This window comes from Epinephelus lanceolatus, chromosome 8, assembly GCF_041903045.1.
Source record: "Epinephelus lanceolatus isolate andai-2023 chromosome 8, ASM4190304v1, whole genome shotgun sequence".
NCBI lineage: Eukaryota > Metazoa > Chordata > Actinopteri > Perciformes > Serranidae > Epinephelus > Epinephelus lanceolatus.
The window spans coordinates 34,909,904-34,981,992 of NC_135741.1; the positions used below are offsets into that span (position 1 = coordinate 34,909,904).

At 41.3% G+C, this 72,089-nt stretch overlaps 2 protein-coding genes across 2 annotated transcripts; both read left to right on the top strand.

The window, feature by feature from the left end:
- The first annotated feature begins 23,868 nt into the window (after positions 1-23,868).
- On the top strand, positions 23,869-29,401 carry krt8 (keratin 8). The gene is made up of 8 exons (XM_033629457.2): positions 23,869-24,396; positions 26,180-26,388; positions 27,088-27,148; positions 27,282-27,377; positions 27,559-27,723; positions 27,897-28,022; positions 28,123-28,387; positions 28,549-29,401. Exons 1-8 carry the CDS (start codon positions 23,998-24,000, stop codon positions 28,806-28,808), a joined length of 1,581 nt encoding a protein of 526 aa, XP_033485348.1. The 5' UTR covers positions 23,869-23,997; the 3' UTR covers positions 28,809-29,401.
- Positions 29,402-66,188: 36,787 nt separating this feature from the next.
- LOC117258428 (keratin, type II cytoskeletal cochleal-like) lies at positions 66,189-71,747 on the top strand. Its single transcript, XM_033629345.2, has 9 exons — positions 66,189-66,840; positions 68,713-68,921; positions 69,046-69,106; positions 69,243-69,338; positions 69,530-69,694; positions 69,826-69,951; positions 70,063-70,283; positions 70,408-70,454; positions 70,616-71,747. The coding sequence occupies exons 1-9, from the start codon at positions 66,283-66,285 to the stop codon at positions 70,894-70,896; spliced, it is 1,764 nt and encodes a 587-aa protein (XP_033485236.2). The 5' UTR covers positions 66,189-66,282; the 3' UTR covers positions 70,897-71,747.
- Positions 71,748-72,089: the final 342 nt, after the last annotated feature.

Genomic DNA, 72,089 nt, shown 5'->3' on the forward strand with positions numbered 1-72,089 from the left:
TGCTGCTGTTGTGCTAAAGCTTCTTTTCTTTAAAAGAATAAGTTGACATTTTTGGAAATATGCTTATTCCCTTTTTGCCGAGAGATAGGTAAGAAAATCGCAGTTGATCCTCCAACCTGTATCCTCCAACCTACCAGGCCCAAAGCAAGTGCGCCGGGTTTTGAAGCCAATTTTTGTAGTGGCCAGACAGTGTAATTACATCAGTCACGTGAAGGTTTTTTCATACACTTACATGGGAAAAGAGAAGTCTATACATCAATGGATACATTTTTTTGAGCGTAACAAACCATGTGAAATGACTCGTTTCATTATCGGGGTTTGGGTACAGTTATACGCAGTATGAACTTTGTGCTAAAATAAGTACGTTTGTTACATAACTGTCACATTGTTACATTATGTTCTTACTGTAATATGATGATATGATATTACATAATACGTAAGTTAAAACAGCCTAGGCGGATGCTGTAGCTGTTTAAACTAGATCACCTGACTTCCTCCATTTCTCCCGTCACATTTACTATGGCCATTAGAGGTCGCAACCAAACAATATATGTAAATATGGGCTGTAATAGGCTGCTTGTACAAACCAAGCCCTGCGGGAAGAGCACCAGGATTTGAAGCCAATGTTACATAGTGGCCAAAAGTGGAATTACACCGTAGGCCCAAAAAGACTCTTTCCCCATAGGTTTACATTGGGAAAGAGACGAATGTATATCGGTGGATAAATGTTTTTGTCAAAACAAAATGGCTATCAGGATTTGATCCACTCCGTCTGATAACATTTTGAAAGTCTAGAGGAGCCACACGATTAAATAATTTTATCCCCATTCGAGTAAGCAGAGTGATAAACCAGAAGTTAGCCATTACACTCGCGGAAGTTAGCCACTCAACTGCAGTCGCTCTATGGGCCCCATAAAGCGGAAGATCCAGGTAATTTCAAACCACAGAAATAGAGCTTTTGTGGCTTCATGCGTCACTGAGCAACTTTCATAGGAATGTACTGGGCAACATCACCAATCTTCATCCAGGTCTCTTAATACATCCACGCTATAAACGACCTATAGTGTCGTTGGGGGGAGGACAGTGAAGAGACCGTTAGCTTAGCTTAGCATTACGACTGAAAACAGCTAGCCTGACTCTGTCCCAAGGTGAAAAAGCATGAGTAAAACCATAATCTGTCATTTTTTACGCTGTGCTTTTACTAGCAAGATTTGGCGCATTAATTAGAAAGAGTAAAAGGTACAGGCAGGAAAATTTCCTTCCTCTGGACACAGTCAGGCTAGCTTCTGCCCCCCCGCCCCCCCCCCCCCCCCCCCTTACAGCCTCCATGCAAAGCTGATTGTTTCCTGGCTACAGTTTCACATATAACAGATAAACATGAGGGTATCTTCTTTTCTGACATCATGTCTACACAGGAGTTGTAGTGTTAGCTGCATGTTAGCAGCGGGCTACACAGTGTCGAGTGTAGGTCACCTGTGTTTTGGCAGCACTCAGAGCCCAATTCACAATCGCTATAGCTGCATACGTAAAATGGAGGGTAACAGATCGGAAGTGTTAAAAATACCTTTGAGATCTCCTGACCGTAAAAAAACACAGCTGAAACCACTCCTGTGACACAATGTTACCGGCAAAGAATGCAAATAATTGTCTTTTCCCCAAAGCTAACAGAAGCATGTTCATTTAAATGGGCTTGTAATGCATGTAAAATCATTGAAAAACCATTGTGGTTTTTTTGTTTTTTTCAAAATTCCTTTCATCTAACAGAATATTTGTTCAGCTTCTGCACTTCTTCAGCCCTCCTCTATACTTACTTATCAACGCCCATCCTGTTGCAGTGCCTCTCTCTGCTGTCCACCCTGCAAACCCCCTTTATTTCCCTATCTGCACGCCTCCACCCTCCTACAGGCACTCCCTTCCATCCCTAATGACTTTTGCTCCCGTTTCTTGTCTTCCTCTGCCCATTTTGGGGCATTCCAATCCTCTGCCATCATACCTGCTTTTCAAACAGGCCCTGCAGTCCTCTCTGCAGTAAACCAAGATTTGGACAAAGACTCTTTGGTGTTACTCTGGACTCATTGCCCACTGTTCCCAGCTACTGAACACAGAGAAAAAGCATAAAAGTGGATGGAATTGCCAGTAAACTTTGTTTATTTGTGCATTAAGCAGATTTTTTTGAGCATGCTCATTCATCCCATCATGTGTACTCTGTTGCTTGAGATTGTTTCGCTTGTGGGCACATTTTCATGGATGTGACCAGTGCCAAAGCCTGCAAATTCTGGTGCAGGGAGCAGGCACATCCTTGTCCGCTCCACATATAACAGCCCTTTATGACTCACTCGTGGTCTGGACAGGAAGCACAGATCCAGATTTGAGGCTTCGATTTTGAGATGTTCCAATGACTTTTTTTTGTGCCACTTCTTTTTTCTCTTCCTCACTGAGGAGTAGCCATGAGGGAGTGAGTCACTTCAGCTTTATTTCCCTTTTCGTGAGTGCCTGCTGTTTGGCTACACCATTGTGTTTCACTTTTATTGTTCTCCTCTCATCGTGCCAGTGTACAACTTTGCTTACTTTGGAAGGTGTTAAAAGCCTAATTGCATAACCACATTTCGAGTTATGTTTTTGAGGATAAGGGTAGCCTTTGAGATGCCAACATCTGAGTTTTTTATGCTTGGGAAAGTGGTAACATTTTGCAAATACAGGCTGATTTGTGTTGTTTGAACAACCAAGCCTTTGACCAAACAGGAATCAGAAGTGCGCAAAGTGCTTAAACACTGCACAGTGAACACCTCAAAGGCCAAATACTGGCCATTTGATACCGCTAGTGTTCCATCAACCACAAAAAAATGCAGGTTATCAGTGTAACGTATCGCACTGTGGCGGTGCCAAAGTGACACACCTAGTGGGAGTACAATAACTGTCGGTTTAACCCCCCTGTTTATGTTAATTCTCTGATCTCCTTTGTCACACCAGATGGCATATATAATGTATCACAAAGTGAAATTCAATCACCTGTTTCAAAAGAACCACAGGGAATTCAGCTCTGATCGTGATGTCCCAATTTTCAAAACTTTCATTATACACGTATTTGCCACACAACCATGATAAATTCCGCACACTGCAGTATATAAACACAACCGTCCTAAAAGTGATGTAACAGCTATGTTTGGATTTAAATAATCTGGTGCATGCTGCTGCTCACTTTGAAGCACACGTCCACAATGAAGTCCTCCTCTCTTGTCTCTTGTTTCCCTCACTGCATTTCCAAAGTGGAGCTTTGTGCTTTTATGGTTAACAGACTGGGAGCTCTGCTTGACCTTTCTGGCATTTTTCTCATAGCTCTGTCATCTCTCTCTCAGTGAGGAGGATTTGTCAGAAAGTATGCCTCTGCAACCCAATACTCAACCTTTATAGCTTTAGGGGACTACACACACAATTTTTATATCCATTTCATTGCAATGGAACATATTACCAGTTTGTATTCTCTCCATACTCCTCTCCTGTGTTTCGTGGCTCAACATACTGTACAGTAGGAAAATATATGCAAAATATGAATCTAGTTCCAGCAGCCTGTCAGCTAAGCACAATGACTGGAGGAAGTGGGAAGTAGCTAGCCTGGCTTTGTTCAAAGTAAAAACAAAAATCTGCCTACCAGCACACTCTTAAGCTCACTAATTAACATGTTGTATCTTGTTTGGAGTCTTGTCACCACCATGATGTTGCCACACAACCAGCCGAGTCTCCAGGGAGTCACTGCACTGAGCCAAGAAATTTGTACATTTTAACCCCCATAAAACCCCAACTTGTTGTTTTTACACTTAATTTATGCCCAGATTAAACAGCCAAGATATAACATGGTAATTAATGAGCTTTAGTGGTGCTGGGTGACAGTTCTTTTTAAACTGGACAAAGCCAAGCTGGCCCCCATGCAAAGCTAAGCCAGCTGTAATTTTAAAAGCTTCAAAATAAGCTCCATATATGCATGTTTTTTTCCCTTTATTTTCAACCGGCATGTTTAAAACAGCCCCAATAATGATGTCCACTTTCCTTTAGATTTAATATAAATCCCTTTGCTAACCACCATAGTGCATACTCAATACCACAACACAAAGTACAAAAGATAAGATATGGCCGTATTTGTTATGTAATTCTGTTCTCGCCCATGCCTCCTACATTAAGGGGCCTCTATTTTGTCTTTAAACCCAAATTACCCCACATTACACCAACACGCAGAGGGCTTCACTCAGCAGTCAAACATTTGTGTAGGCCCAACTTAAACACTGCAATCAGGCTTTGTGTACCGTGTGCGTTTGTGTGAGTTTAAACACAGACACACCCAGCTACATATGAAGGCCAAAGCAAGCAAGAGCCAAGCTGAGGCATGGATATACATACATATATACTGACTGTGGGTCACTATAGAAAAATGAGAAGAGAAGGGAAGAGAAGAGAAGAAGAGAAGAGATTACATGGTTTTGTATTTGTGTTTCTGTTCAGCCACTAATACAGCCCACCTGTGACAGACCCACCCAGCTCCTAAAGATCACACAGTGATAAAAACTGTGTGAAAACATGCTGTGCGACTGAGATTGCACACGGCTCCTACACTCTGCACAGTACTAATCTAATGTCTGCTGGTTGAAGGCTGTCTGCAGTATAAAGTTACATAAAACCACCTCGCTGTTAGTGGCACATCCTTGATTCACACAACTTGTTCTGATGCTAATCCCTTTATTTGTACCATACAATCTGTTTATTCTTGAATGGCATATTGCATTACAAAGGTTCAATAAGACTACAACTTGAACTTTAACCACTTCACAAGAGGGATGGATTTAAATACAAATCTCACAAACCTCAGTGAGTCATATTTCAAAGTGAAACATGCTGACGTCCATAGTAGTAATGTGGCTCAGTGTGAGGCAGGAGGTGAGACACCTTGTAAGTTACACGAGGAGGTAGAGCTACAGCAGAGAGAGGTGGAGGCATGTCACTTCTTGTGTTTGAATGTCCAAAGATTTGATCTCCATAGCAACATACTGTACATGCTCAATGCTTTTTTATCTTGGCTGCAGCAGATAGTGACCAAAGCACGTGGTTTCCAGGGTAAAGCTGTAACATGCCACAAAGTAATAAATCTTTCCGTTAAGCACTTCATTAGTGAGTTTTTTTTGTGAATGCCTTGAAGGTCAGCTCAAGAAAGTGATTTAGAGTAAACATCTATGTGATGCCTAAAGGTGTATGTTCAGCTTGTCCTGCTGTCTAAATGAGTTTTAGCTTGTGTTTGACAGTCTCAGTGAATGTGGATGCATGCATGTTAGTTAACTTATTCTGAACGTCCTTTTGAAATCCTGACGGCAGCAGCAAGTTTATCTCAGTAACCCATTTGAGATCGCACAACCCTGATTCCAAACAAGTTGGGACAGGGACAACAAATGATTGGGTAAGGCTCTGCTGTTTACAAGCAAGAAGGACACAAGGTTCACCACTGCGTGGGCAAATAGTCCAACAGTTTAAGAACGTGTCTCAAAACACAAAGAATTGCAAGGAACTTGACCCCTTAAGTAGCACTGCATTAAAAACCGACATGATTGTATAAAGGATGTTACGACATGCACCTTTGGAACACTTTGGAAAACCTTTGTCAGTAAACACAGTTTATCACTGCATCTACGCAAGTTAAGACTACCATGCAAAGTGAAAGCCATTTATCAACAACATCCAATAACAGGGCCAACTTATATTTCAAAACCTCTGCAATTAAGTGTCCTCAGTTCCCAAATACTTACTGAGTGCTGTTAAAAGAAAAGGTGATGTAACACAGTGGTAAACATGCCCCTGTCCCAGCTTTCTTGGAACAGGTTGCAAGCATCAAATTCTGAATGAGTGTATTTTTGCAAAAAAACAGTCCTGTAAGCCTCAGCTATACGTGCTGATTAGCAATTGTAAGCATGCTAAAGTGCTTAACTAAGAAAGTGAGCATGGTAAATATTATACCTGCATAGCATTAGCATGTTAGCACTGTCATTGTGAGCATGTCAGCATACTAGCATTACCATTTAGCTCAAAGCACTGCTGTGCCACATACAGCCACCAGCATGGCTGTAGACTCTTAGACTTGTTACTTTTTATGCAAGAACAGAGTTTTGCGGGACAATCTGCGGTCTGACCAAATTCTTAAATATTTGCAGCACTGTACTGTATCAATTAGATTGCATGGGGGGCATGGATGGGAGTGCGCTCTGTGCTCTTGTGTATTGCATCCATTTAGTCTTTTTAGTCTTTAGAACAAGCTGTTAGTTAATGACAGATGTCTGGATTTAATTCAAACCAGACTGTAATCTGGTTTGCAGTACGGCTGATGACATACAGGATTGTGTTGTCAGCATAAAATTAGAGTACTCAGTTGGGAAATGAACCTTGTGGAACACCTTTGTTAACGATCTAGGGATGAGATTTGAGCTGGCTATGACAGTTTGAGATTTATAAGATATGATTTGAACAAGCCATACGCAGAATTCAGTGTCCTTGCTGCAGTGGCTGTGGGTTTGATTCCAGCCTGAAGCCCTTGACTGCATGTCATCCCTTCTCTCTCCCCCCACCTTCACCCTTAGACTTTCCTATCCAATAAAGAAAAAAAGCCAAGGCGTTGATGGTAAAACAGAGTTAACAGCTAGGTTTAGGCAACAAAACTACTTGTTTATGGTTAGAAACAGATTGCAGATGTTGCTGAAAACCACCCAGCTTTGAGTGGCACAAACACAACGATAAGAAGGGGGTTGGCAGTTAGGTTTAGGCAACAAAACTCCTTGGTTATGGTAAGGACAAAATCACGGTTGACTTTACTCACATGAGGCTCATACAAGTCAGCTCACATAAGGAGTCACAAACATGGCCAGAAAGGCAGCGGTGTGTCGCCTAAAAAACACCAATTTTTGAGTGTCATAAAAGCTGCAACCGATGTTGCTGTTTGTTGTTCTTGAACACTGCTCTCCTGGGTCAAAATCTGGTGTTTGTTGGGCCTGCTCATCCTGAGAAGACTTTTATACTCCTTATACTTTGTTTAGGATTTGAGTGTCTAATAATGACGCAGATGGGTTTACATTGGAGTTGGTTAAAAGCCCCATACAGCTTACATAGACACTAAACGGTGCCCCCAGCATTGCTATAATGATGCTTGGGCCCTACCCATGAAGCGTATTTTGATGTTGTGGGACTAGGCTGGCATGGGAGGGCCAACAAGTTTGCAACTAAAAAATGCCAGTGTCTGTGACTCGAGACTGTGTCTAGAGTCCAACTAGATTATGACTCTGTCTCCTCAGTGCACAAAAAGCCTCGACATATTTTATCTGCAGAATGTCAGTGTAGGTAGACATTACCACCATAAAGACAGGATAAGGGCTGTTTTAATGAATGGCTCTCTCACACATATTAGTCAACAGCATTGTTGGAGTATGAATCATACACGCTATAGAGAGAACAGTTGAACCAGCTGTGAGAAGATATGTTTTGCATTTTAAAGTTTTAACCTGGGACATGTAAGATATTCAAACAGATAGTTTATACATATACTTCAGACACTTGAAGAAAAAGTGAAAAGAAGAAGACACACACTGTCCTCATTAAACAACATAATATACTGTATACACATGGCCTAAAGCCCAACATCGCCACTCTTCCCTCCATAAGTTTCACCAAACCTCTAAAACATTTTGTCGTTCAGCTATGACATGAGGATGAGCTAAAGTTAGGATTTTATCAGTGTGGTAAATGCCATTTGTTGAAGTAAGTGTCACTTATCCCTACTAGGTTCTAAAATCCTTCCCTGACATTCCCAGTGTAACCCAAAACACCCTCCTTTCCAGGCTTGACTCCAAAGTTTTTCCTGTTACTTTTCTTTTCCGTGCTCTTTCTCAGCACCACTGAGCCTTTTGGATGTAAAGCGCTGGCATTTGAAACACACTGTTGGTATTGTTCTGGGGCTCCATGGGGGTGGTCACATCTCAGTTTATGATGCTTAGGAGAGTTGCTCTTTTACTACTTAAGTTTAACATATATAGGATTTACAATGAAGTAGAGAGCAAGTGGGAGAGACGGATTTCTTGTTTCGAGATTCCATGTATTTGTTATTGTGTAAAACTAATTATCTTAATTATCAGAAATACAGGATATGTTATTTGAAAAAGCAACAAAATTGTTACATAGTTATGCTTGAATAAAAGTATTCTCAAACAATATATTGTACTTTTACGACAGATAGGGAGTTAAGGACAAAAACAAACAATTGAATACCTGGAATACTTATCTCAGGTAAACTTCTTTAATTCTATTACCAAGTAGAGCTGCTAATGTTATAGACATATAACAATTAGGGCTTAACTTGGACAACATGTCCTCATACAACAGTTCATATATCTTCTGAAAATGCACATACAACAGTTCGTATGATATTTACCTAATTAGTACCCCACAAATGGCCTTACATACTTAATGTAAAGTTATGTACTTAAGGCAAAGTTATGAGTTTTGGATTAGAAACATGGTGACAGCTTACCTTAAAATGAATAAAAGTTCACTTAATTTCACATGGTTCCGAAAATCAGGCTCCATGGGGAAAGTCCTGTGTTTTGTGACCCACCCTTCAACACAATGTGTCTCCTTACCGAGATTACTTCCTTCTTTAGTCCCGTCAGTGTTATGGTCATGTGATCACAGCCTTCCAGATTCGATGGGTTATACACAAATTCCTGGCTCATGATTACGTTTGATAAATGCAAATTGTGGTGTGTTACTTTTTTTAAGTTTCCATGTGAACAGTGTATGAGAAAAGCCTACCTTGGAAGTAATGCTAGATTCCTACCTAACTGGGCATGCAATGTCCGTAATACAAATCTTCATTCGCAGGGGGGCTGGAGCCTATCCCAGCTGACATTGGGCGAGAGGTGGGGTACACCCTGGACAGGTCGCTAGACTATCACAGGGCTGACACATAGAGACAGACAACCATTCACACTCACATTCACACCTACGGCCAATTTCGAGTCACCAATTAACCTGCATGTCTTTGGATTGTGGGAGGAAGCTGGAGTACCTGGAGAAAACCCACGCTGCTGCAGGGAGAAGATGCAAACTCCATACAGAAGGGCCCCCCCACTCCTCCTACCTCCAACCCTGGGTTCAAACAAGGAACCCTCTTGCTGTGAGGTGACAGTGGGGGGAATAATGTATGTGCAATCACTTTAAAATGAAGCATGAGGTTTGATCAAGATGAAAAGGACTTCAAGGAGAAGAAGCTTGTGGCATTTGCTTTCATGTGTTTATTGTTGGAAAAGCTGAAATTAGGGAGTTTGGGTGATTTGCAGATGGAAACACTGCTATTAAACTCAACCTTTATTGAAGATTTAAAGCTTTATAGATTTCTAGATTACATGTCGTTCAAAAGACAATTTTATGGTGATGTTTGAGCATGCAGAGGGTTCTACAGGATCTCCTGGACATATTGGCAATCGATTAGCAAGTGAAATCTTTTATGCCAACAAAGCTTAATTGAAATTAATTAAATCTGATTGAGTAAGCAATAAGTAAAAGCAAAACCAGAATGATAGAGATTATCACATGATAAATTTATCTTGTGTATTTTAAAGTTGATTGCTGAAGATCTTAAGCTCGTTGACTTACCACATGATTTTTATGCAGAGGTTAAGTTTAAAGATTTGATCTAAGTGCAACTAAACACAAGTCTAAACACTGCCTCCACTAAGCCCCACTGAAGAATGAGTTCATATTGTATAAAACATTAGTCAGCCTTATGCTGAGTTGCATAACACTCAACTATTCCTTCCCTTGTGTATTTAAGGCATTTCTGTTTTCACTTAAATGCGAAGAGAAACCATCATACACACAAACCACATGTCCAGGCAGCTACCACCGGGGGAGCAGAATACACACAGTTGCATTCTGTCTTGCTGAAAAGTTACAGCCTCAGGGAGGCTACAGAATGGCTTTTGACTATTGTCTGACGTGGTACAAAAGAGTATTTGCTGATGTCGTTTTTAATCAGTGAAAATCTTAATGTTTCACCTACAAGTCTAATAATGACATCCGAGCGATTGGAGCCATGCACAAGCTAAAACAAGGGAGACTATTGTAAGGAGCACTTTGACTGAAAACAGGCTCGACACACACAATTTGTGCTTGCAGTCCAGTGAAAAAAAGAGACCAAATTGGCACAAAACCGTCACAAATTCACAGACTTCCTTTTTCCGTTTAAAGCCTCTGCCAACGTTTATTTGTCTTTGCATTGTTCTACAGCCTAGGGGGACTGTTTAGGTTATCACACAGTCATTATGCCCCAAAAGAAGTGTCAAGGGAACACTCAGGCTTCAAGTAGGAGCCTCAGTGCATTAACATGAATCTGTTTTAGATGAAGACTACGTCTGTGAATGAGTCTCCCTGTCCGGTCTCTTGCCAGGAAGAGAGGCGACGGCGAATCTCCAGTGACACACGCATGCGGCAGTGTTTCCACACATAACTACACTCCATACAGTGCATGGTTACACACTGTATAGTTCCATGTATCTCTGTATCCATGGCAACCACACTCAAACTATTACCACAGCAGTCACATATACATCTGGCAAAGTCATCATTGCTCTGTGGTAAGCCCCGTTGCCATGGCAACTGTGGGTGTGGCGAGGGGTAGAGTGTCATGGGCGGTGGGTGGAGGAAGTACTGTTACAGAGGGATCATACAGGGACACACACAGAGACACACACAGAGACATATAAGGGGAACATGTGGTGTGTGGTGTGTGTGTGCGTGTGTGTGTGTGTGTGTGTGTGTGTGTGTGTGTTTTGATAGAAACAGAGAAGATGGATAAAATGCATGAGATTAATCTAAATAAGAGGAAAAGGTTCCCTCATACTCTTACACACACACGCGCTACACACACACTACACATAAAGTCTTTGTTTCATAAATCAGGAAATGCCGTGTTCAGAAAGAGAGGAAGGAGAGAGCAGGAGACAGAAATTCAAATAAGGAACCCAACTTTTTGTGGGCACTGGTAAACTGGGCGCTAGGCCACTGAGCTGAGTAGGACCAGGTTTTTCCATGGAACATGTTCGTTTTCTTTCTGCCTCATCTTTTCCCTCCATGTTTTTCTATCCGTGCTTTATGTTATTTGTTCAAACTGCTGTGAGAGGGTTAGAAATATCAGAAGTTGGTGCTGTAGTAGTAAAAGGAACATGCTGGTCAATCAGTCTGTAGCACTGGTGTGCAAAATTGTCATCTAAAATAGTAATAAAATACATAAAATAGTAGGCAAATAGTAGCAGTAAACCCAAAGTTTGAAGGCCAGTACAAAGTTTTCACATTAAACATGGCAAAGGAAAAGACTTTAAGGATGAAGAACCAATCGTTTTGGTAGTAGTAGGTAGGTGCATTTCCATCCTCTATTATACACATTTTCAATTTGCGCCAAAAAAAAAGAAAATCTGAGTGGAAATGTGGAAAAATGTGGGAATTCAAAAACAGGTTTTTGCTTGGAGGAGGTGGGAAGTTGGTGTATCAATGAGGGGTAAATGCGACTAAAGGCCAAAACACACCAGCGGCGAATGCCATGCATCAAAAAATACACCTCTATTATTTCCAATGTACAACAGCAACGGCTAGATGCACATTTCTGGACGCAACACCTCACAACACTTTATGTGTCTGTCCTATTTCCAGCCTAGCACGTCCCTGGAATTAAATGCACTTTCCCCCCCTCTTGCTCTCTGCTTGCACATACGGGCTCCCATAGCAGCTCTTTTTCTCTGCTCCCATAGCAGCTCGACTCCTCTCCACACTTTGGTGTATAAAAAGAACTCTGTAACTGTCACTGTGTCTCCTATGTGATGGCAAATGGATAAGGAGAGGCTCGTTGTTGAGGTTGAGAAATATCTGGAGCTTAATGACCCACAATGCCTTCATAATAAAGACCATAGCCATAAAGATACTACCTGGTGAGTCATAACTCTGGAGATCGGCTCTTCAGGTGAGAAACCAAGTTTTATTAAGGGCTCTCCACATATGATTTTAAGCTAATGCGGAGGTGGAGGAAGTACAGAACTTTCAGTGTATGTATATGTATATGTATATGTAGTAATAATAACTTTGCATGGTTGTCTGTTGACCAGCTGCAGTGCGATGTGCACTTTCAACGTGTCACATGACGCACCAGTGTGTTTTCAGCTTTAGTTCAATGCAAACAGTTTCAACCAATAAATGATTATATAAAGTCATGATGTACTGCCATTGCACAGGCCACTGCAAGCTTCCTTCATCACTCGTGGATGACTTTTAACACGCTTTTTTATGCACACAGGACTGTTACCAGAACTCTTCCACAAGCACAGACCTATAATATTAGTTGTTCAGTGTAGTGAGCTAGTTACCTGGACATGTTAACAGTTGCACCTAAGCAAATGAACACCGTGTTCTCCATTTCTTTTCACACTTTTGCTTGTGTTTTTTGTTTCCGAAAGACTGCCCTTAAAACTCTTTGTATACAGAGTATCTCTTTTACTACAGCCCCATGCACCACCTTTTCAAAGGTGCTAGTGACTACCTGGCTGAGAGTTAGTGTAGATAATCACATATCTGTCATGTAGGGGCAATACTGTAAGTGGAACTCAATGTACGATGTAGTGCTAGGACAGGAATGATTGGCATGCCCGAAATAACAAGTCAGAGTCTGGTGTGAAGGATGATTCTGGGTTTGTAGGAGTACACCTAGCTACTGCTGGAGAACAAACTGGGGCTGGTATTGCACCTGTGCACACTGCTTACGATCTTAAAAACTGATTGTTCTTGTAAAGGAACATTTCATTTTTTTTTTTCAAGAGTCCTGTCATTGCCATGGATCAATCACTCAACAGGCAACGGCCTCAGAACTGGATTTTACGCATATCATGAATCTGGAGTCACATGTGTCAGACAGGACAACTCACGCCTCCTTCATTTATATTGGGTGCACTCAAGCTGACTGTCACTGTGCCTGTTGAGCAGGGTGGGCGTGTCAACTTGAATAGCTGGCTCTGTGTGGCAAATAACAAACTACCACGTGTTTCAAGAGCAACACAGACTAACATAACAAGCACTAAATGTAGCTTGATGACCACACATGCTCACAGTAGCTCCACCCTCCTCAAACCTGTGCAGCAGCCTAATCAGCGCGACTAAGTGAAAACACCTGTGTTGCCTTGTGTGGAACATCAGATTGCATCCCTTTATTCCTGTTCACTGCAGTGAAGATATGATATATTAACAGAAATGATGATGATAAAATAAAGGAACACTCTCTCTAAACTATATAATTCAAAGGTTTACTGTGCAGGAATTGTTGCTGTTTTTAAACAGTGCATTCAAGCTTGGCCCCTCTTCCCTACACTGCAAGCTTCCATTTGTTGTAATGGAAAAACCCAATACTTTAGCAAGCTCACCAAGCTAACTGCCAGCACCTACCTGTCCAACAGAAAACAGGCCAACCCTGCACTGCTCTCCCACCTCTCCTTTAGTGCTTGTCAGTGAAAGTGAAAGCCAGCCCCAGATCTAGTCTTGCTTTGCAATGAACATGTTGGCTTGCAGTTTTGCCTTGCTACATTCACTTTTTTTTTTTTTTTTTTTTTTCAGGTGCCATGTCTGCAATTTTTGCAACGTCCTCCTGGATGCATGCTAGTCTACCTGGTCACTACCTTTTTGATTGGCTGGGGGCTACTCACCACTGCCCAAAGGTTGCAGCCCAGAAACATCCCAGACAGAAGGCAGAGTCTCAGCAGATAAATACACCACCATCCACTTCTAGTCGTTCATAAGTGATGACTGAGGGGGATTACTTTTGTATAAGACTTTACATTGTTTTTTAAGGGAAACCTGTGTAGTATACCTTCAACTTTTAACAGTATTTCAGTAGAGGCAGGGATCATCACAATTAGCCTCTGAAATAAAAAAAAGTACCAGTATTTCAGATGTAATTGATACCACTGTGAAAAAGGCTATCACAGCTACACGTACATTTAACATTTCTAAATCTTAAAATCTAAGTGCAAAGTTAAGTATTGTTTCTTTTGATAGTTGTTTTCATGGTAAAGGTTTTAAAAAAAACTGTATTATTTTCATCAGCTTACTTGGTATATTGTCCTAGTTTCAGGGGCGTAAATATTGACAGTGCAGGCAGTGTGATTGCACTGGGGCCCATGAGGTGGGGGGGGGGGGGCCATAGAGAGATTGGGCCATCCAGCAAAGTGTTGGGTAGAGAATGGCCCTTATGAATGATTGCCACCTTGGAAATGTGTCTGTTTTCAAGAACTCTCATTAAATTAAAAACAGGGCCATTTGCTATATATGCCCAAACCCATCTTTTTTTTTTTTTTTGTAAAATACTCAATAGTATATTATATGCCTATTTCAAATGAACTATAATAATCAATTAAAGTTGTTAAATTTAATTTGTAATTTCTAATTTTCTTTGGTAAAATGCAATATACGGCAATGATGATTGCTGGCTAATATCCAATGTCAAGTCTGATCATGTGACAAGACAATGTGTGCACAATAGTGTACACTATTGGATCCACCATAATAGCATGCACTGGGACCCATTGTACTTTATGAGCCACTGCCTGGCTCATAAAGTATGGTAATACTAATTGCATTTCTATGTGAGTCAGTAGCACGTTGACATTTACATCTTACACCGGCTGCTACTCCCTGCTGGATGACGAACACAGGGATTACATAGTATACATGTTATGTTTGTTGTCATTACATTACTGGGAGGAACACTGCTCTCTCACATTTTCCATACAACTAATCTCATATACTGAAAATCACATGGCTTTTGGCAATGCCCTTTTTTTCTTATGATGAGTTTCAGCAGGCAGTCTCTAAATTCTTGTATGCTGAAGACACCCAAAATGCTGCAGTCCCCTGCCACAGCCTCTATCAAGCTGTCATCCACTTACAGTACATACTCTTCAAGGCTCTCTTCATAGTCTTCAATCAGATTTAAATAATACTGGTAAAAAACTAAAATAAAAAAAAGATCTTTCCAAAATGTTCAAATAACCATCATTGATATGAATATATTATGCTGAAAACAAAAACCAAAGATTAATTTTGTAGCTCCCATTGTACCTGTATACAAAAAAGTGCACATTGGATTGAGCAGATTGACTGTTATCATTTTTATTTTGTTAAAATAAGTTCATACTACAAACAATATCATGGGAAAGCTAAACAAATGCAATATTTATTGTCTGTAGATTTTATTAGCTTTATCAAAAAAGGCAAAATTTAACTAACATGCTACTTGGCATTACAAAATGTTAATTTAATAGCCTTACGATAACACCTCATTGTGTGTTACCCCACTTTAAAGGATCAGCTCACGTTTTTTCCAATTCTATCTGAAAACCACTCACATGCTCAAATGTAAACAGTTTTTGTCATTGTAATTTTTCCTTCCATTCATACTGGCCTCATAATGTGACTCTTACGTAAGAGAGATGGGAGACACTACTACAGTCTTTGATCTGTTTCCTAAAGTTCAGCTCAATTAAGCCTCATTTGAGCTTCGGCTGACCTTTAGAACAAATTTTTAGATGGAACAAAGAAGGATATTCTGTGTTCCATCACTAGTTTCGGACAGGGGAACATTTGCAGCTAGTGATGATTCTTTCATACACACAGGTATGTTGTTTTAAGACGTGAAAAATGTGTACATTTAGTTGAATTGTAATGTCTTTACCTTCAAAAAAGGTTGAACATGTACCAGGGAAAGCACTAAAAAGGTTAGCAAAAGCAGTCACAAGATCAGATTATTTTGTTACACACGCTGACAAATATTTTCAAAGTCATGTTGATGTAGGGTAAGTCTTCAAAAGATAAAGTTGATGGAAATGATGAAATAAATGTTAGAAATGTATATTTGCTGCTATCTGATTATCATTTGACATTTCAGTATCATTATCATTTGGAAACAGTGCTGAATTAAAATGATTCAGTTTACAAGATGGTATAATTGTGTTCACCTGTCTCATGCCAGGCTGGCTACTTTCTAATCTAATATTTATCCAGAAAATCCCACAGAACCTGTTGTTCCTGTGGAAAGCAAAGTAAACATGACTGTCTATCTGAAGCCACTTACTCATATGAACCTTGGAAAATGTTTGGCAAATTTTGGACATTTTCCGGAGTTGCCTTTTCACACATGTTGCACACAACAGGAGGCTGTTTGTGTCAGACGTGCTCTCACCTACTTAAATGACTCTGTTTGGTTAAGGCGAGGGGTGGCACTTGGGTAGAGCATGTGGATGGCAGGACATGATGCAAAAAGTACTCTGCGGGACTTGCATTGTTTTGTTGACCTGTTTGCAATTTGATCATTAAAAAACGCACCTCTTGCCGTTCCTTGAAATTTGTCTGGCAATTTCGGCCATGGCCCTTATCAATAGACGTTCTTGAATCTGTCATCTCTCGTGTCAGACATTTTCATCTGCATCTTAGTATTCGTGATCCCTACTTATTCTCCCTTGGATGATTGTATTCTTCTGGTTTCACATCTGTTGCACGATAGAATTCTCATCAGTACGCCCATTTGCTCGCTGTGAAGCCTCCGGACAATGACCTGCTCTATCAGGCTCAATCGGACATTACATGGACTTTATACATGGAAACTGGAAGGGTCCAACTGATTCAGACATTTACGCTCTCACTTACAGTTTCTCCAGGTAATGTCTAGCTAAGTTAGGGGTTGCAGTCCATGTGTTAAAGGGGCTTAAGAGAAAGGGTTGCCTTGCACTATTTAGTGGTATAGAAGGCTCAACTGCAACACAATGGGGCCTTAAAACAAGAGGGGTTGTTCAATGTGCGGGGTCATTGTGCTGTATCCTGCCAGGAAGGGCTACTGGACAGCTTAAGTTACTGATGAACTTAAGACACACTACAGCAAAACCACCCACTTACAAAAACATCAGGCCCAATGATGACAAATTTGATTCCTGATACTTGTGTCGAGCCAGCACAGCTCATGACAATGACACATTCTAGCGAAGGGTTACGACGAGTTCACCCTTCAAATCACACAATTTTTGACAACTCTTGAGTGACGATTAACGCAAGGAACATTCCTCCGCCCTATGTGTCTTCTATGGTTGAGTGGAGCACAGTGGTGAGGGAGAGTCACACACTTCAACACACACCCTCAATGCATGTCCACACACACACACTCCAGTAGCTGTGACACACTCCGACACGCCTTGTGACAGCTTTGTGCAGAGCTGACAGCAATAGGTCCTCTGAGATGTTTATAGAGTATTGCAGCACACACAGAGTAAAGGTCCATGTCTTTATCCTGCTGTAAAATCCTCCTCAGGCCCAGTCACACAAGAAATATCAGCGACCCGCTTAGCGTGGGGTTTGCCAGAAGATACGGTAACAACTAAAGGCTTTAGATGTTGTAATGACAGATAGCAACAGTCACTTCAAGCATGCAACTGGTCCTGATAAAATTCTCATTATCATCAATTGATGTGACTGGAATGAATGGCAGGCGTATCCTGATACCACCCTATGCAGAGTAAATAACTGAGGTTCAATAAAAGACTTAGTTTACCTCTTCACAGACACAGAGAACTCAGGTGAAGAGTCCATATATGATTGGAAGCCACTATATGAGCAGCTCAATGAACCATTTGCCAGTTGTGTGTTTGCTGTAATGATTGTGTGTGCAGTATTGAGTGGCAGCTGAACTGAACTCACAACTGAACTAAGACCACACAAATGTCAATAATGATCAACTGTAACTGAAAACTGATCTTTTTTTCAGGTGTCATGTGATGCTTTCTTGACCTTGTAAGCGGTTATGAAACCATGATCTGTATTTATCAAACTTTTAAGAATTACCATGAATGATGCTCTAAAACAGTGGTCTGCAACATTTCTCAGGCCAAGGCCAAGGACCCCTTAGCTGAGAAAGAGATGGCACAGGGACCCCCTCTTACATATTTGGTATAAAACAAAGTTGCATTTGAGATAATTCTCTGAATATTTTTGGGTCTTTTCTCATTTGCACTTGCTGAGTCAGCAGCAGTTGTAGCATATAGGTGCATCACCCTTTGCACTTTCGCCAGTGGGTTCTGAGATGGGCGGTGTGTCAGAGTCTCTTACTGAAAAAGTTGCAAAACGATCCATTATGAATCACAAGAATGTCTGTAGACTTGGAAAAATGATACAGCTAATTGCCCAATACGTTTCAATAGTTCAAACCTGTTAGCTAACTAGTTCACCTCACAGTTATGGATAGGTGCAGCACAGTAAAAAAACCAAAGGTGCCACACGGTGATTTAGCGTTAGCTAGCTCACATGATTGCACAAGGATTCATGGGTAACAGTTAGCCTATCATAAATGTTGTGTACTGGAAATTAAATAGGTTTTATAAATAGGCCAGTTTATCTTCCATAATATTATGTTGGATTCCTGTCGCTCGCGAACCCCTTTTTGAAGACCCAGGGTCTAAAAGAAGAACAGGACACATTTATTTACTCGCACTTAGAACAAAGCGCAGTGGTATCGTTTATGCTTTGTTTCCATATGGCTCTGTGTCCATATGTGAGTCAGTTGGAAGTCCATTCATTCCAATGAGAACCTCCGTGATCTCTGGTGTGTTTGCAAAAGTAGCTAGCATAAAAACAAATTAGCTAAAAGACTGAGGAATGTAATACAGCTCTTTTTAAATATATTTTTTTTAGTGCAAAGTTTGCCAAAATGTTTAGCGAGCTAACATTGGTAGCATGCGAGTTATGAAACATATAGAATGCATGTACAGTGGATCATACATTTATTAAAAACATATTTCACACTCCTGGCTGCAAACCTGACAGGCTAATCTCCTCACTTATTTGTCGCCATAAATTATTGGTCTGGTTGCACGTAATTCACAAGAATGGATGTTGAAAAATGCATTTTTATAAATCCATAAAGAGATGCAGTCCATTGCACCAAACACTAAGGGCCTACTCCGTATACAGAAATACAGGTGAAAAACAGCACTGTGTGGCATTGAGATCATCTCTCAAGTGATCACATGTATGCTCCGAGCAGGAATAGCTAATCGTCATTATCATCTGCCATCTTGTTCATTCTTTAAAAAAATGTTGTAATGATGTTATTCTGAAAAACAGAAGTAAAATGAATAACGATCTAAATATATAAATAAATAAAGAGGGATTAAATAAAAGGAGAGTGGCTGTCATGGAAACAAAAAAAAGCCCCACAAAACTGGAGCAGCAAGAAATTCTACTGCTGATAAATGAGGTGCATCAGAGAAAATTAATAATGGAAAATGTGGTGCCACACTGTCCAGTTCGGAAAAATTATTGCAAGCTTAATCTGTATGTGCTTTACTCTTGTTGATTGCACCCTTTATAAATGCAAAAACTGTGGTGTAACTTAACTTAATTAGTTTGTTAACAGCAGTTTAGCTCAATTGGAGTCATATGATCAACTAAAGCATGTTTCATAATTCACATGGCGGAATCACTGAAATTCAATTAACTGTGAAACGCTCTGAGAAAAATCTGCTCGTGTTTCTGTGGGTTTTTGGATCAACATCCCACATGATTTAAAACCAGGTGACAACACACTGTATGATCACCATGGTTTCACTGCAGCCACGCATTTCACAAAGCCATGCGGGAGTTCCCCTTTGGCGCTGTTTATTCTTGTACTTTATTTTTCCTATGTGGCGAAAGCTAAAACTCAGATTCACAATATCATATCAATATTGCCACATGTTCTTTTGAGTCAGTCCCTCTGCGCGTTGCAACTCTGTGCACTGGCAGCCGCAAATGCCCCGCTCTTGGGCGGGCATCCATTTGGCTGGAAGATGATGGGAGTCTCTTTTATTTTGGTTGAGTTTCCATGATAATAATGAGGCCAAGAGGCACTGGCGGGAAAGGAAGAAGGTTGGAGAAGATGGAGGAGAGAGGATATGGTGAAGGGGGTTGGATTGGTAATGCCAAGACTCATGACTCATCGTGGTGAGGGACTGGAGGAGGAAATGAATGGGGGAGGAGAAGAATGCAGGGCCGGTATTGGTGGAAGGACAGTTGAAGGTTGAGCCGCCATGTATGCTGCTGTAGTTTCGCACTGCAGCATGGTGGGAAACATGGTTAAGTTCCAGCGCAGGCAGGAATAGTGGCTCCGTTATCAGTGTGGTGTAAGAATTCTTTACCGATGTTTACACAGTGAGTAGTTCCCTCGGGAATAAGCATCAGTTATGAATTATGGAGAGGTGTTTATAGAGACTAATAATGCATCACAGCTCTGTTAACTGAGCTGCAGGTCATGCAGACAGATAGACACTCACACATAAGCAGACAGTTGTATAGAAGTTTAAATAAACTTTGTCTTGTGTTTTTAAAGGCCTTAGGCTCAATGGCGTTGACCTATCATACCTCTTGTTTGACTGAATGAAAGCCAGCTGGTTAGAGCAGTTCACCTGGTTTGCAAATACAAGCATATAAAAGAGTGTATGGGGAATGGGTTGCATTCAGAACAAGACTAGGGGTTGCAGTTGCCTGCAGCAGCCAAAGAATTTTGAGCCCTAAAGCATCCAAAACTGCGAACACTCATACAAAATGTCTTACTGCATTTTGCTGTAATAACGTTTACACTTCTGTTTTAAAGGCCCTTGAGTATTGAAATACGTGCATGTCAACTGTTTGATTTCCCAAGTGCTTCTCAGCACCATAATCTCTTTATTAGTGGTGTTTTAGGAGAACCAACAGAGCTCTGTGCTCCAATAACAGGTTGAGCATGGTACCTGGCAGATACTCAGTCAACTTGCCCTTTCCTGTATTACTATGTATTAGTATGCTATGTGTTAGCTAGGGACTAGGACAGGGCTAGGGACACCCAACACATTACATTGCACATAGTCACATCTTAAGTTACCTCATGTTGGCAAATCGCTAACTAATTAGCTTGGTAACGTACAGCTCCATCAAGAGCAGTTAGGCTGGTCAGATCACCAACATCAGCCACGTTTGTTTCCTCCTATTTTCTGTAGTAACATTAAAGAGATTTAGAAAAGGACAGATGGGTTGGCTACTGACATATTTTTACGACACAGATGACATGAATCACTGTTACAGCCAGATCAAGGTTAACAATCCTTTGTTTATATTATCTCTGTAAGGCTAGGTGCTGTCCCAAAGTAACTGTTGGTGTTTTATGTTTAGATGTCCAACACACAGGGGCGGATTGTCCATTGTCCCATTGGCACAGATATGCAAAAGCACACACATTGGAGCAAGACACTCCACACACTCTATAGTTGTTAGCCTCTTTTTGTCTTTGGGCCTCAGGGCCTTTGTCTGGTCAGTCGTTATTCATGGCCACACAACTTCAAGCATCCCATCCTGAATGTATCCTTCCAATGCATATTTAGTCCTTGTTGTCAGCTTCTTGAAGTTATAGAAACTATCTAGCATATCTAATACACACTGTGCCACCGGACTAAACAGAAGCTGCATCATCATGCTTCTTTATGTCAAGCTTGTCCAACCCTGTAACAGTAACTTAAAGGCACTGTATGTAAGAATGTGGCCAAAACGGACACTGCACTCAAATTCAAAATACTGCTGCGAGTCGTGTCCGCCCCCCCTCCCCTACAGATTTGAGGTTGCTGGACAGCGGCACGCTGGAGACTGATTTGTATGCCCACGGGCAGCTGCCACGTCCTTGATCTTCGGTTTTCCAGCGGACCGTTCAAGCAAGTCCGGCTTCTCTGCTGCTAACGCTGCTGCCGGGATACAGCTGAGGAGCCGGCTGCTAATGCTATGTACTGGGACACTGCTAGTGCTGCTTGCCAATGCTGAGGCTCTACTGACTGCGTGACTGGTAAACGGCGGTGGGTGGCGCAACAGGCCAAAACACAAATTCAAAACATAAACATGATTTGCGGACCGTAAATTTTTTTTTTTAAATGCGAATATTCTGGCTGTACTATTGTTGTCGGTGAGATCAGTATGTTACATGAACATTATTCCTTAGTCTCTGTGACATATTAGGAGGATTTTACGACTATTTGCTTTAGATTTCTTACATATAGCTCCTTTAAGGGTCACAACCTAGGATCAGTCAGTTGAGTCTGACCCAGCTAAAGGAACCATCATTTGTTATATCACATCTGGCTGATTTTCCACACAGTATTTATGAACACTTAAATGGTCTGGATTAAAGCAACAGTTTGACAGTTGGGAAATGCGCTCATTTGCACTTTTGCCAAGAGTTAGATGAGAAGATCGCTACCATTGAGGGTAGGCCTTTACTATGCAGGATTGTAGGTTACTGTTTTTAAATACACTCACCTGCAAAAATTAAAGTAAAAGGCAATGCCAGATTTGCTCTTGTTTGGCGTTTCGCCTCGTTGTATTTGCATTTATTTGGCGTTGCGTCTCTTGGTTGCCTGCTGCTTACGGTCTGGCACATTGTGGCTACCTTGAGGTCCTGCTGAAGACCCCACACACTTCTAGTGGGTCATAAGTAGGCTAATAATTGAGAAGGATTAAGTCTGTATGAGTCTATACATTGTTTTTTAGGAAAATCCTGCAGAGTACATATTTAAGTATGAAGAAGCAGCCGGTGAGCTAACCCTAGCATAAAGACTGGTTACAGGTGGAATGGTAATAAATATTATGCTACTAACATCCTTAAAACTCACTAATTAACAAGTTATATAGAGACTGATTTTATAAATGGCAATTTGTTTTGTTTTTTACCCTGTGTTGTGCTGACTTCCTGTCTATTTCAGTATGTCAGCTGAGGGATAAGAGGGAAATGAAATTCTTAGATTTCAGGTTCCCTCCAGCAATGATTATACAAATATGTAAGAAAAAAAAAACAAAAACCCTCACGTCAATAAAATCTTATTAAAATGTAAGACATAAAGAAGTGCAGCAGCTAAAATGCAGAAATAAGCCATAATATAATGTACAATGTAAAATAAAAAAGAATGTAGTGCAGTTGTAGACAGGAGCACAGTGAAATGAAATGTATAAACCTTAATGTAAACAGGTTGTACAGTAATGTAGTACACATAATTACGAACTGAGAAATAAGTATGAATTAAGTGCTGGTGAAAACTCCTCCAAACAGTAGAAACAATGGTGAGGGGAAGAAAATGGTTGCCGAATGGATCTGGTGTTGCCAAATTTACAAAAATTGTTGGTCGTTTCAAAAGAAAATCATCACTCCCTCCTTACACACACACGCACACACACACACACACACACCTTACCAGTGAATTATAAACACGCCTAAATAGATATAAACCAGCATTGATGTGTAAGAGACTGATGTGTAAGAGCTACCGAATTCTTATCAACCACCCATCAACCAACCCACCCCCGCACAAACAAGCACACACACACACACACACACACACACACACACACACAAACACGCACTGCAGTTTTCCTGATACGTAGCTGCTGCTGGATATAAATGATCTTTTTTTCTTAAGTCAAACAGTAATCCAGATCTTACATGTTGAATCAGCTGTGGTGTGTTTGAGTAGGTTTACCTGCAGAGTTACACACACATCAAAGCTCAGAAATATAACCACTAGTCAATCCTCCCAAAAGTTTTCTCTAACAACACAGAAAAGCCTGTAGAGAGAGACCAGGTAATGGTTTTGAGTGACTGGACAATGTGTCATAGAAGTGTAATGTTACAGCCCTGCCTCCCTATCTCACCCAGACATGCAGCCAATGGCAGCTCACCACAGTCCCCTCCCACAGCCACAGGCTTTAAAACTCCTCAGTCATTCCTGCCTTTTCTATCCACTCTGGTCTCTCCCCTCTGCCTGCCAGCCTGCCTCGCCATCCGAGCCATTCGCTCTGACCTTACCAGACTTCATTCATCCAACAGAGAAAAACACATTAGATTTCAGAATGGCCAGTTCTTATAAGACCACCTCTTACACTGTGAGGAGTTCCAACGCCCCACGGACCTTCAGCAGCAGTTCCTACGCTGGACCAAGCAGTATCACCTCCCGCAAGAGCTACAGCGTCAAGAGTTCCTTTGGAGGACCCACCAGGGCCTATGGAGGTGGCATCACCAGCTCCACTTCCTATGGCCTGAGCTCAAGCATGGGTAGTGGGGGCATGGGCATGGGTGGTGGCTTTGGTGGTGGCATGAGTGTCCATACCCCTATCACTGCCGTGACTGTGAACAAGAGCCTGCTGGCCCCACTGAACCTTGAGATTGACCCCACTATTCAAGCTGTCCGCACCCAGGAGAAGGAGCAGATCAAGACCCTCAACAACCGCTTTGCCTCCTTCATCGACAAGGTAAGAGCTAGTAACAGACACAATGTGTGTGTGCGAAAAAATATCAGGTTGCCAAGGCACTGATCTTTACCTTATGCTTCTCTTCAAACAGACAGAAACTGCTTTAGGTGCATGGAAAGCTCAGTCACAGTGTAGTCAAAAAGCTTTACAGTGCTGTGACATTATTATGCAATATTTGATATAGTGCTCCATATGTTTGCCACATGTTATGTAATGCTGATTTCCTCACTTTTGCTGTGTGGCAAAAGTTGATTTATTCCCTCCTCTGCTTTCGTCACCTCCCACGAATGCACTCAAGCAGGAAAAAAATGTGCTGTAGCTCAAACTTAGGGTTAGGCTCTCTATCTTTTGGCTCAGGCTGCCCTTTTATAGTGATGAAAAACAGACTTGCAGAAAGGAGAGACTGAGAAAGACAAAGAGAGAGAAAGAGAGAGAGAAAGCTAAGGGTGTGTCCAGGCAGAGCTCAGGGCTTGTGATACGAGTTACCTTGGGAATGGGCCCTCCCATAGCTGGGGTGTGGCTCTTTCTGCTGCCCTGGTGGCCCCCACCCCTCTCAAACACACACATACACACTCAGTCAGCACTGAGTGCTATTGTTACCTTAATAACAAAACCTCCTTTCATCGTGGCACATTTTAAAAGGAGTGTCCATTGGGAGTGTGCTGATTTTTAATCATTCAAATCAGCATTTAAGTCCAGTATCTAACACTCAGGAGTGTATCTGTCCCCTGGGGCCTCAGCAGTGGGTTAATATTTAAAAAGGCCAGTAGTTTCATGTTCTGGTCAATGCCAGCTGATTGGCTACATGTCAGCTCTCCTCCTGGCACAATGATTAAAGGAAGATAAAGTGCAGTTTGCATGCTTTAACACAAAGCAGATAAAATTCCATCCTATCATCTGCTATCTTGTGAAGGCAGTCCATCTGAAGGCACTTTATTATCTGTGTTTACTCCAGTTCAAATGAAGACCAGGAAAGGTTAGATCTCACCTGGAGAGTGCAGTGTATCAGAGCAAGGTCCATTGGGTCACATAGCTGCTTTCACAACCTTGCTTTTACTGTTCACAAATATGCAAACTCCCCACCTTTTCATCTTCCACCTTCACTTCTGCCCTCCCTTCTCTTCAGCTAATACATCACCCTCACTCCCCCCTCCAGCTCCTTTTTACTCCCTGCTCTCCCCTCATCACATCTCTATCACAGTTAAATATTTACCTTTCTGCATCAGGCTGCGGATGCAACTACGTTTCACCCCCTTCTCTCCCTGCATTCGTCCTCTTTGGAGCCTTGCCATACAAAAACAGGAAGACATGCGGGAGAAGGGTTAACTAGCCCCATTCCTCCATCGCCAGCTTTTTTTCCAACCTAGTTTTGTTCTCACCCCCCTCTACCTCCTGTCAGGATGTACGTATGTCAGGCCTTCCTTTGGAAAAGCCCGGCCAGTCTGGAAACCCTGCCAACAGCAGCTAACAAAGCTCCAACATTAGATAAGAACAACAAAGAGTGTAGAGGAGGCATGGCGATGGTGATTCAGATGATTGAGTGTGAGGATGATAACCCAGATAGGATATTGTTTTGTTTGTGAAGAGCAGATTTCAGCTGTATTGTACTTTTAAAGGCAATTTCATATGAATTCATAACTGATGACAAGGAATCTGTCTTCAAATATCCGTTGCAGTAAACAAGCATGTAAGTTGCTGATTCTTTGTAAAGGTTTCTTGATTAGTTGCTAATAAATAATTGTATATTTTCGCCTTTCTTTTTGCGTCTTTCTCTACACATCAGGTCCGCTTCCTGGAGCAGCAGAACAAAATGCTGGAGACCAAGTGGAACCTGCTGCAGGGACAGACCACCACCCGTTCCAACATCGACGCCATGTTCGAGGCCTACATCGCCAACCTGCGCAGACAGCTCGACAGCCTGGGCAACGACAAGATGAAGCTGGAGGCTGACCTGCACAACATGCAGGGCCTGGTGGAGGACTTCAAGAACAAGTGAGTGTGGAGGGGGCAATGAGAGCTAACGGTGTTCTGTCATGTAAAGAAGCGTATCTGGGATTCATCTTTCTCATTTAGGTTGCAGTGGATGATTTTCAAAATGCATAAAAACTTCATGCACAAATGAAATACAGCTGAATTTAAGAGTTCAAGGCTGCATTGTGCTTCAAGTCTAGCCTTGCAGCACACTGAGTTAATCTTTTTGTGGACTACTCCCTGCATCTGTCCATTCTCTTGCATCATACAAAATCTAGGGAATTACAGCACTGAGGAAGCATGTTCAGAACACCCATTACATTACATATGACTGGAGGTAAAAGTCATTTTACAGAGTTGGCTGTCTATAGCTTTACGTAAGAGGGCACGAGCCCTAATGTTTGCGTGTTGACATACACATCTGTAACACTACAATTGTGGCACACATATGTGTCAGTTGTCCACAGACAGATGAAACATGTCAGTCGAGTTCAGAGGAGCCCCAAGGGAGAAATATCAGCAACAGCTTTCACGCTTGGCCCAGAGTTAACAGACTGTGGGGAAAATGTCCTGGAGGAGTTCAAGAGTTAGGGATGGACTGCCAGCGCCTCCTAGTGTTATATTAATGCATAACCTCTCAAAACTGAACAGAACAGGGTCATGAGATGAGACTCTTTATGAATATTCAGAAGCATGAACTGTGTGTATTTTTTCTTTCAGGTATGAAGATGAGATCAACAAGCGCACAGAGTGTGAGAATGACTTTGTCCTCATCAAGAAGGTCAGCATTAGCATTCAGTCAATTTGTCTTTGAGATGCAATCATTTGATAACCTCTTTTGATACCTCTGTACATGAAGACAGTGTTAGCTTTTGTGATGTCTCATTCTAACAACCATCTTTTAATGGTTCAAGGATGTCGATGAGGCCTACATGAATAAGGTTGAGCTGGAGGCCAAGCTGGAGAGTCTGACAGATGAGATCAACTTCCTCAGGTCAATCTATGAGGAGGTACGACACAAAATCAGCTCAATGGCTGTCTTTGTTTTCATATTTTTTTTTCTCAGAATCTCTTCAGCATCTTGCCTCTTGTGCCATCCACAAAAGGACATTAGCTGGATGGGTGTCCTCAGTGAGGTGGGATTTACTAACCTCTCTCCTCTTCTGTTTTTTTTTTTTTGTGCTTCTTCAGGAACTGCGTGAGCTCCAGAGCCAGATCAAGGACACTTCAGTTATTGTGGAGATGGACAACAGCCGCAACCTGGACATGGACGCCATTGTAGCTGAAGTCAGGGCTCAGTATGAGGACATCGCCAACCGCACCCGCGCCGAGGCAGAGACATGGTACAAGACCAAGGTAACTGAGAACTCCTTTTGAATTTAATAGTTAATATTTCTGTTATTTATTTAGAAAGGTATATAGGGCGTGTGTTGCCAACCCTACTTGCCACGAGCATTGTTTAAACATGTAATGTTCTGATCAAGAGGTGTTCTAGTTTGTAATGTCTTGTATTGTTGATGTTTATTTAGTATGAGGAGATGCAGACATCCGCCAGCAGATACGGAGATGACCTGAGGTCTACCAGGACAGAGATCGCAGACCTTAACCGCATGATCCAGAGGCTGACATCAGAGATTGATGCCGTCAAGGGACAGGTATGGATAAAAGTCATAGCCATCATATAGTTTGTGTGTCATGTAACAATCAGGAGAGTGGACAAAGCCTTATTTTTTTAAAAAAAAAATCTCCTCACAGCGTGCCAATCTGGAGGCTCAGATCGCTGAGGCTGAGGAGCGCGGTGAGATGGCAGTGAAGGACGCCAAGTCCCGCATTAGGGATCTGGAAGAAGCCCTGCAGAGAGCCAAACAGGACATGGCTCGCCAGATCAGAGAATACCAGGACCTGATGAACGTCAAGCTGGCTCTAGACATTGAAATCGCCACCTACAGGAAACTGCTGGAGGGAGAGGAGGACAGGCTGGCGACTGGCATCAAGGCAATCAACATCTCCCAACAGAGCAGTAAGTCATCTTCATCAACCTCGCCTTCTTTGTCTTTGTCTTGACTTAAATCATAACAAAACTTCCTCATTGATTGTATTGTGTTAGATGTTTTTTAGCTTGAACAGATTCCACGCTTATGCTCATTTAACCGTTTTTTCCAACCTATCTTCTCTTAACAGCCAGCTACGGTGGTTTTCCCATGGACAGCATTAAGAGCAGCTACTCCAGCAGTGTAAGCAGCGGATATGGCGGCAGTGCATATGGTAGCGGTGGTGGATATGGTAGTGGATATGGCAGTAGTGGCATGACCGGCTTCAGTGGCGGCAGCTCTGGCGGCTACACCACTACTACCCAGACCAAGAAGAACGTTGTTATCAAGATGATTGAGACGAAGGATGGCAGAGTGGTGTCTGAGTCTTCTGAAATTGTTGAGGATTGAGCTGTCTAGTTTAGAGGTGTAGCAACCTGTCTGCTATGATCTACTCTCTCTGGTAGTTTTATACTTACTGTTCACCCCCCCCTCCCCAAATATGAAGTAAAATGCTTGCCAGCCACTCGTTTTTCATGAAGCAATAAATGATCCTAACACTACCAAAGATCTGAAAGGGACCAAAGAATTTATTATATATGTTTGATGTCTGACTGTCTGAACTAAAAAAGTAGTTTTGTCTCAGAAAGTGAGATAAAAACTGGGCAAATTGCAACTACAGAAAAGAAACATATAAATATGTAACACTCCCTTGAAATTTCTGCAACAGCTATTCCATACATGAAGGGCTATTTCCTCCAAATGGCGTTGCATAGACAGCGGTGTTGTCAAAGGAATGTGAATGTACTGAAACAGTGCTTCAGCGTTGTTGGTCAACTAATGTCTTAAAATTGCCTGCTGCAGTAGGTAGTGCATGTCTTCCCTATGCGTGTCCTGTAACTGAAACTGTTCGACCCCTTAGGAGGCTGCCCACATCATACTGTTGTCCTGAGGTGCTGTTTTTGCTACCAAACCAAATAAAAAAGGTGTTTACTGAAAGAAAATGATGTGTTTGTTTTGATTTTTGATAATGACTCAAAGAAAGAAAGAAAGAAATGTGGTAGTAGTTAATTAAATTCCAACAAATCTGATAGGAATAATTCGAAGCACTTAAAGAGTAACTAAACCCCCAGATGCCTGTGGATATTCTTATTTGTCCAGGTCATAGTTATCTCAAGGCAATTGAATCGAACGCAACTGGGCTTAGTTTTGTCTTAGAAGACGTTTCACCTCTTATCCAAGAGGCTTCATCAGTTCATGCTTGTCTGACTAGGCTGGAACTAGTCTGACTGAACTAGTGTGGAAAGACCCAGGTATTTAACCTCTGGGGAGGTCCTCACAACGCCAATGATGTGAAATTGGAAAAACCATCTCTCAATAGAAGAGGAGGTCTGCGACACCACCTTTCCCCCACCTATAATGCTGTCCTTTCATCCTTGCCCAGGAGATTTAACAGCTTAACCTGTAAAAACAATGGCCGTTCATAAATGGTGTCATGTGACTCTAACGACTCCAAGGACCACTGTTGACACACCATTGGAGTACTAACGAACCAGTGACATCACTGGCCTTGTGAAGACCTTCTCAGAGGTTAAATACCTGGGTTTCCACACCAGTTTGTCAGACTAGTTCCAGCCTAGTCAGACAAGCATGAACTGATGAAGCCTCTTGGATAAGAGGTGAAACGTCTTCTAAGACAAAACTAAGTCCAGTTGCGTTTGGTTCAGTTGCCTTGAGATAACCCCCTAAACTAGTTTTTTCATTTTTGAATTCTACATATTGTGTCATGAATGTGCAGCCTGTTCTCATTCCCAGAGCGTCAAATACTGACGCACTGTCGTGCCCCTTTGAGTGTGATATTGACGCCAAAGGTACCCTTTAGCTCTCTATGCACCAGGCTTTAAACTAACTCCAGTGTAAACCCAGCACTTGACACTGAGAGTAACTGATATGGAATATAGAGTGAGAGAGTTTGCATAGGACAGGCAGAAGAGGTGGTAGGCTCAAACCAAACAAGACTTTGACCCACGAGACTGTAGTCTGTGTCCCTTGTGAATGTTGTTTTAATGTAATGTTATGTCACTCACCTACATCAATGTTATTTAAATGTAACCTTATTTCATTTAGGTCATCGTGCACTGACATCACTCAAGTGACGTATTAACATCATGTTACATTATTGTTGCGTAACAGATGTGCTTATTTTAACCCAAAATTTTCTTTTTTCTAAATCTAACCAAGTAATTTACACATTATTAACCATGTGTTACAATGTGTGTCAGCTGTGCATCTCAAAGGGACACTAAAGGGAGCCCTATATATCCCCCTGAGAGGATGAGGGGACTGACAAATTGGTATTTGGCCTGGGAATGAGAACGGCTTGAAATATGCATACAGACTGCCTTCTTCTGGTTATAACCTGGCTATTGCAATTAAATTTTGCTGGCTGATGTCCTGGCAGGTGAAGTTAGTGGTGGCAGCTTTCGTCCCTGACCGAGCCCCCCTCCTGTTCCCATCCACTCCTCTGTAGAAAGATAAGTCACTGAACGTCTCACACAATAGAGGCATAATTTCTAATTCTAAGGGTAGAGGCACTTTAGCCAAAACTCTGGACTTTAGACTAAAATCTGTAATCAAGGACCATTCTTAGTCATTCTTTTCAAGTCGCAAGTAAAAATCATAAATTACATTTACACAACCATGATTAATATGTTTAAAAATATACCTGTATTGAACACTTAAGTCAAATTTGTATCTGTATCAATTCTCGATCGGGAATAAGGTGATGGTTAGGATCTGTCAAATCTTGTTTCTTTTAAAATGATGTGCCAAAATAGTACATCATAGTGGTAAAATAATAAGATGACACTTCACTGGTCATGGTCAGAGCCATTGCTTTTAAAACTTACAATACACATACAGTACTGTACACGTAACAGTGTGAGCAGTGGTCATAGTGACTATCTCCAAGTAGGCCTACTTACAAGACAACTAAAATAGTAACTTTGACGATACGTACTGTAAAACTTCAATTAATACATGGGGCCATTATTTGTTTAAATCACTAACATTAATGGGCCTATATTTGGGACAGGTGTGTAGTATATGGGAGAGGCCTTTGACTCCTTTCACACAAATTTTAATGAAAATCCCCTTTGATTCTTTTGATCTGAGGACCCTTATGGATGAAAGGGACATGAATAATTTACAGGGTAATCAAGGAATGGACACATAATTTGAGGTGGCCAACAACCTGCTTTTATATATCCGCAAAACTTCTATTAAAAAAAAAAAAGAACTTCATGGCAACCAGACCAGGCTTCTAAATGAGTCAGGTGTTTATTTGTCAAAATGTGTAGCTACGCTGGGCTTATAAAAGGGACTGAGCAATTATTTGGGATTAGGCTTTTAATTGAAGTTTTATGGTGTCAGTGATTACAGTCTGTTTATTTGTGGGTTCAGACACCAGGTTAAACCACAGGGAGAAAAAAAAATATCAGTATGGGACATCTGGATGTTGTCTTTGATGTTTTATTGACAGGTCATTAGGTTTAGTTAACAGCTTGTTAAGAACTGAGAGAGTGCAGACTTGTTGACGTCTGTATATAGATGAACGATGACAGACCTTTTAAGCTGACATTTACACTTGTAAACAAGATTTAAGAGAGGACAGGCACAACCATTGTTGGAATTTTACAAAGCAGAAACCATTAATTTCTTCTAAATGAACTGTAAAATGGCAGCAGTACTGTTTTTGTAACTTGCACATATTTTACTTTTACAGCTGTGGTTGTAGACATGCTAGGTTAAATTACATTCAAATATCATTATTTTTTCTGGCCACTTGAGAGCAGTAAAATAAGAGGGAAATGTGACATATTTAAACCATATAAAATTGTTATGGGTGTTTGCCACAAAGCATTATCAGCTACATTTTAAATTAGCAGAGACAGAGCAACAATAGCATTCATGTTCACATTGAATACAACTTAAGTCCAGTATTCTGTGCGTGTAGATGTTACTCTCCAGTAAGTCCTGACAAAGAGATATCTGTTCATGCTCCATATGTTTATTAGATAATTGGTTTGTCCTGTAGGCCTGTGTCAGAGCGTCAACCATAATGTAGCTTTGGCTTTGTCAACTTTCTGCTGGAAAAGCATTCTATCACACGAGAAATTTGGCTCTTTTTAAAATAACTAATAAATACAATGATTATTATAAGTGATGAAAAAAACTGTATGCATCTGAAATTTCAGCCAAAACTGGCAACAACAAAAAATGGACTTGTAAAGAAGACTTTCTGCAGGGTGGTATTTTGGGCCGCTGAGTTTCCTAAAAATATTGTGAATGGATGGCTCTTAATTTCCTAAATTGCTTTCCTAACCGACAGATGGCACTAAATCTACTCTCAACACATGCATGACACATATGAAATGGCAATGCTCCACTAAATTAAGGTACAGTGATTTTTTTTGTCACTGGCTAATAGTGACCTATGCATTTATATAAAGTTGTCATAAAGAGCTGTGATGATGAGGGATTTGTGGGAAGAATCATTCAGTTAGTTTTTTATTAGTGAGTTAGCAAACAATTATTAGCACTGGTAGCTATCTAGAAGTAGCCAACATTTATCAAGCTTATCAATACACTTTATTATTCCCCTGAGGGGAAATTCAATTTTTTCCACTCCGTTGTCATTAACACACAGGTCCGAAATACACACACATGCACAAACAGGACCTATACATGCACAAAGTGGAGAGATGTCAGAGTGAGGGGGCTGCCCTGGGCAGGCACCCTGAATGGTTGAGGAGGGTTCGGTGCCTTGCTCAAGGGCACTTCAGCAGTGCCCAGGAGGTCCACACTCCATATTTGGTCCAGATCAGAGTTGGGTAAGGGTTACTTAAAAAGTAATCAAATTACTTTACTGCGTTACTTTTTTGAAAAGTAACCACTTACTTTACTGCGTTACTCCCTGAGTAAAGTAACTCAAGTACTTTTAAAGTACTTCCAACATTACTCCCTGACAAAAGTAACTCAAGTACAAGTTACGGACCACTTGCCCTTCACTGAGATCCAATTCTCCCATCACAGCCGTCACTTTGACCAGTAGAAACACAGAACAATCTGCTGCCGTAGACAACTGTATGACAACAACACCCCAGTGTTTTTAATATTTCCTGTAGGGATGTTGCCACACAGTGAAACATTTGTAGGAACTTGGTTGTGGAGGATACAGTAGCTTGTACTGTATGTTTGCATACGGTTCTTCAAATGAAGCTCCTGCCATCTGCTGATGCTTTTAGGTGACTATAACAATATTTATAGTAAAAGTAATAAAAATAGGACAAGAATAACCCGATGACATCACACACACCTTGAAAGACGACCGGGGATAATTGGTGAGTACCATCGTGTAGTGTGTCATGTCTGTCGGCCAAGTCACGGCACGATTTCATGACTCCACAATCGTGTAATGTGACATAGTGACTTTCAGAACGGGCAGAAAAGTTGTGTAGTGTGTACCAGGCATAATGCAAGTCCTGAGTCAGGCCTGTCTGCCAGCGAGTCCTCCTCCATCTATTCAGTCGTGGGGATTTTACTAGCAATCCTGCGGAATGTTTTAGACTCCACCGTAGACAACAGCAGCATTTCTTCTCCACGTAGCTAGCCACAAGCTTCATGACTTCTTTGGGACTGATAGGTTTAACTCCGTTATTAGAACCAAACGACAGTCGTTGCTGTTTCGGAGCTGAAGGACCAGCGTTCTAAAAGTAACGGAAGTAAATGATGGCTTGTTTGAAAATGTACTTAAGTATTTGATTACTCAAACAGCAAACTAACGCGTTAGGTTACTTGTTACTGCAAAAAGTATTTTGTAACGTGTTATACCCAACTCTGGTCTGGATAGGGACTTGAACTGGCGACCCTCCGGTTCCCAACCCAAGTTCCTATGGACTACTGCCACCTGAAGAAAAGGCTTAAATGCTTCAAGATAATTTATTAAGTTTGTTTAGTTTGTTTTGGTTAGTTTGTTTGTTTTGAGCTTTACAAGATTTTCCTTTTTGGCTAATACCAAAAAGAGAGAAAAGAAAATGGATACTCTACCAAATTATTTCACCCCGCAGTGTCTAGTTCTACGCATCATCATGGTGCACATATCGAAATTGACTATGTTCTACAAAAGGGGGCGTCATCCCCCATCCTACCCTGGTGTAAAATGGCTGGCCTTCAGTTTTAATTGTCAGGCAATCTCTCTCATACACAATTAGTGTTAGTTATTAACATCCCTCTATTTTCATTCCACTTTGTATTGCTACAGAAACCACAGCTTTATGGCTTTGTGGTTTGAGGATTTGAGGCCGTCTGCATTGTTTCTCTTATTTCTGTTGTTTATTTGCGACTCATAGAAAAGTCCCTATAACATCCTGGCGTCTGGATTTGTACAAGAGAAGTGAGTTCAACCCAATTACATTTATTTATTACATGAACTCGTAAAAATAATTTCAGTAAAATGAATAGCTGTCAGTTCCTTCAATATAGCAGTGATAAATAATTGTCAGTGTCAATAAGGCAGGGTCATGATTAAGTATCCTTGTGGCCTGTGGGTAGAAGCTCCTCCTGATCCTCTTAGTGCTGGCTTGCGGTATCAGGTACATTGTTCCTGACCTCAGCAGGGTGAAAAGCAGGGCAAATATACACAGTGCAGGCAGGGCAGTTGCACTGGGGCCCATGGGGTTAGGGGGCCCATAGAGAGAGTGGGTCCTCCAATAAAGTGGCAGAAAACAGGTCCTTGTGAGTAATTTAGATTGCTACCTTAGAACAATGCTTGTGTCCATAACAAAATATGTTATGCTTACTCTACATAAACTATAAAAGAAAACTATATAAATAAATGAATAATCCCTTATTTCCATTTTTTCATATATATGTGATGATGATTTCTGGGTAATATGTAAGCTGGTGTTTTACAGTGTCAAGTCTATTTGATCATGTGACGATAAGACTTTATGCTAGCTAGTTGAGGTGTATAAAAAGCAACTAGCCTGCCTGAGGGCCCGTCATAATAGTGTCCATGGGGCCTGTTGTAACTACCTTAAACCTTTGGTGAAAAGGCACTGATCCAGTTGGATATCGGATTTAACTCTGGGGATTTTTGTGCAACTGAAGGGGCTGTTCCTGTACCTTCAATATATCCACTGGCAGACAACTTTAAATGTTGGCAGGTTGGAATAATATAATTGCCAACAAGATGTAGTCTGGTAAAATGAGGTTATTTCTACCAAAATGTGCCATACCTTACTTGTATGTGCAGCAAATTTCATTTTTAGAGGAAGGTGTCTTCACAAATGGGCAAGAAATTATTTGTCTTTAATGATATGTATTTGTAAACATCTCTACCATCCTCCAGCTAATAAACTATGCTGGTGCAGCATAGCACAGGTTGGTCGGCCATGGTGGGCAGCTACAGTGTGTGTGAACAGCATGGTTTGAATTGATAAGACTGCAATCAAACACACTGGCCAAAAATAAGTGTTTCCCTTTTTGTCAGCAATTGATCACCAGGGGGCAGTATCTTACTTCTTCAACTGTGTGAGTGACCCTGCATGTCAGGATAAGCCCTCTCATAGGAGCGCTAATGGTAATGTGAGCACACCCTGTTTTAGTATCTCTGTGTGTGTTTGGGATCCATATGTGAAATAGTGCAATTTCTGGTATGCAACTAAACTGAGATGTTGCTCCAAACACTGAAAACAACCAAAAGCCTGCTTGGGTTTTGTAGGCTGTTAAATAAAGTTCTCATTAAGGTCTTATTTTGAAAAGATTTTAAAGACACAGCAAACATGTTTATCTTGAACAAATTCAGCTGAATGATAGCTTTAACATTGTGGAATGACACAGGGTCTATTTTGTATCTGTTTAACATGCAGCAAAGAAAAGGCTTAAGAACTGATTGGTGACACTTAGAGACTAACATTAAAGAGATCCCAAACCCTGTGGATCAGACTCCATGCATGCCACTGCAGTGAGACATTATGACCACAAAGCGTTTGTTTGTGTGTATGCATACCAGTGTGAGTGTGTGTTTGCTTACTTGGCATACTGTCTCACAGCTCAGTGTCCCACCCGCAGCTTCTCAGAAAGCAAGTCCTTATCCAGAGTTGTAAAGTTGTAATAGTGTACAAATGAAAAATAGGAATCTTTGTCTCACATCGGTAGTCTACAAATTTAACCTCATAATATGACAAGAACAAAAAACATCACCCTTTAATGAAAAATACCCAGGAGGGTGGAGCAGGATCTTGCATTTTTGCATGTAGCAACCTGTGGCATCAATTTTACCCTTTCCCACAAGGAAGCAGTGTTGTGTTAATAGTCTCACCAGCACTCTGGATAACACATTTCCTGTTGTAGGAGCCACACCTTCACATTTTGGTGAATTGTTGCTGTTACAGTATTAATAACAGATTTTGTTTAATAGTTCTTGTAGCACTGTACTGTATTACTCTCTTTCTCTTTAAGTGCATGTGTTACTGCTTATGAGATGTGCATCAGATGCAGCAGTTCCACCCAAAGTGTCATCCTTTCATGCCAGAAAAGTCTGATTCATAATCTTTTACGGGCACAAAGCGTGGGTGAGGTATGAAAAGGGAGGAGAAAGTGTTTCATAGTGTCTTTGAACATGAACAGATTTGCAGATATTTGCACAACACTCGTAACACACGCACTGGGGGACAGGACTCCCTAGAGACAGGATTTTGCAGGATGCAGCAGTGCACGCTTCAGATCTGAGAGCATGTTCAGTTGATAACCTACAGTCACCTTTGTAACTAGTATGCTAAACAAAATCCTGAATTATTTGGTTTGATGAAAATAAGAAGTTGGGGTATGGGCTAGGCAAACTAGACAAAGTAATACACAACACGAGTATGATGGCATGTAGATTATAGGCTACTTTTCATGTTTCTTATTTGTATATTTGGTCTCACATCTATGTACATGAAAACTGGTTTGCCTTGTGAGGTTGTTTAGGCTGCATGCCATTTGATGCCAGATACTACAGCAGAATACAGACCCATAATCTGAGTAGATTTTTGTTGTTAGACATAATTTCTTCTAGCTAAAAGTCAGTACATTACAGTACTATTTAGTTGTACATATTTCCCAGCAAAATGTTATGATGATCAATTACAACAATCAAAAGTTATCAGCAGTCAGGTAAAAGTCATTTGTGAAATCTGCAGTGTAGCCTTGTCACAGGTGCAACCATGCCAGCAGCACAAGTGACAAAAAGTGTATCTTCATAAATCAATGATCACAAAACAAATAAAAACTCATCTCTATTTAAAGCTACAGCTAGGTGTGAGTTTCTTTTCCAGGGTTAATCTTGGGGTTAAGACAAAGACTGGGTTAATAATTAACTTTTTTAGCTTTCTTCTTTGCTAGCATATCCAAATAGTGATGAGACGATCTAATGCGAGCTGATGGGAACCCGCATCAGGGACACAACACTTGTCCTATGATGTAGAATGTACCACACTGCCCCTTGGTGAAAACATTTTTTTTTTAGGTGGCCTCACTACTAGAGGACAGTGTTGTGAACAAGAATGCACTGGTAAATTAAAGCAGCGCCTGGACTTGAGTCAGAATCAAGGCACAAATTTAAAGACTTTGTACTCGACTTGACAAAATTAAAAAGGCTTGCAACTCGACTTGGACTTTCACACTAATGACTCATGACTTCACTTTGACTTGGGCCTTCTGACTTGAAAATACCTGATACTTTCCTCCAAGCCCAAAGATTAAAAAAGTATGTTATTTATAAAGTGTGTCCCTTCATTTCCTTAATCAACTAACATTAACGCTATTCATTCCAAGTCGACACTCAATTCCCAGAACCAATTTGATAGCATTCAGTCAAGTTGCAGGAGACATAACTTACAAAGGTTACAATATTGTAACCTTATTAGCACAGGTGGAGCCCTCTACTGGACTGTTTGGGTAGTGCACCTCTAATCACAAACACACATTCACACGCTAAGAAAAGCATAAATGTAGCCGGCAAATCAGGACATTCAGACCCCACAGTATATAAGGAGCCGGTTTCCCACCAACAGACATCCTACACCTTCTGCAGTGAGCGGCATAGGAACGACAAGATCCTTAGGTAGAGTGCCCCATGTTTGCTAATAGAACTAGGGTTACAATACTGTAACCTTTGTTCCATCTCAAACAGGCTCCACTCTCTACTTGACTCAATGGGCACAGTGGGTGGAGACCAATGAATAAACACCCTGTCATAAAATAACATCGACCCAGCCATGCTGATCCTGACTGGCTAAAGGTAAGTTGCCATCGCCTTCCTACATCTTCTTCCTACTTCTTCTAGGCCACTGCAGCAGGGAGTAAGGGGGCCTCAGCTTACCAAGGTGGTGAGCAACCAAACTGGATGGACCTTTGGCCTAACCTTGTAGGCGTTGAAAAAACAAGCAATAGACTCTTGCACACAGTATTTATTGGGTTATCAAGGAGTCAGGTGCAACACAGCTGACATATACCCAACCCTTATAACCAGTCTTGTGACTTACCAGTGGGCACAGACTCTGAAAAGGAGCCCTACATGTCCAAGAGGTAGAATCGTATGAACGGGCAGGACATAAACCATGATACTGTTATTATGCCCTTGACACTCACCCCGCTGAACAAATGCCGCCAACACTGCCAAACCACATGTGGAGCATGGAGGGGTCCCTGGCCACCTGCCTAGGCCTTAAGCTTGGGAGATGCACTCACAAAGCCATCTCGCAAGGTACTTCTTGGATAGGGCCTGTCCAGCCACACCATCACCAAAGCACACGAACAGCTGTTCAGTGCATCTGATGGAGGCATCTGATAATCAGACATTCAACATAACACACCAACACATGAATTGGGCAGAGCAAATGTAATTTTGCCTCTCTGTCCCCGTCATAGGGTGGAAGACAAAAACATCTAACTGTATTACTCTTGACCTGAACAAACTCCTTATGTTCTTGGGAACAAAGGAAGGATTTGGTCTGAGAGAAGCCCCACTGTGGTCACCATGAAGCAGCAAGAAACTGGAGTGCACTGGTAGGGCTGTTTGTTCACGCTCTTTCTTCGCTAATGTCATCGCAAGTAGCAAAGCTGTTTGGAATGACAAGTACCATGAGAGAGTAGTGCTCCGGAGACTCAAAGGGATCCTTCACCAAGGCTTCACGCACCAATGGCAGGTCCCATCGTAAGGAGTAGGCACGCATCAACAGGCAATGTTTCCTGACCCCCTGCTAGAATTGCTTCACAAGAAGTTGGGCAAAGATCGGTTTGTTGCCAAAATTTTCGCAACAGGGAGAAATGGCTACTGCATAAACTCTAACCACTTTGCATTCTAACAGACAATGGTGGACCTTGCTCTCGCTGTCTGGATGGTCTGCACAACCTGCACAGATAATACAGCTCTCCTTAGCCTGTTCCTGTCAGGACCCAAGTCTGGGGAGGTTGACCCAGTGTGGGTGATGTGCCCATCGTACCTGCCTCCTGCGACTGAGCCCCAAAGAAATGGGGGATGCCACCATTTGAGTCATTTTTTCCCCTTTTCCCAAACCAAGTCCAGATCTACCTCACTACCTTGGGGTGAAGCCTCCACTTGTTTGGTAGGGAACCATCCCTCGACATGAGGTTGACATCCCTGTTTTCCAGTCCTGCAACATGAAGAGCCTTCAGAGATAGCAAATGCTCTGAGATCCACAACCACAGAGTCTCCGCTATCCTCAACAGGGCAACAGACCGAACACCACCCTGCCTATTAATGTAGGCCCCTGGGGAGCAGTTTTCAGTCCTCATCAACAGGTGCTTCCCTTTGTCAGAAGCCTGAAGAGTTGGAGGACCACAACAATGCCTGGCCAAACACTTCCCACAGCTCTTCCCAACCAAGTCTCTCACGACCTTGTGAGGGATGCTCCGTGAACACTGCGATGTAGGTCACTCATGCCAGCAATGTTCCCTGCAACAGATGTCAAATATATCCCCATATATACTGTAGGGTTTGCACGTATTTGGGTATGTATGTCTTACATTACGTTTATCCTTTTCTCAGTGTATGAATGCATGTTGGTGCTCACAGGAGTACTTGCTAAAGAGTCCAGGGCAGAGCCTGTGTGAGAGTACGTTAAGTTACTGAAAAAAGGTTTTAAAAAAATTCTTGTACAACACAGTTGTCACAGGGAAACAAATTACAGCATGTAAAATGTGCAGGCTGAACATTTCTGACAGAGACGCAACAATTTCCAACTTCATTAGACATTTGAAGTTGCAAAAACAAAACACAGCAAGTCAAGGCTGATATTAACAAAGTTAGCAAGCTAATGCTAAACTAACAAACAACAGGCTGCTCTCATGCACTGTTTGTACATTTTCCTAAGTAATGCACCAAAATGCGTACATATCCCATGTAATCATGAGCCAGTAATTAATGCATTACCCATAGATTTTGGAAGGCTGCAATTCACATGATCAATGTGCTGACCTGAGTAAAGAAGGAAGCAGTCCAGATAAGAGGAAGCTGGGGTCGTGGATGGGTCACAAAACACAGGACTTTCTTCCAGGAGACTGGTGTTTGGAAGTTTTTGAAATCTGAGTCATTTTAAGGTACATTTAAGGTAACTTAACTTGCCTAAACCTAAAGACACCCAACCATGGTTCTTTTCCTATACCTAACCAAAGTAACTTTACTTTCATAAACATAATGTATGTAACCTTACATTAATTATGTAACTTAATATTAAAGACCTAATGTCATTCATGGAGTGCCAATTCACTGGAAATCACACAGACTTTTATGTATGCATTTTCATGGGATATCATACTGACTGTTGCAATTTTAACATACTAACAAACTTGTCTTAACAAATGAATACAGATTTCAAAAAGCATTCATGATTTTGGTAAATGTAACATATTACTCTGTTGTTTTTGGCATTACATTTGGTGAAGAGTGCATTATGGCTTGTTTAAGACTTGAAACTCAAAGTTTAGGGCTGGGACTTGACTTGGGAACTGTCAGTCTTGACTTGGTACTTCATTTGGGACTTGCCTTTCTTGACTTTGGACTTGACTTGGCACTTGAATGCAAAGACTTGGGGCTTACTTGTGAGTGTGGTTATTATGGGAGCAGGTTAAAAGAAACCCACCTACAGTATTTGCAAAAGTAAGATTTAATTTATTATTGGCTCATCTTGAGATACTTTCAAAGGGTTACAAAAAGGACAAACAAAATAGCTACTTCCTGTTATTACGATTATTAATTTAACAGTTCACAGCTGAAGTTATCAAGTTGAGATGTTACATAATAGCTGAGCTGCGGCCTGTAAGATGCTTGACTTTACTACACATTGTAGTTCTGTGTAATGATTAGAATCCATGACATAATTCCTGCATATATACTTTTTGCTCTCCATACTATATTTCAGAGCTGTTTGTCAGCTCTGGGGACTCTGTGACTGTGTCTACATACACTGGGTGTGTCGGCTTCATTGACTAAATACCCAGACTAAGTACCCAGTCAACTTCTGACAGGTGAAAAATGACTCAATGTGGATGAGGGTGTGGGCCTTATAGTGTCCACCATTAAAAAAAAAGAGTCATGCAATTTTTACAACCTCTAATGTCGTGCATAGTAAAACATGACCTTTCATGCTTGATTTGTATGTTATATCAACACCTCCCTGTCTCTCCACTAATTTTTAAGCACAAGTATTTCCCACGCATTTGAGCAGTGCTGAGGATTTGCACGTTCACTCACAGAAACTGGGGTGGTAGCCAAGATGTGACATCGTAATGGGTGAGTAAAAGCAGGTTTATTCACTTGTTGTGACAGTCAGTGACGGATGTTGCTTTATAAATCAGCTGACTGTTCCAACAACAGCAGTCCAACAACTTTCACTAATTGTATTGTATTAGGATATTTCTTGTGCCTCTTTTTTGTTTGTCTGTTTTGGCTCACAGCAGTGGTGGAGAGTGTACTCAGATCCTTTACATGAGTAAAGGTAGTGGTAATGAAGTGTAAAAATACTCCATAACAAATAGAAGTCCCATATTCCAAATACCACTGAAGTAAAGATACTGTGATCATGTAAATAGCAAAATCTACATAATCAAAAGTAAAGCAACAATTTATTGTTTGCATTTATTTATTTATTTTTGCATTATTGGATTGTTATTACTGATGTATAAAGATATAAACAGGATTTTAATGCTGTAGTTGGCAGACATAGAGACTAACTACTTTATATTTTTGGGCAACGTTGGATTACCTATTGGGCAAAACAGGGCAAATGTCCTCAGGCCATGGAACATGGAAATATGTCAAAATGAGGGACTGTCATGCACAAATCAGCAACGTTAGCTAGCTAAGTAGTTAGCTACTGAGACATCAGCGTACAAGCAATTCCTTGTATTATGCTTGATTTTAATTTAGTTGTTAGGCTATAATTAGGTATACTGTTTTTTAAATGACAAAGATGACTCAGTTTTAAATGACATTAAATACCTGTTCACTGTTAAATGCAAAACGCTGAAGGGCAATAAGGCGCAATAAGAGGTTCAGCATTTTTTCAGCTCAGGTGCCTTAGGTTGTATCCGGTTGCTATGATACTGAATATCTGCGGAAGTAAAAATGCCTACACAAGGTAGAGTACCTACTTGCTCTGGATGAAGGGAAGGCTGAAGCATGTACTGTGGGGAGATAGGACGGACCTGCTGGACTGTGCGGGTTTAGTATTCATTTCTCCTCCATTGTAGCTGTTGTTCAGTGATGGGACGATGGGTCTTTGTGATATTTGTTCCCCCTCCACTGTGATTGAACAGCTTGGTAAAAAGTGACAGTGAAGCGCAGCTGCAGCACGCATTACCCAAAGTTGAAAATCTGTCAACTCTCAGTGGCAGAGACGGCCAACGTGCAGCACTCAGCATCTTGCGCAGCTGGCATTTGTAGCATAGTGTAAATACATGCGGTGTAATGAAAAAAAAAGAAAAAAGAAAAATCATGAACATAGAGCTTGTGGTGGTTGCTTGCCATCCCCCGGGACTGGATTGTCATTAACGCGGTATTGCAATATTGCAGTTGCTGCGACAGCCCTAGTTACAGTTGGTTGCATTCTGCAACCTCAGCACTACACCTTTAAGTACAGTACTTGAGTAAATTGAGTTACGACTGGCCTAGAGTTATATGTAGCGAGGACTATGCTTGTAAGATAACCTGTCCCCTTACCTACCTGAAAAAATGTTAATGGATTGATATACATTTTTTTTTCACCCATCCCTATCATCTTGAGTCCTAAAAATTGGGTTAGAATATAGAAATCATTGGTAATGAGAAGCTTTATGAGAGCCAAGGGGCTTCTCAAGTGAATTTAGGAACAGGGTAGAAAGCATCTCAGTGGTCTCATTGTCATTTTTTAGACTGACTCACCCAACACAGTTATTACAGCCTGTGCTCTTTTCTTATTGGTGCCTGAAGGCAAGGCTTGTTTTCGCCACTGCCAGCAGAAAGCAGGTTCAGGCAAGGTATCAACAACTTGCCAAGTATGAAACCAGTCTGATCTGACTACCAATGAGAAAAAGGGAAAGTATCTTTGAAAAGGGTTATGGGTAGATTTAATACTTGTCAGGGCCTGTCTTCATGCAGAGGCTGTAAGGAGTCATGCAAGAAACAAAAGATGATCAAAGACTGATCCTCATAAAAAAAGTAATCAATGAAAATCTCACCTAAACAGATAATAGCAGTGAATAGTAGGACACACAAATCCATCTTAAGTCAGCATTAATACTCTTTAGACTTTTTTTCTATCAGAGTGGAAAGAGATCATGCAGAATAGTCTGAGCATGCAGTGTTAGCACATGTTGTTGGGGGTGTGTAAGGGTGTGAAAAGGTGTGGAGGCATAGATCATAAATAAGATATGCTCATTCCAAATCACCATGACTGTGTAGCAAAGTACAGTAACTCAAACAGGTTGTGCAGAAACAAAAGCTACCAAAGGAACTTCATTCAAAGCTGACAGCAACCCTGTGTTACTAAATAGAATTGTCACTGGAATTGTCAGATATCCAGCCTGACAAAAAAGAAGTCACTGGTTAATTACTTGACGCGACGCTGTCGCAATGGCTGGTAGGCGTATTGTTTTCACTTTGTGAGTCAGTGTGTGTTTGTGTATGTGTGTCACCATGGTGAAATGTGGTCTTGGTGACACCTATTGTAACGGGAAATACTGCAGATGCTGTTTTGAGTATTTTGCCAGGTGTTTATATGTCTGTCTGTCTGTCTGTGGACAGAATTTGTCAATGCAATAGCGTCACAACCGTGCAAGATGCAGTCATAAACTTTTACGGGTGTGGAGTTGAGATCAAAATGAAGGCTGAGTTGGAGGATGGGTGTGGTCAGACCAACAGCGTTGGTAGTAGTTAAGGGGCTATTGCTTACTTTTTGCCCCTTGCCCACATGAGATTCGATCATGTTATCCCATCACAAGACGGTCTCAAATATTTGCCCCCATGAGTTTTTGTAGATATTTACAAACTGACGAAATTATGAACTGTGTGTAATATGTGATGTTCTAATAGAGTTAAAGTTTGTGTGCCTCCAAACTGGTCTTCCAGGTGTCCACATTATAAATATCAAACACAAGTGTTATTCAAATTGTTGACTTTTGCTGCAAGGAAGAGTATTTTCCTGTTTTTGATCCAGGATGCTTCTCCAGCAAAAAAGTTGTGACACAATCTGGTTCCTTAAACCAGCTTAGCCTCTCTTAGTCTCTGCACCTTCTTAGCCTCTCTCTTAGTCTCTGCACCTTCTTTCTTGCACATCAGTTTTCCTGGAACCGTGGAACTTGTTTATATATTTATTCATCTGATGATCTGTATCTACTGTAAGGGGTGATAGTGGTCGGGGACTGATATTTGGTGAGTTCCACCTGTGCTGGAAAGTGGAATGAAGTTGGATTTCTGACTCAGGAGGCCAGGAGAACCAACCCTGATCTTGAAATTCAAGATGACTTCTTCTATCTAATTTATTCAATTCAGTTTTATTCATAAAACCCAATATCACAATTTGCCTCAGAGGGTCTACAGCATAAAACATCCCTCTGTCCTTGGACCCTCATATCAGATAAGGAAAATCTCCCCAGAAAAATGTCTCTATGTCTCACTAAATCATTCATACAGATACTGTGGACGGCACGGTGGTGCAGTGGTTAGCATTGTCAGCTCACAGCAAGAGGGTTTCTGGTCGAAATCCCGGGGTGGGGGAGCCCTTCTGTGTGGAGTTTGCATGTTCTCCCTGTGTCAGCATGGGTTTTCTGTGGGTACTCCGGCTTCCTCCCACAGGCCAAAGACATGCAGGTTAATTGATGTCTCTAAATTGGCCGTAGGTGTGAATGTGAGTGTGAATGGTTGTCTGTCTCTATGTGTCAGACCTGTGATAGTCTGGGGACCTGTTCAGGGTGTACCCTGCCTCTCACCCAATGACTGCTGGGATAGGCTCCAGCCCCCCACGACCCCCAAGAGGATAAGCGGTTACAGAAAATGATTGACTGAATGAATACACAAACTATCCAATTACTGTCCATGGACATGTTGCTAGAGTGTTTGAACACTTAAGGTATAGTGTAATCCATTGTTATAAACTGGTACTACTACAATGGCTAAACTGGATAGAACTGTTATTGCTAACAATATTCTAGTTTTCTGACTTGTTGAAATGGAACATGAACATTTCATGCACCTGTGCCTCCTGGCTGATAATCATTGTTGCAGTGTGTACCATTGTATTGTCCCAGCTATGTCTGTGACACACTTTAAATCACAGCTGTGTAAATGAAAATCAGGGTCCTATGACTAACACCAAACTGTCTGATGCCAAAGAAATGAGCGGCTGATGAGATTTGCTGACTATAATGTATTAGTAGTGTTTAGTTCCCATGAGAGGGACTGGAAGAACAAGGAGGAAACCTGCTCTTCATCCTTCATAAAATCAACAAGTACCAACCGTCCCAACCACCGTTCAGTTCATCATCACTGTCGGTTAAACCGAGCACAGCAGTATAATCTGCAAATGTGCACAGCACAACAGAGGTTGAGAGTGATCTTGAGTCATTTGAGAGGCATGATGGGGATTAAGGGAAGACAACTTCCGGGGTGCCAGTCCTGACTTGTGCTCTTTCATTCTGACTGGCAAGATTTAAGGCAAGAGTCCTGCAGTCATTCCAGACTCCAGACTTTTATTACAGTTAATTACAGAGTTTTTACAGTGTCCAAATTCCATGAATCCATATAAAATGACATACTACTATCATATCATATCATATCATATCATATCATAAGAGTCCTCATTTGGTGCAATCACGCCATATGAAAATTGTATTTGGGGTATATTTGGCATTTTACATGTCTGCTATCCATGGATATGTTACATTTGTACATTTCATATCTATTATATTAACATTTCTAAAGTGATGTTAATCAGATTACATGACTCTGAGCTTCTCTTCATCAGGATCAGGGGACAGTGGATGGTGAGAGACCTTGGTGAGATGGCTGCCAAGCAGCAGACAGCAGCAGACAGCTATCGGAGACCAACAAATAACATAAGCGGGTGCTTTTTAATGAGAGGTTGGGCCATTTACAGCTGTGTTTGTAGTGATCAGACTGGGTATTTTGTACGTAAACATAACCACATGTTAACCACAGCATTGTCACAACATAAAATTAAAATGTTAAAATGTAACACAAGATTAATTTTCAACATATCTGCTACATATAAAATGTACAAATTTAACACAGCTGTGGTTTGCAGAAACGTACAAAGCCAACTTTTATTCTGGCAATTGGGTTGGATTTTAGACATACAGTAAGCATGAGTATAACTGATAGCTGACAGAAAAGGGCTGCTCACTCTGTGAAAGCGACTCCAGTGGCATGCAGTTAATTGCGCACTACCTGTAGCTAAATCTCTTTAACCTTTTGTGATATGTCAAAGGCGGAATGAGTTATGATTGAAGGGTACACAGAGAATCCAATGCACTCATTTCAGATATGTGTAAAGGTGTGGTTTTACCTTGAGGTGGTTGGCATTCTTTTTTGTTAGAGCTGGCCCATTAGTTCCCCGAGGAAACCAAGCCTTAATATAGAGGTGGGGTGGAGATAGCAGAAATCAAAACTAACCATCAATCAGTCAACCAGCCTCATTCAAAGCGTACAGTATAGTAAATGCCAAAGTGAAAGATGATGAGATGACAACTCATAAAAAAGAGATATAGCGTGTATGATGGGACAGCACCAGTTTAGAGTTGGTTTATGTTTGACAAGTTTCATTGCTTAACACAACCTCTGCAGCATATAAACCGACACTTTTTTGTCTTTTCCAAAAGGAGTCATAAAAAAACTCAGTGGTGTCAAACCAATCCAAACCTGTCCTTAATACTGTGCAACATCAATCATAACACTGCATAGTTTCGTAAAATCCAATTTTGCAGTAGAGTGTGTGCAAGTAGGTAGAGTGTTTAGTTCATACAGAGACGTAAGAACAAAACTAACAAGGTGGCAAGCAAACAGTTTATTCCCATTTATAAAATTTCTGGTGTGCAACATGTTAAAAAAACAAAGAATAAATATGCCCTCGATCCAGAGATAAGCCTGAGGGTTTGTTCACTGAGATAATCCCCACTGAGGTGAATAACCATGGGAAAAGAATGAGTAAGATGTATCTCAGGTGAGGACTGCAGGGTGAGATTCCATGGGGTGTGGGCCAGGGTGAGGCCTTGTTGGAAAGGTGCTTAGCATACATGCCACCAAGACTAAAAAAGCACTCTCAGCAGTTGGAGCATTTGCACTATTTACTTTACCATTCTGGTTTGCCAGCATCAACAAACAGATGGATGAAGAGTCACATAAACAGTCTGTCAATATGAATCATCTGTTTATGACATCATTTTGTCAGAGAAGCAATGTATTGAATGTTTGTGTTTGTCTCCTTTACGAAAATCATCAGGAGAGCACTCTGTGCACAGCATGATACTACTGATATTCCACCAGCAAATCCTTTTATAAAAATTGTCACAGCTGTCAAAGACACATTAAGCAGGACATTTTACAGTGTGAAAACTATCCTGTTAGTGCTCTGGAGTACAAACACTGTAATGGGGACAGTGTTTCTAAGGTTCGGTTGAGACTGCAGGCAAATCAGATTTGTTTCTCAAATTAAATCTTCATGACCCGTCTCCACTATGATTTGCAAGTAATCAGAGCAGAGTTGTGTGTCCAGATATCATCAACCTGTCGCTGTTCTAATGCAACTACAGGATGCTGCGATGTTGCAATCCCAACAATTAACGCAAATTCAGCCAATCGCTGTTCTGCGTGACCTTGCAGTTTTATCCAAATAAATGCAATTTAACCACAACTTTGACTATTTAAAAAGGGTAAAATCTAATTTCGATTAACAGCTGTACACAATATTGATTTACTGACTTTATCATGAGACTGCTGCTGCAGGACCCATGCTTTGTGCTCGGGACAGTCACAGTCAGCGTTGCCAGGTGTACGATTTTTTTGTGAGCCCTGAAGGCATCTGTTCCCATGTGACATGTTTCCAGCCAATCGCACTTTGCTTAGCGTGAGATACGGGTGACGTTTGCATAGACATATATACGTAGACACCGCATTGAGCACTGAGCCGTACGTCAACGTCGCCGCCATATTGGATGTGGCAAGGCTGCGCTGTAAACTAATACAAGTGAATGGACTTAATTTCATAAAGTGCCTTTCTACAAAGAAATTTACGTTAATGCCTCTTGTTTATTCATTCACACATGCACTAATATACTTGGGAAACAGTTGGGCACCAAAAACAATGTATTTGATCTTCTCAGATGTATAAGATAAGAACTTCATTGATCCCACACAGGAGCAATTCACCTTACATCAGCTACAGAGAACAAGGTAGTGCCGAAAAACAATACACAGTATATATATATATATATACATGATATGTAGGCTTATATGTATATACGTACATGTATATATACATGTACATATACATATGTATATATATACATATATATGTGTATTGTAGCGACCCTGCAGTAAATGTTCTGTTATAATGTCAATGTTCTGTGAGTTAATGGCATGTTTGGGATTGAATGAGTATAGGTAGGGGGGGCGGGGAGCGAGTGTGACCAGGATGGGGGCTGTGCGAGTGCGCATGCTGGTATGTGTATGAGCGAGCTGGAGGAGAGAGCAGGAGTGCACAGTTGGAGTTACAGCTAAGTTCTTGTTTGTTGGCTGTTTTGGCATGGTTATGGCCAACAGTAACCTGTACTGTTCAGTAATAAATGGTGGTTTTCCGAATAACTGTGTCATCCTTTCCACACGTCCTGTCGGGCGCTACAGTATATGTTTGTGTCTATGTATATATATATATATATATATATATATAAATATATATATATATATATATGTATTGTTTTTCGGCACTACCTTGTTCTCTATAGCTGATGTAAGGTGAATTGCTCCTGTGTGGGATCAATGAAGTTCTTATCTTAGCCATCTGAGAAGATCAAATACATTGTTTTTGGTGCCTAACTGTTTCCCAAATATATTAGTGTATGTGTGAATGAATAAACGAGAGGCATTAACGTAAATTTCTTTGTAGAAAGGCACTTTATGAAATTAAGTCCATTCACTTGTATTAGTTTACAGCGCAGCCTTGCCACATCCAATATGGCGGCGACGTTGACATATCGCAGCAGCCGGCAAACCCACTCAATGCGGCGTCTACGTATATATGTCTATGGACATTTGTCTCTGAACAATGAGCACGATTGGCTGAATGGTCAGCTGTACCCGCCCCACGAGGCGCTAGGACCCGTCAGGAAGTCGAGCGAGAATGAGATTCAAAACAGAAAAAGAAGAAGAAGAGGAAAAACAGAAGCAAGGAAAATGGAAAAAAGTAAACCAAAAAAGTAAACACTAGAGTGACTATATTTGCCTATAGCACATCAGTAGGATTGTTATTTTGGTTATGACGGATGTACGATAATTTCCCTCAAAATACGATAATTTTGAGTCTCTGGTACGATTATCCTGCATTTCCCACCTGGCTTCGCTGGTCTCAGTCACACAGTGTCAGGGCTAAATGTTAGCATCACAACGGTAACAAGTTTAACAACACAGTTGGGCTATTTCGGTGTCGATGTGAGAACAGCTCTGTGTCAGATGTTAGCTGCTGATGCGGGGCTTCTGCCCAAGCCAGAAAATATATTGAATAGCGATGTTCTGTGTTAGCTCATGCTAACCAGACAAAGAGAGAAGAGGGAGAGCTGATCACAGAGATAGTCCTTCAGCTCTGCGTCGTACGCAGTAAGCAGTAAGCTAACATTGCTTGATATATAAGCTTGGCTGATGTATTCATCTCTTTCTACCTGAAATACACAGTATAGAGACAGAGAGCAACATGTCATAATCTGAAAGCCACGCCCCCAAAGGGGAAACGAGGCCCGCTTTCCCCTCCGCTTCTTTGCTCGTTCGCTGTCATTCTGCCTCCGCAGCTGCGCCTTCAAGTCTCCACGACTGAACTGCTAGCTAGCTAGCTAAAATTATTAGCTATAGCTAGCTAATAATTAGCTAATAATAAGATGGCAAAGGATTATTTTAGCACGCTATGCCTACCAGAGAGGCAACGGTATATTGATAAGCTTAATATTGCTGGTCTACCTCAATGTCCCTTCTCCTTACCTTGCTCGTCTTGGAAAAAACATGATGTGGAGATTCTTTTTTAAGAAGATGAGCTTTTCGGCATGCTCAGCCGTCAGCCTGCTCCTACTACCGGCGTTGGACTGCTTGAATCGTGGAGCGCTGGGCACAATTATAACAGAAGTTGCATTCATACTGTCAATGCTTTAGCTTAACATACATAAATACAGTTAACTGTTACTCTAAAAAATACATTTGGAGGGTTTGACAAAGTGTTTGCTGCACACATAAGCATACTGAGTGTCAGGATCCCACAATTTCTTCCCTGTTGAAGCGTCTGCTGGGACTGAAAAAACAAGTGCATCTGACCAGTCTTAGAACAATATCTGCAAGTGAATGATGATCACAAGAAATCATTAACAAAGGGTAAGACCATGAGCCAACTCCTGCAAGTCCTGGTGTGTTTCTATCATTATTGCATTCTCTAAATTGTGTGCTTTACAGAACTGGAACCACAACACATCTTTAAGCTATAGCAACTGTAATAAAGCCAGTGGTAGAGCCTGTGCCAGCTTGCTTGGAAGTACATTATATTTCATTTTCTTGGAACTGCTGCATGATTTGGTATATGATAGTTTTCATTTACTGCACCATTTATTCTCTTTCTGCACAATATGATACATTCTTGAAGTGATAGAATATATACTGCCATTGTTTTTTCTTGGCTTTTTAAAGTATTATCTGCATGTAATTCCAAAGTGCTCAGATCAGCTCATTAAAAAAAATAAATAAATAAATAAAAATTCAGAGTATAAACTATGAACATGAAGTACTTCATTTTAATCTGTGTGAACTGAACTGTGAGTAAGCGCTTGTGAAATATGAACCTCCTAGTTCCACCTCAGCTTGCTGGGAAAAGGCAGAGGTGGTACCAGAAAAAAATACCAGGTACTACCCAGAATTTTTGATAATGGAAAACCAAAAAATGACAATACAAGTTGGGTAGAGCCGTACCATACCATGCAGTGCAAATTTGGATCCAGATTTCAAGTGTGCTGTAATGAAACAAACAAGCGTGCTTTGATGAAACAGGTATGCCATCCAACCACATTCATTTAAATTGGGACAACATATGTGCTGTACCTATGGGGATGTCACTTTAATTACCTTTAACGTTTTCAATGAGTGACAAAGTGACAGCCGGGAATCCAAAAATAAACCACAGCGAGGCAGATATAACTCAATCAAGCATTACAGAAAATGCAAAAATTCTAACTTACTGATACTGAAACATAACTGATATGAGCTGTGCCAGGTAACAGAGTGTGTGGACCCTCACAGAAAACACTGATTCACTCTCCTGGGTGAAGCACAGCCCCAGGCCAGGCTGCTCTGTATGGAAGCAGTTTGATTATGCAGCTGCCAATGATGATAAAGGTATTACATAACAGCTGAACTATAGCAAGTTGCCTCATGCTGACAGAGTGAGCAGGTATAGTACACAGAAGATAAGTCCCTGTCCAACTCATCTCTGATGTAAATGTCACTCATACATGCACAGCATCATTAAAACAAATAGTTTAATAAATGATCTCCATCTGTACTGTCCTTCATTTTGAAGTCAGTGCGGTGTCAGCATGTATGCAGTATGATTTATGATGTGGAGCATACTTTCTCAGAACACCTGAGGTGGTTATAGTTATATAAGCTTGTATATCCTGGTGCGGTCCTGCAAGTTTGCGCTCCTGTCCTACCCTTCATGACACTTTGGAAGAGTTTGTGAATTATGTCTCTAAATCTGCTGTTGCTGCATCAAATATAAACCTTTCACTCTCCAACACACAACTGCAGTTAGAGGTGATCAAGTAAACAATGTGAGACATTCTTTTAGGTGTTCATTAAGATTTCATAAGTATTGCTTATCATTCCCATGCTGCAGTGTTGCTGCACTTCATTTCCAGGTGGTCATCTGTCAATTATTTTATGTCTCCAGGACCACAGTGCTTGACACTAGGGCCCGATGAATGGTCAACACTTTGGTCCAGAGAAAGACATCCTAATAACTACTGGCTGGATGGTCTTAAAATGCTTTGTAAATATTTATGGCACCTAAAGCATTGCTTCTGTTGATTTTGGTAGCGCTATGATGTATCAGGTTTTCCTATGAAAAGAAATCCACCAAAATTCATATGTATCCCACATAATCATAAGGCTGTGATGATGTGACCAATCCGCTGACAGGAGTAAAGAAGTAAGTGGTCACCGTGAAGAGGCAGGTTGAGGTGCTGGATGTGTGTGTCACAAAATACAGGACTTTCCCCAGGAGACCGGTGTTCCAAATCTTGTGAACTTTGAGTCATTTTAAGTTACATTTAAATCCTGAACCAAACCACAGTAACTTTCCGTTAAGTGTGGAAGCTGACATCAATTATGTAATGTCATACAGGAGGACACTAATTCGTATGATCTCAAAAAAACCACTGTATGAGGATATGTTGATCAGGTGTAGCACCACCAGTAAGTTAATAGTTTCCGCTGGGCAACACTTGAGTCCATGATGAGGTATCTTGAAATTGTATTGACCAGATTCTCTACAAAAATTCCTAGATATTCTTAAAATGACTATAATGGCAATGTGAAAACAATGTGATGATGTTAAAGATGTAGCTCATAGTGATGAGTCAACAGAGAATTATATTTCCTCGGCCTTAAATTGATAGAGTTGAAGTTCTTTGCTTAACTTTACAGCCCGTGACTTTACTGTTTTGGTCCACTGCTTTCATAGTGTAATTTTTAGCTGCAGCAGGAAGCAAATAAGTTCCAAAAACCCACTGCACACAACTTCCACAACTCTTGAATGAATTGTCATGAAATCTTGTACTACCGACATTCATGCTCTCCAGGGGATTAATCATGCTGAATTCAGCAATACTCTGACTTTGCTAGTTTAACCATGTTTTATTTTTTCCAGTGACATATTTTAACATTTAGAAGATGGATTGGCGTACAATTTTGTCTAGACACTCATGGTTCCCTGAGGATGTGTCGTAAAAACCCACTGCATACTATCTACTAAGCAGCAGACAGACACAGTGACACACTAGCAGGTCAAATGTTGGTGTATTTAGCAGCTAAAGAGATACAGAATTTCACTCAGGAGCTGGTTGAGACCAAAAACAGAGCTAAAAGAAGACATAATATTGGTTGTACATTCATTACTTGATCAGGAACATAACTCCAAATGAATGCTAATTTTGCTCCATAACTGCTGAATGTGCAAATAAGCAAACATTTGCTAACAACTTCAGAATCGCAGTTTAAAAGGCAATCTCGGAACCCATTTCATATCGCCTGACACTGACAAAGCTTCTGTGCGGCTACGGCTAATATTTCAGGAGATCCAGTGTAAGCCAGCGGATATCTGTGCCAAGACGTCCTCTTCCATGTGCCACTCATCAGCTTATCTCTATAAAAAGGAAGTAGCTAATTAAAAGCTAAATCGTCATCAGATAGCTGACAGGTTTCGAGATTATATTGAGGCCAATGCATTTTGCCTTTTTTTGCTCTCCACTGGGACTGTTTATCTGCCGGCCAGGAAAGCCTGCTCAAAGTTGCTATGTGCAATGTCAGCACTATGTTTTTAGGATTTGGTTCCGTCACATTCGTTTTAACAAACTTGTTTGAAAAGATCAAAACAAGTTTAAAAACAAAAAAGATTTTTTGTAACCTTCATATATTATTACTCTGTTGTAAAAAATAGTGTTACATTTGCACATTATGACTTGTTTGGGACTTGAATTTTGGGTGTTGGGACTTGTCAGTTTGACGTTTGACTCGACTCGGGACTTTCCCACCTTGACTTGCGACTTGAGTGCAAAACAGTGACTTCATCCCACCTCTGGGTTCCAAGATTGCATTTCGGCCAATGCGTTTCACCTCCCTACAAAGACTTTTTACCTGCCATTCACACTTGATTGGTCAATAGTATTCAGACTACAAATAGAAATAGAACACTTCCGATATCAAAATCATGTCCCATTGCCTAAATATTCTGCATTAATGTACAAATGTCTGTTCATAACAATTACTTAAAAGGTTATGATAATGTCAGTGTTGTGTTAACTTGTTTATACCACTCCTAAACCACTTATCGCAGATTTAAGGGGTCGGTATGCTTAAAATGAAGTGCTTGACTGGTAGTTAAACAGGTCCTATAAACATTGTTTTTTGTGTGTACCATGAATGTCTTAGGGGACAAACATTTCAAAAGTGTTCAAAAAGGCTCTGCTTTACATTTCTTGAGACTATTGACTTAATAACTGTTTTGTAATTAGTGATCCAGGATGTTCCAGGAAGTTCACAACACTCACAGAAACAGACACAGGGGAGTGACTGTAGCAGTGCATGCAGCTCTCATTATTTTCTTAACCAGTGCACATTCAGGATGCATGTACTGTAGCTGGGGTGTGGTTCTTCTTTCTCAGCTCTCATTAACAGTCGCTGGTTTGATGTTGGTCTCATGCATTAACCATTCACACAGACATACAAACACAAAATATGGTGGCTGTACAGAACAATAATGCACACTCAAAGATTGTGTTTGTGTGCAAACACACACATACACACGAACAGATCTGCCCTCATTTTACTTGTGGGTGAAGGCAGCAAACAAATATGCAAGGCTTTTGTTCTATACTGCCATCGTCAAGTTCAGCTTTGCCTCCACCGTGCCAGTTTGCCCTCTGGCTATTGTAGTACTGGGTGTGGTTGCAAAAGATTAGAGCTGTAGAGAGGTGTATTCCAATGAATGACACATTGTCAGAATGCTGACAAATGCATCTTGTGCCACATTCATGGCTTGCAGAAGAAGCTGTAAGGTCATGGGCTATCTGCACCATGTATTTCTGTGTGTAGGTTGTAAGACAGTGACACAATTTAATATTTCTGCACTGTGTGTGCTGGTTATAAAATAAAACAATGGCTATGAAGTTATAGCGTTCACATTTAGCTTTAGTTGGAAGTTGTTTGCAATCCACCTCAGATGTTCAGGAGCTGTTTATGCCTCGTCTCCCTGCATATAACAGGGTCATTATATTTAAGTTACAATTGGGTCCTGTGTAGTCACTGATTATCTTGTGTGTATAAACATAAGCAGAAACGTAGTCTCTTCCCTGGTAATGCTTTCTACCATACCTACACTGCATGTATTTTTTCATTTTTACTTGTCTCTGGGATTCTTGCCCTCACTTCAGGTCTTCAGCAAGTGAAATGTATGTTCACTTGGATTGAGATCAGTGGCCAAACATGACTACCGTTCGCTTGTGCTGTACATATGGGTCACTGATCACTACCTGCTGCATTGCCACAAATTTGAATATACATGGAGGGTACATTGTCCTCATGAAAGTTAACCTCACAACGCATCTTCCCAGTTCATCTAAGGGTGTGGCAACCATCATAATCTTCCTTTTATACACTCTAGTAGAATTCCCCTCTGGCTTGATGGACTCAGTCCACTAACACCCCCTTGTAGTGACATTTGTAGAACAAGGTAATTCAGGCTGTGTGTATGTGAAAGAAGGGGGGAATAGGAGAACTGTGTGCAGATGTAGTCAGCACCACAACCTAATCATATACAGTACAGGCCAAAAGTTTGGACACACCTTCTCATTCAATGCGTTTTCTTTATTTTCATGACTATTTACATTGTAGATTCTCACTGAAGGCATCAAAACTATGAATGAACACATGTGGAGTTATGTACTTAACAAAAAAAGGTGAAATAACTGAAAACATGTTTTATATTCTAGTTTCTTCAAAATAGCCACCCTTTGCTCTGATTACTGCTTTGCACACTCTTGGCATTCTCTCCATGAGCTTCAAGAGGTAGTCACCTGAAATGGTTTCCACTTCACAGGTGTGCCTTATCAGGGTTAATCAGTGGAATTTCTTGCTTTATCAATGGGGTTGGGACCATCAGTTGTGTTGTGCAGAAGTCAGGTTAATACACAGCCGACAGCCCTATTGGACAACTGTTAAAATTCATATTATGGCAAGAACCAATCAGCTAACTAAAGAAAAATGAGTGGCCATCATTACTTTAAGAAATGAAGGTCAGTCAGTCCGGAAAATTGCAAAAACTTTAAATGTGTCCCCAAGTGGAGTCGCAAAAACCATCAAGCGCTACAACGAAACTGGCACACATGAGGACCGACCCAGGAAAGGAAGACCAAGAGTCACCTCTGCTTCTGAGGATAAGTTCATCCGAGTCACCAGCCTCAGAAATGGCAAGTTAACAGCAGCTCAGATCAGAGACCAGATGAATGCCACACAGAGTTCTAGCAGCAGACCCATCTCTAGAACAACTGTTAAGAGGAGACTGCGCCAATCAGGCCTTCATGGTCAAATAGCTGCTAGGAAACCACTGCTAAGGAGAGGCAACAAGCAGAAGAGATTTGTTTGGGCCAAGAAACACAAGGAATGGACATTAGACCAGTGGAAATCTGTGCTTTGGTCTGATGAGTCCAAATTTGAGATCTTTGGTTCCAACCGCCGTGTCTTTGTGAGACGCAGAAAAGGTGAACGGATGGATTCCACATGCCTGGTTCCCACTGTGAAGCATGGAGGAGGAGGTGTGATGGTGTGGGGGTGTTTTGCTGGTGACACTGTTGGGGATTTATTCAAAATTGAAGGCACACTGAACCAGCATGGCTACCACAGCATCCTGCAGCGACATGCCATCCCATCCGGTTTGCGTTTAGTTGGACGATCATTTATTTTTCAACAGGACAATGACCCCAAACACACCTCCAGGCTGTGTAAGGGCTATTTGACCAAGAAGGAGAGTGATGGAGTGCTGCGGCAGATGACCTGGCCTCCACAGTCACCGGACCTGAACCCAATCCAGATGGTTTGGGGTGAGCTGGACCGCAGAGTGAAGGCAAAGGGGCCAACAAGTGCTAAACACCTCTGGGAACTCCTTCAAGACTGTTGGAAAACCATTTCAGGTGACTACCTCTTGAAGCTCATGGAGAGAATGCCAAGAGTGTGCAAAGCAGTAATCAGAGCAAAGGGTGGCTATTTTGAAGAAACTAGAATATAAAACATGTTTTCAGTTATTTCACCTTTTTTTGTTAAGTACATAACTCCACATGTGTTCATTCATAGTTTTGATGCCTTCAGTGAGAATCTACAATGTAAATAGTCATGAAAATAAAGAAAACGCATTGAATGAGAAGGTGTGTCCAAACTTTTGGCCTGTACTGTAATTATATATTCACCATAGCACTGCCGGTCTGACTATCAAGAGCTCAGCTTTAAAGGAAATGGCCACTTTAGAATGAAAATACAGACAGTACTTACTGACCCTCATGCCGACAAGAAGTCCAGTGTAGTTTTTTAATCCACAAAACTCGTTCGGGGTATCGGGGCATAACAGCTAGCCGGATTTTTCCATATACTTGAAGTGCATGGAACCAACGTCCAAATTCATTTTGAAAATGTAATAAAACTCTGCTAATGCATTTCAAAAACGTCAGAATGGCTCATCTGTCGTAATCCAAGTGCAAAATTGACTTGAAAAGACATAATTTACTCCACTTAATAGCATAATTTCTCACCATGGTCAGTTAGCCTGCAACTCCCGCGAGACTCAAGAATGTTCAGAGACGTTCTTGTTCTCGAGTCTCCCGTTCTGACGTTTTTGAAATGCATTAGCAGAGTTTTATTACATTTTCAAAATGATTTTGGACGTCGGTTCCATGCACTTCAAGTGTAATAAGTGGAAAGATCCGGCTAGCTGTTACCCCCTGATACCCCGAACAAGTTTTGTGGATTAAAAAACTACACTGCTCAATCTGTATTAACATAAAAAGCAAGAGGCAAATGAAAAGAATGACGCATTGAAAAGACAAAAAGTATATTATTATTAAGAAGAATTTGTTATTGAATCTATAATTTATTTCAAGAAAATTGCATTTGTGATGATAGGCATAGATGTGGTACAGATAATGATCAAATACAAAGTTGTTTAAAAAAATTCAGTTTCAAATTAAACTTGTACGTGTATGCAGTGTCGAAACACGTCACACTCTTCAGCAGCTGCTGCAAACCATGTTCAGTGGTTTAACCTTTAGAGCATTGCCTAAAGGAGATTTATACAGACAAACAATCTGAACTTTATAAGATAACATGCCCCTACTGGAAAAATGTTTTACCAGGTGACAATGGTACTATATAAATGAACAACTGGGAGAGGAGCATTCTATCTTCAGTATTTAGCCTCAGCAGATGTCTTCTGAGCTCAGGTGGCACCAATAACATGCACCAAGACAAGTCAAAACACATACAGCTGCTATAGTGGCATAAAGATATTCATTCATATTGAGCTCACTCTTGTGTTTACTAAAGATTCCGAAGGCATGCAAGTTCAGTGGGCTCACTTTACACTTACAGTGAATCAGGGTGGTTTTGTCACACCTAAGTAGCCTATCTCTGCGGGCAGAAGACTGCTAATGTTCTTACGTTCAATTAGTAGCACCTGTGTGTTTCGGGTCCCAATCGGTCCCAAATGTGAGAGCGTTTTATGTGTAGAAGTTGTGTTGGATATGAAACAGCATTGGGCTCAGTGTGTTCACTAATGTAGTTACAAATTAGGTAATTTACAAGGTACTGGATGTAAACATATTTTGGCAAAGCTCATTGGTTCTGTCAATCAATGAAACAAGTAAGTTTACTATCCCAAGAATGGACACATCCCTTTGAGCACATACAATACATAGTCAGCTACAGTACATACATCTGCAGGCCCATCAGAGCTTGGATTTTATTTGTGGATGGTTTTCCCAGAAACTATTCATCAAATGCTCTATGCCTGTTTATGGCTCATTTAACAAGTAGAGATGTTTATCACACTCCATGATGAATGCCCTACAAAACTATTCAACTGTTTTGTGACAGCTTCCAACTCAGAGGTGGCTACTTATGGCTTCTTAAAACACTTAATGGATCTCTTCATTCCCAAAATGTGATCAATTCTTCACTCCATGTTATGTAAAATTCGGAAAGAAGATGGTGTTTTTCTCCCATTCCTCTGAGGTAAATGAAAAATCCAAAAAATTTAGAAAATTCATGATGAACTGAAGTAAATGGGGACCACGCTAAACATAATTCGTTCTCGCTAAAACATTACAATACTAGAAAAGCACTCAGAGAGTGCAGACCTCCGCCAAGTAGGTGATATTCCCTCCCCCTCTGCATCAGATTTTGCAGCCTGCATCACAATTAGGTTATTTGCATCACTATCATTATTAGGTTATATATGCCTTCACCATGGAGACACTGTGGTGTATTTATTTAGTTTTTATTTTGTACCAACACAGAATATAATGTTTTTTTGTATTTTTAATTTTCTTTTTTTCCAACACAGAACATTGATTTCAACTCTAGAATTACAACAATATTTAGCAAATAGAACCAGACGTGCTTTCCGGCCACCAGATGGCGCTATTTTCACCGTCTTTAGAAATTAGAATTGCTGCTGAGGCTATCAGACGATAGCAACATTTTGAGTTATTTTGCAGAGAAACAAACAGACAATCAAACAAACAGACCAATGCCGGCGAAAACATAACCTCCTCGGAGGGGGTAATAAAAAACTCCTGCATATTAACAGTACAGACCTGTTACTCATCCATGCCTGAGACTGTTTATGTGGACTGTTTTAATTAGCATTTTAGCAGCTGGAGGTGCCTTTTTGTAATTGTTTTAAATGAGAATGAAGCTTTTTGCTCACTGTTTTTTGCTTTGTGACACGCCTGGCATTTCTGCGCTCTAGGTGCCTGGCATTTTTGCCATAGCGCTCTGAACTCCTCAAGTTAAAAAATCTTCACCTCAGAGCAGAAACACGCTCCACATCATCTCTTTTTTTGTCATCTTTTTTCCCATAGTCCAATCGGATGATTTGAGAGGTGGGCCTTCTGTGGTAGTCATGACAACAAGTTTACAGTTGGTAAACAATGCAGGAGAAACTGGTGGGTAGTGGTTGCTGGATACCCAGAGCTATACAGCCCAACAATAGATGGCAGGGTGTCAGACTGCCCTTGAGTCATCCTAAAGTATGCCTGGAAACGGCCATCATCAAGGTGAAACCCTGATGTACTTGTAATTGAGAAGTGTAGATCTAAACAAAGCAAATTCAACAATACAGGGACTTTTTTTCTCAGTAGATTATTTCACACAACACCCTAAACCAAATCAGGCCACTACTTGTGTTTAAGAGATGACATTCTTCTTCTGCAGTGTATCTACATGGGCTTGACTCAACTGATGTGACCACTAAGGTGTGGCACACAGTGCATGACTACATGTCTTTGTCCTGTCAATGACAAACAGTAAAATAATTTGTAAATTTTTCCACAGCACTGAAGGTTGCCATCAAGTTCAATCCCTGATAAAGTAAAGCATCAAAGTACAACGTAATATGATACCAGTGCTGTCTTAATTGCGGCTAAAGATTCTGAAGAAGTTTTGCACATCAGATTCAGTTCATCCTCATTCAATCAGTCTGTCTTTGCAGCAGTTTCTCTTGCCAGGTTTCAGGAGAGTAAACTCACATCTCAGGGTTGGTTCTCACAGAGAAAATGTGCTCGTGAAAATTCCACTGCATGCGCTGACTAGAAAGTCTGAAATGTCACCTGTCATATCATATGAGATTATACAATCCTGTACAAGATCCGTGTGCGTCTGCCTTTAAAGAAAGGTTGAAAGCTTCCCTTTCATGATCCAGTGACATTCAGTGAAAAGTAATGATACACTGTGCCCTGTGATTGTCAGTTTTTCTGAAAAGGTTAATCATGTCATAGGGTGGGGTCCTCATTTTGACACATCAACAATTGTTTTTGCAGCAGGGATCTGCTTCTCATATAGTATAGCTACACCTTATGGAGCCAAAATGTGCTTGTACATGTTTTATAGCTTTCAATACAGATAATCATGTTGTTTACATGTCTACATTCAATACTATGTGCTTCAAGTTGTGGACACAGATCCTTTGTGTTATACTGAGTGTTTAACATGACTGCTGTTCAAGGCTTCCATGTAAGATGAGGTAGCCATGTTATGGCTTATTTCCATTTTTAGCAAAAGGTTTAACTGCATCTTCAGTTTTTACTCACCCACTGTTTCTCATCACTAGATCCCAAATTTTCCCAAATTGTTCACTATATTTTGGTGATGTATGAAAGCCGCTGTTAAACTTGTGCGGTCTAAGATCCACCTCATAACAGTGGTCTGAGGTTCACTTCTTGCAGGCTGTGGTGCAGTTCCCTGGAATCTGCACCAAATGTGGTACCCAGCCACTCCCCAAACAAAATGTTGAATAACATTAGATTGCCATCACCTGTCAGCACTATGTATCAGTTTAGGCCTAGTGTACCCTCCCTTTAAGATATGAAGAATGACTAGGTCTCTTAGCCTTTTGTATGGTGTCGTGGCCGACAAGAGCAAATGTGCCACGGTAGCCCAAAACATTACTACCAGGAGAAACACATAAAAACACACAAACATCAATACAAATGCAACAAAAAACGCAGCATATCCAGTGTGCTAACATGCTAGGCTACTGATGTACTGTATATCACTACATTAGTAACAGCCATACTTATGTAAAGGATGTTTTTTTTTCTAAACCTATCCACGTGCTTTTGTTGCCTAAACTTTAAAGTATTAGTATTATTTTGAAAAAGACTGGATGCATGTAACAAGCAGAAAGAGTACATTTCCTGTGAAAATGGAAGTTTATTTTGAAAGACACAATGCATGTAAAAAGCCTAAATTGACAACTTGGGGGGGGGGGCTTATATGTCCCACTTTAAAAACAAGCACACAGTCTTGTCTGTCTTTCACTCTCAGGTGAACTGTGTTTGCAGTTAGTGTATTTGTTTTGGCTTTCTGCAGCACGCTTTTTTATGTGCAGCATGTTTCCGTATTTGTTTTTGATTTTCATGGGTGTTTTTAAATTGCCATCATTTTAGAAGCTGCAGCATCTTTCTCCTAATAGAAATGTTTTGTGCTGTTGTAGCATGTCTGTCCTGTGGACCAAAAGCAATAAAGTTCTCAAATCAAAGCATGCCAAGTGCTCTGTAGTTGTAAAAAAAAAAAAAAAAAAAAAAAGTTTCATGAATGTAAAGTAGATGGTTGTGTTGCACAATCAATTCATGGTTTGGATTCTTGTGTATGAAATAAAACCATAGTGGTAACCTGCCCTCCCAGTTAGCGGACACAAACCAGCCCTGCAAGGTCCGCAAACACTGTCACTTTGCTCAGTACGACACATGCAGGCCTGCCACAGCCGTCCTGTTCATCATGATGATGGGAATTACGCTGCTGATCATGTTTGGTAGTGCCTCTCTTTTATAGCCATGGCTGCACATGCATTTTTTCTTGGGTTTGTGTTCCAAAGGTGGCAGTGCGCTGTGGCTGGAGACCAGTCAGATGCACCTGTAGTCAATGTCACAAATATGAACATATTCTGATATGCATTTCCTCCAAAACATGTTGAGCTAAAGCAAAGAAACATGATGATACAGTACGGTGCACATGAAGAGAGAGAAGTGAGAGTGAAGTGCTGGCATTTTATTCTGGGGTGTGACTCAGTTATGCCCTGCAGCTCATTTCGATGCTTCTCCAGTACAGAGACTGGGAAGCCAACACCTATATCAGAGCTGCTGAGATGAGTTTCAACAGGTATCAACTGTTCCGATTCTCAGTCTGAATGACGAATCTTGTCGACTTTTAACTCCTGATGTTCTTGTAGCTGCAAGCTGACACTAATGCAAGAGAGATCCAAGTTGAAAATGACCTTTTGAAAGATGAAACATTCGGAATGTGTGACTAAATTGAAAATTCAGTGATCATAGCAATCTATTCAAAGACATAGAGTGGTATGAGTATTGAAGATAGTTTGAACGGTGCCCTCAAGCACCAACAAACTGCAGGCATGAACACATAAAAACTGGATGATGGATTTAATCAAATACCTCTGGAATTCGAGACTAGTTTCTTTGTATAGTTCTTTACCTGTTTGTCCTTAGATCACTTTATTTTTCTCCTCCACTCACCTGAAGACACATTTGTGTTCTCCTTGAAATTAGCCTTCTGTTTCACTGTATGAGCTCTACTCTCTGTGTATCTATCAAATTCTGTGCAAAGGGTACAGTAAGTACCTTGCTGCTTGCAGGAACTTCCTGCAAAACCAGTTTCTTCTTGGTTATCAAGTCATTTATGCACTTGATGTTACTACTAAATCTAAAACCACTTTTACTGTTGGTGCTATTGTTTTAGAAAGTGCACCCCCACCTACAAACACCACTAACTATTTCTCTTGAATTTATCTTTTCTTTTGTTCCCTGTTCTTTTTAAATGAAATGTGCCTCGTCGACCATCTCGTTGTCACTCTAACAGCATAAACAGTCCCCGATGACATATGCCCCATATGATCTGTTCTCTGCAAGGTCGTAGGTTTCATGTCATCAGTGGTGGGGACACACATTAGGCCACAGGGGAAATTTTGAGCATCCAACACTTCATTTCCTGCATTCTGGTGAAGTTGTATGCACCAATTTATGGTGAAAATGTCTTTTTTAAGATTATTTTTGGGGCTTTTTGCCTTTATTATAGGACAACTTGAGAATGACAGGAACTGGGGCAGAGAGAGGGGGGATGACACGCAGCAAGAGGGTTGTAGGTTGGACCCTAACCCAGACCGCTGCAAGAACTCAGCCTACATAGGGCGCACACTCCACCGGTTGAGCTAGAGGTCGCCTGGAATATTTTTTTTTTTTCATATAAAGAAAACCACAAAATTCAGTTGAAATATCATGAAATATAATGCAGTGAGGCTCTCAGGCCTTCTGTGTTTATTCTGCTGTCGATCGACTTTTGTCATTTAATGTTATCTCTGCTGAGTCAACACACATGTAGGCATAGTTTACTTTTCCATTCTTCTTTGTGTCTTTTGTTAAGGGAAGTTACCTCTTTAAATGTGCACGTGGCACCTATACACATCAATGATAAATTTGTACATTTTAATACATTTATAAACCCATTCAGCAAGATATCTGCTCGTGTTCAAAACTGTCTGAACATTCAAAACTTATCCCACATATCCGTGCTCTCTGAGAAGTCCAGAATAAAGTAATTATACTTTGAGAAAATAGCTGTTACATTATGAAAACAAAGTTCATTCATAATGAAGTCATAATGATTTAAGAAAAAAGTCTCATGCCCTATAGTGCATGACCTTATCGCTCTGGTGATATAGTAGTTTCCTCTTCACACCGTCTGACAGACACAGAACCCCGTTTGGCACTCTCTTTGTATGAGGCAACGTTTTAGCGGCTGTGCACTGCTCTCCATGTGCCGTATTTTGGTGCACAGTGAGAATGAGGATAATGCCAACGAGTTGGCTCAAATATTGGTAGGGACAATTCTGTCCTCCCAAAATACTGGTAGGGACAATGTCTCTACCTTCCATATCCAAACCCACATCCTGGTTCTCTGAATCGATTTAATATTTTCCTGCTTATTGGCATATGTATCTAAGAGAACTTGACAAAAGCTCTGAATATTTGTATTTCATTAGTCTTGCAAGATGATGAAAAGCAGGAAATAGTGTATCAGTTAGTATACGGGTCCCCAACTCACCCTCATACTCATCCAACCACCCACACCTCTCAGAGAGTCCCCAGCTAAGTAGGAAAAAATGCCTACCCCTCTCACTCCTGGCTCTGATGCCATTGCTTTGCCAGCACCTGGGTGTGTCAAGCCCCTATCACTTTACAGGGGCAGCACTGTTACCTGTCTGACAGGCTGAGCTGCTCCAAGCCAATCTACTTGACTGTAAGTGCACCTTTCAGGATCCAGGTAATTGGAGGAGGGTTGAGGAGGAGGTGTAGAGGAGGTGGAGCTCACTGGGACCTCCTCCGCCGTTGAGGGCACATAAAAAGCCATCACAGACAGGCGGAAGATACTTAGAGGGACTTGGCTCTCCTCTTAGTGGGCTCTACTTCTCTGCCAAACCTCTCTCTTTCTGCTCACCCTTTTCTCTTCCCTTTCAGAGGAAACATGAATGTACAGAGGGGTTCTTCGAGTAGTATGAGAATGACCGTCAGGTCCAGTGGAAGCATGTATGGTGGTAGTAGTGGTGGTGGTGGAGGTGGTGGAGGTGGTGGTATAAACAGAATGTTTACCTCTCAATCTTTAATGGGGCCAGCCAGAAGTAGGGTAAGCATTGCCAGTGGTGGCACGGGAGGTATGCGATTTGGTGGTGGCGGCGGTGGCGGCGGCGGCGGCGGCGGCGGCGGCGGCTATAGCTATAGTTCATACCGTGCAAGTGGAGGTGGAAGTGGAGGTGGAGGTGGTCTCGGTATTGGTTACGGTTTTGGTGGAAGTGTAGGTGGAGGTTTTGGTGGAGGTTTCGGTGGAGGTGGTCTCGGTATGGGTCTCTATGGTGGTGGAGGTGGTGGCGGACTTATCATACCCACTATCCAGCAAGTAACTTGCAACCCGAACCTACTGAACCCCGTGGATGTTACAATTGACCCCACCATCCAGACTGTCCGTACCCAAGAGAAAGAACAGATCAAGACTCTAAACAACCGCTTCGCCTCCTTCATTGACAAGGTGAGTTGCCCTTATTTACACTCATGTCCCACACCATTTCAGTGTGTGAGTGCTTTATATACGTTGTTGTGTATGTTATATGTGTTATCTTTCGTTTGGTGAAGCAATAGATGTTGAATCAACTAGGGAGCATGAAATATCAGGAATGGATGGCGGATGCACTGCACACAGTAGGGTTAATTTGTTTGTGTAAGCATGAGGGGGTTCATGAAATATTACACATCAACTGACCTAAACCTGTATAATGTGCGCACTATTAGCACAGCTAGAGCTTACTCTGAAAACTGATACGACCAAGCAAAACGTTATTAGTATGAATATGATATAGTCAGTTGTCCAAAGCAGTGAAGTAACAGTGTTCCAAAACCAATGCTATGCATCAGCTAGCCTTTGCACTGTAGCTGAAAGCAGACCACTGCTCCTTAAACTTCTCTTTGACCATAACTGGCCCCTTGCCAGCTGTCTCTGTGTAGAGTGAGAGGAAACACTAGAGTGGTCATATCCAGTGACTGGTGGCTCTCACTATGAGCAAAAGAAGGGATCAGGTTATTACCTATTCCCATGGCACCGAGGACTCGCAAGCTCTCAATGGTGCTGCGGAAAGTGGACATCTTAAGTATATGCAATGCGTTGCATAATAGAGGAATCTTTGCACCGACTAATATCATTTATTTCATACGATGAAGGACAATACAATAACTGAGTTTTTAAATTTACCCATCTACACTTTCATGAATAAATGAAGACCTCTAAAGAAGTTGGGAGATCTTTTTACTCAGGCAGAAAGGGAAGGGGAGGAAAGTTAACCACACCCTGCAGGAAGAAAATGCTCCATCAGCTTTTTCTGTAACGTGTTCAAGCCTCATCTGTCTTCATATAGGTGACCTGATCCCATTCTGTTTATTTATAGTAGACTTCTGACTATTAAATGATCAATTCAAAATGAAATATTGTGCAACCTAACATTCAAAACATTTAGATTCAATATTTTTATGAAATAGAATAATTACACAAATTGTATATCCTCAAAGCATCTGCACGCAATGGATGTCACAGTTAACAGCTACAGGCATGCAGTAATAATTACTGGGGGCTGTGGCAGGCAAGTTCAATGGCAAGTTCAATCAGTGAAAGTATGCATCCTAGAGGCCAGGGAGTGGTAATGTCAGGGGGTTAAGGGGAGGGGCTGAGGTGTGGCATGGTACACGTTACCTGGCCTTTAAAAAAAAAACCAAAAAAAAAAAAACCTTAAAGGCACAGGTACACACCCAAAATGGAGGGATGGGCTCCGCCTTCTCGAGGGTTCAAAACCCAATGGCAGGGCTCTGTACTGTGTGCCACGCATGCACCTTCTGTCTTCTAGTAACAGGCTTTGAAACATATTTCTCTGTATCATGTCAAATGTTCTCAAATACGAGTACAGTTCAACTATACTGTGCAGAGAGACTCCACAGTGGTTTATGTCAAGAACATCCCTGCCCTGAGGGGTGTTTTAATATGGCAGCTGCCGGTATTGGTGCATACAAGAGCTTTTTGTGTGGTAAAGTCACACACAGGTGTGGCTTGATGGATCACCTGAGGAAAGTAAAACAAAGAAGACAAACATCTCTATTACTTCAGAATGAGCATGGCTTATCATGAAGAAAAGGGACAGTACGATCAGGCTATTTTATTTATACTATGCTGAAAAGGACAAAATGAAAACAGACACTGACATGCACACAAATCTACAGATGTGTAATGTATCCATTATGTAGTCCTAATTATTTCATTAATTATAGTCTGATTGATGTGGTTTGTAGTCATATTCAACGTGTAAAATTTCCCCACGTGAGACTAGATCTAAACATGGTGAATGGTTTTACCGTTTAGGTGCGCTTCCTAGAGCAGCAGAACAAAATGCTGGAGACCAAGTGGAGCCTGCTGCAGGATCAGACCACCAGCCGCTCCAACATCGACGCCATGTTTGAGGCCTACATCGCCAACCTGCGCAGACAGCTGGATGGGCTCGGCAATGAGAAGATCAAGCTGGAGGGAGAGCTGAGGAACATGCAGACACTTGTGGAGGACTTCAAGAACAAGTGAGTTAATACCAGCACCGGCAACCAAGCGTGTCACATCTTTGAACGTACCAGCTGTGAACTACAGTAGTTGTTGCCCACAGTCATTTTCTGTTGACTAATTTTTCCACTGTTTGTGGGGCAGGTATGAAGATGAAATCAACAAGCGTGCTGGTGTGGAGAATGAGTTTGTGCTCCTGAAGAAGGTGGGAGTCGATTTGCAATTTTACAGTGATAGGCTGTTACTCCACCACTTCATTGTCAATACTGCCATGAACTTTTGTTTTTTTTTTTCTCTGACCCATCACCAATGCAGACTATTTTCTTCTTATCTACTTGCAGGATGTAGACGGCGCCTACATGAACAAGATTGAGCTGGAGGCCAAGGTTGATTCCCTCCAGGATGAGATTAACTTCCTCAGAGCTGTCTACGAGGCGGTAAGAAAAATGAACAATACTTTTCTCTCATTTCCAGGGAAACACTCTTTAAGTTAACTAACATTTTAGGGGGCATGACGTGGCACTGGTGCGCAAAGATACAGAATTGAGAAAAAGATATTGTACTGCCTTTACTCCCTGACTTTCTTTTTATTTCATTTTTAAAAAAATGATGTACATCTCTTTTGCAGGAACTGAATGAGCTCCAGGGACAGATCAAGGACACCTCAGTCATTGTGTCGATGAACAACAGCCGCGACCTGGACATGGACTCCATTGTGGCCGAAGTCAAGGCTCAGTATGAGCAAATCGCAGAGCGCAACCGTGCTGAAGCTGAAGGATGGTACCAGGAGAGGGTAGGTAGAGAAAGAAAGCAATCAAACCAACAACTCCAATATGAAATACACATCCCGCAATATCAAATAAAAGTGGAGAGGTCACACCGTTGAATCTGCAATAACAATTATTTTTATTTCTATTCCTTCAGTTCCAGCAGATGCAGACTAGTGCAGGCCAGGCTGGAGATGAAGTTCGCAACACCAAGGCTGAGATCGCTGAGCTCAACCGCATGATTACCCGCCTCCAGAATGAGATTGAGGCAGTCAAGGCACAGGTAAGCTCACAGTTAGGTATATATACATGGTTATATGTGTTAATTATATGTGTTAACTTTTGAATGACAAATACCACTTCTGATGCATCTGCTAAATTTCCAACCTCCCAGCGCGCCAACCTGGAGGCCCAGATCGCTGAGGCTGAGGAGCGTGGCGAGCTAGCTGTGAAGGACGCCAAGGCCCGCATTAAGGACCTGGAGGATGCCTTGCAGAGAGCCAAACAGGACATGGCCCGCCAGGTCCGCGAGTACCAGGAGCTCATGAACGTCAAGCTGGCTCTGGACATTGAGATTGCCACCTACAGGAAGCTTCTGGAAGGAGAGGAGGACAGGTAAAAAAATTAGCTACTTTAGGTTTGCAAGATGTTTAATTTTACGAGACATTAAGAGAGTGCATTGCATCAGGTTGTGTGTGCAGCAGCAGCTGAAATAGCTCATTTATCTTCCTCTCTGCAGAATTGCCACTGGCGGTGGAGCTACAACCGTCCACATACAGACCTCCGGTATGTATCTTTACCATTCAAGTTACAGCTGAGTCAATTTATTGAAATATAAAAGTAACAATGAGAAAAACCTTCAGTAAAGCTATCAGTCTGGTTGATAAGTTTTACTGACAATCCAGATTCTTGCCATCTCATGTGAAAAATCTTATTTTCATCACCAGGTGGAGGCGGCGGTGGAGGCGGTGGCGGTGGTGGTGGCTACGGCGGTGGCTATGGCGGTGGCTATGGCAGTGGCTATGGCCTTGGCGGCGGCGGCGGCGGTGGCGGCGGCATCGGCATCGGCAGCGGCATCGGCGCTGGCGGCATGAGCTACAGCAGCAGCACCAGTGGCGGCATGAGCTATGGCAGCGGCGGCATGGGCATGAGCATGGGCGGCATTGGCGGCGGTGGCAGCACAGTCAGACAGAGCAGCAGCTACACCGCCTCCATCCGCCGTTCATAAACAGCAGTTGTCCTCTCCATCCTTCTTCTCTCATTTTGTTCTCCACCTCTTGTCCCTCAACTCTTCCCGACAACAACTAAAAGCTTCCATAAAACCTTTCACTTCTCTCCCTGGAGACAGAGCAGCCTCAGAATATTTGCATTTGACAATTTACAGCTGATTTACGGCTGATCCATGCAATGGAACAGCTCTATTTGGCATTTAGTTACTGTGTTGCTGCTTCCACTTTGGCGACACATACCTGCAAAGAGTAAGAGATTACATCATCATCATACAAGCAGAGGCAGAGAAATTATTAGACCAGAAACAAAGAGCAGCAGAGATATGAGTCAGTCCTCTCTTTATTTGATCAGTCAGCCCGGCTGTCTTTTGGTTGCTGGATCTGCTGTCATGCAGACGAGAGCATACTTGTAGTGTCATGGCAGAGAATCCTCGCAAGGCAACAATCATTGCACACAAAATGCAAACAGCAGTTCTTAGATTTGCACAGAAGGAGGTCTGAAAGCTGTGGTTGTTCTTGACTTCATAAAGCAAACATGGCAAAACTCCTCTTTTCTGCAATGTCTCCGCTGTTGTCTCACAGCTGTCATTTTGCTGTGCTTTTTGACATCATCAAAAGCAGCCACATATAACACTTTCATATTGATCTTTGGAATCCTCTTTTTTCTTCTGCTCTGAGAGAAAGTGCTCTCTCCACTACAGCATAAACAGTAAATGGTGTTTTGATCCTGCTTTACTTCCATTTCCACTCTGAATAAAAAAGAAACATGGATAGGGCTGACTGGAGTAACCAGATTTATTGTGAATTTGTACCACCAAAACATCTGGAATAAATCTGATTTCATATTCAATTTGGGCAGTTCTGTTTCTTCTTATTGATTTTTGGTGCACTCTAACTTCGAACAATGCAAATAATCTGGGTTTATAATTGATGGCTTGCTAAGCCCCACCACTCATAATTACTGTTACTATGACTGTGACTATGATTTCCATTCTAGCACATCGCATGTTGCAGTTTACAAAGATTACAATGGCAAAGTTACTATTGAAATTAAGTTCAGTTTTTGAAACAACAGGATTTCACACAGAAGTAAGCAAGCTCTTACACTTAAACTCAGTAAGCTGGTTCAAAAGAGACTTTTTAATGTTTCAGGCTCCAAGAACCAGTTAAGTTCTTAAATATGCACTTGATG

Excerpts from the sequence above, each read along its gene's own strand:
- LOC117258428 (XM_033629345.2), top strand. The coding sequence starts at position 66,283 with ATGAATGTACAGAGGGGTTCTTCGAGTAGTATGAGAATGACCGTCAGG. Across the intron at positions 66,841-68,712 it reads TCGCCTCCTTCATTGACAAG|GTGCGCTTCCTAGAGCAGCA; the intron begins GTGAGTTGCCCT and ends TTTACCGTTTAG. Across the intron at positions 70,455-70,615 it reads CGTCCACATACAGACCTCCG|GTGGAGGCGGCGGTGGAGGC; the intron begins GTATGTATCTTT and ends TTTCATCACCAG.
- krt8 (XM_033629457.2), top strand. The coding sequence starts at position 23,998 with ATGGCCAGTTCTTATAAGACCACCTCTTACACTGTGAGGAGTTCCAAC. Across the intron at positions 24,397-26,179 it reads TTGCCTCCTTCATCGACAAG|GTCCGCTTCCTGGAGCAGCA; the intron begins GTAAGAGCTAGT and ends TCTACACATCAG. Across the intron at positions 27,724-27,896 it reads AGACATGGTACAAGACCAAG|TATGAGGAGATGCAGACATC; the intron begins GTAACTGAGAAC and ends ATGTTTATTTAG.